The sequence below is a fragment of the Heterodontus francisci genome, chromosome 16, assembly GCF_036365525.1.
Source record: "Heterodontus francisci isolate sHetFra1 chromosome 16, sHetFra1.hap1, whole genome shotgun sequence".
Classification (NCBI taxonomy): Eukaryota; Metazoa; Chordata; class Chondrichthyes; order Heterodontiformes; family Heterodontidae; genus Heterodontus; species Heterodontus francisci.
The window spans coordinates 42610217-42671164 of NC_090386.1; the positions used below are offsets into that span (position 1 = coordinate 42610217).

At 43.8% G+C, this 60948-nt stretch overlaps 1 protein-coding gene across 1 annotated transcript; it reads right to left on the bottom strand.

Moving 5' to 3' along the window:
- Positions 1-770: 770 nt before the first annotated feature.
- Positions 771-44464, bottom strand: ccndbp1 (cyclin D-type binding-protein 1). The gene is made up of 11 exons (XM_068048136.1): positions 44306-44464; positions 35584-35643; positions 34550-34629; positions 34381-34462; positions 32610-32706; positions 24282-24355; positions 23222-23298; positions 9447-9697; positions 8356-8416; positions 7390-7436; positions 771-1589 (listed from the first exon to the last, which is right to left on the bottom strand). The coding sequence occupies exons 1-11, from the start codon at positions 44421-44423 to the stop codon at positions 1481-1483; spliced, it is 1056 nt and encodes a 351-aa protein (XP_067904237.1). The 5' UTR covers positions 44424-44464; the 3' UTR covers positions 771-1480.
- Positions 44465-60948: the final 16484 nt, after the last annotated feature.

Consider the following 60948-nt stretch of genomic DNA (forward strand, 5'->3'; position numbering starts at 1 on the left):
CAAATTAAATTTACATATTCAAGACCTTCAAATATTTAAAGTACAATATAAATACTTGAATATCAATACCTTGCTTTAGACATTAATTATAATTGTGAATAAAAAGATTGAACTATTATGGCTCCCATTCACTCTTAGATAGCTGAAAATTTTATCAGTAAATAAGAGCACATTTTGTCTTATAACATCCTACTTGTGGCCCAACTGTAATTAAAATTTTAAAATTATGTTCTTCTAATTAGGTCCAAACATCAACCGCTTCGTAGAAAAGGTTTACAGAAAATACATATGTATTGACAGAACTCTTATGCATACTAAAAATAACTTTAGAAGGACCATTTTCATGCACATAAATGCAGTAGCTAGGCAGGCTGCATTAAATAAATACACCAACAAGTCTCTCATTGTTGTATCTGAACTGAAGTGGCTGGAGTCTATTAGGCTTTTAGCAGCCATTTGTTTGGCTCCCTTGACCCCCTTATTCTCCCTCCTGTTGGTAAAAGGACCCATCCAGGATAAATAGGGCAGTTTTAGCTAAAGGCAAGCAGAAGTTCCAAACTGCCAGGTCCTGAAAGAGACTATAGCATAAAGGAGGCAACAATGTTCTTTGTACCTGAATCTTTATACACTTTACTTCTTTCTCAGGACTTAAGTTGCATTCTTAAGCCGTATTTTCATTCAACCACAGGCTCACACATTAACAAACTGTATTAAAGCCAATTCATACATTTCGCAAGAATATGTGATGTTAAAAAAAACAAGAACACAAATTGCTAACAAAGACCAGAATAACTTTATTAAAGCCCACAAAAAAGGCAACAACAAAAAAAGTTTACATCATCTTTATTTATCTGGGACACTCCATCTCACTTGAGGAAACTTTTAGAAATGTTAAATGTTATCCTTCTGCCAGACGAAATCTCTTGCAGTTAAGATCCATAATTTACTACAAGGTACACAAAGATTGATAGAAATCAATGCCACCTTTAATTAAATTGTGGATTGTTCCATGCTTGGATGTACATTTACCAGAAATGGGCTAAGACTGCTCAAATTTATTTCACACAGGAGCTCTTCACCCCATTGTTCTAATGGAAGGAACAAACAACTGCATCCCTAAAAAGAAAAAAGTCCTGAAACAAACAAAAAAAGCATATTATACCTTTCAATTTGATGCTGAAATACTGTTGCAGTTTTCAGAGATCTAAAGAGCACTCTAGATTTTTAAGAATGCTGAGATCCATGCAAGCACAGCACTAAATTAGATCAGTGTGCCTTGAAGGTAGGGGAATCACGGACAATTTTGATAAAACACATGTTTGCCTACAGAGATTGTAGACTTATGTACGTAACAGGTGGTATGAATACTTAAAATCTTTACCAACTTCTTTTATTCACTACTTTATGTTTCTTAAATAGAATATACTCTTCCACAGTCTATCATTTTCTGCAAACAACACTTAACTGTCGACTCCATTTGTTAAGTACTGCCCTGAGTTAAATCCTTCACTTTGTCCATATTGTGGTCAATTGCGCCACTTAGAAATTGTAACCAGCTGTTCTCTGATTCAGGACACATGTGACTGGATCTATACAAAGGAGGAAATAATTAATTCTTAAAAGTGCAGTATCATACAGTTCAGAAAAGCATATACAATGTACTGTTTATATATCCCCAGTTTCAAAAATGTCACTGGTCAATTAGATAGTTTATCAACGTGGTCTCTCAGTATAGATGGCAATGACTAGATAAATACTTCCAGGACTAAGTAGCCACATTCCTGTCATGTTGTGCAACTTAAACTGCAGCTACTAGTTTCATAATGGTGTTTACTTAGAACTCCAATTCTTCAGCCCTGAATAGAGTTCTGTACATAAGTAGTTAGAGATGTACAGAGCTTCTTCAGTGAAATTTGGACAGTACATGAGACAGCATACAGATGGTATAAATGTTTAAAATCGATTACAGTTTGATTTAAGTGTCCAGAATGTCTAAAAGGACACACCTGGGTATCTTTTATACTTGGTTTCAAATTACTTTAATGTTACATTCTGCACAGAATGTGAAGTGTGAGAGAAGCCAAAGTTGGGTTATACTATCACCTCAAGGCGATCTTTCATTCCCTACATCCAAAGTTCAGTCAGGAACTGGCTCAACATTTAGCACTACAATTGTTTGAAAACCACTGCATAGCAATGCTAAAGTCTCAAATTATGACTTGAGGATTCAAGATTAGGGTTTGGCATCCTTGGAAACTGTCCCTTTCGCTTAAAGCCCAGTTCTTCTGCTGGGCAATTGCAGCACCAGTATTTTTCACAGGTTTTCCAAATCCCCTGCCATGACTCTGGTTGAACAGCAGAACCCTGGAGTTACAACAGGAGATCAGGGAACCCTCTCAGAACTTCTATCCACAAAATCATGAGTTTTTTTTATTCTTTCATGTGACGTGGGCGTCACTGGCAAGGCCAGTATTTGTTTCCCATCCCCAATTGCCCTTGACACCCAAATGGCTTGCTCGATCATTTCAGAGGGCAGTTAAGAGTCAACCACATTGCTGTGGGTCTGGAATCACATGTAGGCCAGAGCAGGTAAGGATAGCAGATTTCCTTCCTTAGAAGGGCATTAGTGAACCAGATGGGTTTTTACGACAACTGATGATAGTTTCATGGTACCATTACTGACACTAGCTTTAAATTCCTGATTTTTATTAATTATTTGAATTTAAATTCCACCAGCTGCCGTGATGGGATTTGAACCCATGTCCCCAGGGTATTAACCCAGGCCAGTTGAGATTCCTAACCTCCGCTAACATTTCAGGTCGATGACCTTTCCTCTTCACAGATGCTGCAGACCTGCTGAGTTTTTCCAGCATTTTCTGGTTTTATTTCAGATTTCCAGTATCTTCAGTTTTGTATTCATGTTTTACCTTATCAGCTTCTTCTATTGTACCTTAAAGACTATTTTGAACACAAGTATGCAATGACTGTGAGCACAACAGATTAACATGTTTAAGTGGATGTTCTTGTGAGCTGTTGTTGCATGCTTTTTTCCCCTCCCAATTAAATAAAGCACTTTTCAAGTTATCAAGAATTTCAGCCATGAGGAACCAAATAACGCAAGACCAAACTTGTAACTCAGAGATCAAATTCAGTGATGTAAGATATGGGATGAGATCTTCTTTTGTCTGCTCTAAAGTACATTTTCCCTGCACATTAGTTTTTTTTGGTTAATGCTCTCTTCAAGCACATCTTACAGCAGGGTACAGGCTGATACAGAGCAGATGATAAGATGAATCTTCCTGTACAACTGATCACCAAAGCCACCATCAGTGGCTGCTCCTTCAACCACTTTATTCCCATTTTCTGGAACTCCAAGAACTTCATCATTTCCCCTCTTTCAAAATTTTTTGAAGGCTCCCATCAATCGGCCATGCTTTTGCCTTTTTTCCTCTCCATCCACTTGGTACCAAACAGTATGGAAATCATTCCAAGGTACCTCTTTGAACATAATGAGCATTATAGCAATGTAAGAGCAAACTAAGTACGATGGATGCTGGAAATCTGAAATAAAAACAGAAAATGCTGGAAATACACAGCAGGTCCGAGAGCATCTGTGGAGAGACATAGGGTCACCAACCTGAAACTTCAACCCTGGTTGGAATTTTACACACCATGCCCCCACCCCGGGAGCAGCTGAAGGTGGTGGGGGCGGGGTTGTAAAATTCAGTGGGAGGCGGAGGGTGCCGTGACCATTGCCTTCCAGCCCCCACTGCAATTTTACAAGCGGCGAGGGAGGTGACAAATGGCCCACCCACCACAGGTCAATTAAGGCCCTTAAGTAGCCGACTAAGGGGAGGCAGTGGCGTAGTGGTAATGTCACTGGACTGGTAGTCCAGAGGCCCAGGCTAATGCTCTGGGGACATGGGTTCGAATCCCACCACAGTAGATGATGAAATTTGAATTCAATTAATAAATCTGGAATTAAAAAGCTAGTCTAGTTTGACCATGAAGCCATTGTCGATTGTTGTAAAAACTCATCTGGTTCACTAACGTCCTTTAGGGAAGGAAATCTGCCATCCTTACCTGGTCTGGCCTATATGTGACTCCACATCCACAGCAATATGGTTGACTCTTAAAATGCCCTCTGAAATGGCCACTCAGTTCAAGGGCAATTAGGGATGTGCAATAAATGCTGGCCTAGCCAGTGACACCCACATCCCATGAACAAATAAAAAGAAACCTGCTAGTTAAGGGCCTCTTCCTGCCATCGCTAGAATAATACCAGCGGCGGATGGGCACTTCGCCAGCTGTGGAGGCTTTTCTGATCGGGCGCCCTGTGCCCCACAAAAGGAGGCACCCATAGGACAACCCACCTCTGCTGGAGCAACTCCCCTCCATTGCTCGAGCAACACCCCACTATCTCATCGGGGACAAGCCGATTGTCCCCCGCGAGGTCCCGTACACTAACCTTAATTCCAGGGTTTCATCCATTGCTGCTCCTCTCACCAGTGCAGTTCCAGGAGTGGTCACCGCTCCCAGTGGTGCTGGTGAAACAGAAGAGCTGCCGACACACTTATGGGCCAGCGGCTCTTGGAAGCGGGACTTCCTGCCTCAAAGGGCAATTGAGGGCCTGGGCTATGTAAAACCACGGTGTGGTTTCCAGGTCCAGTGGTGGCGGGCATGCCCCTGACTTTTTGGCCAGTGGGCGGAGCCTCTCACTGCAAAATGCCAGCCACTCTTTCTCTCTCCACAGATTCTGCTAGACCTACTGACTATCTTCATCAGTTTCTGTTTTTATTGTAGAAATACAAGTTGCTGGCCTGAAGGTTATGTAATTAAAATTGATGATTGCACAATGTTCAGCACCATCTGTCACTCCTCAGATACTAGAGCAGTCCGTGTAGAAATGCAGAAAGACCTGGACAATATCCAGGCTTGGGCTGATAAGTGGCAAGTAACAGTCGCGCCACACAAGTGCCAGGCAATGACCATCTCCAACAAGAGAGAATCTAACCATCTCCCCTTGACATTCAATGGCATTACCATCACTGAATCCCCCACTATCAACATCCGAGGGGTTACCATTGACCAGAAACTGAACTGGAGTAGCCATATAAATACCGTGGCTACAAGAGCAGGTCAGAAGCTAGGAATCCTGCGACGAGTAACTCACCTCCTGACTCCACAAAACCTGTCCACCATCTACAAGGCACAAGTCAGGAGTGTGATGGAATACTCTCCACTTGCCTGGATGGGTGCAGCTCCAACAACACTCAAGAAGATTGACACCATCCAGGACAAAGCAGCCCGCTTGATTGGCACCCCATCAACAAACAAACATTCACTCCCTCCACCACCGACGCACAGTGTGTACCATCTACAAGATGCACTGCAGCAATGCACCAAGGCTCCTTAGACAGCACCTTCCAAACCTGTGACCTCTACCAACTAGAAGGACAAGGGCTGCAGACTCATGGGAACACCACCACCTGCAAGTTCCCCTCCAAGCCACACACCATCATGACTTGGAACTATATCGCCGTTTCTTCACTGTTGCTGGGTCAAAATCCTGGAACTCCCTCCCTAACAGCACTGTGGGTGTACCTACCCCAAATGGACTGCAGCAGTTCAAGAAGGTAGCTCACCACCACCTCCTCAAGGGCAATTAGGGATGGGCAATAAAATGCTGGCGTGGCCAGCGACGCCCAAATCCCATGAATGAATTTTTTAAAATTAAATCAGAAAAAAAGAGAACCTAACAACACATAGCAAACATGATATACAAAAGATGCTTACTGCAAGCCCTTTAACTTTGTGACTTGTGAAATAAGAATTGTAACAATTTAGCTCACAAATTTCTTATTTATAATGCTTAAGTGCAGAAGCTATGCATGAATTGGAATTTGCCAATTTGAATACATCTATCTTTTGATTTAATGGAATACCCCATGTACAATAGCTTAAAATTCACATGCAGATGTTTAAATAAATAATAAATCCAATGCCCGTGGGATGAAATGGTGGCAGGGATTAAAGTTGTTAATCCATGAACCATTTCATCCTGGGAAATGTTATATGTGAGTCACACCTTAGAGGAAAGCAAAGGTGAAGAAAGGAGAATGTGTAAGTATCAGTCAGGAGGGTAGGGGGACCCAGATGTAGAAAATGAGGTTCCACAGATACTGGTCCTATACAATAGATTTGAGGTACTTACTACCTGTGAGGCTAAGGATGAAGGTTGCAGGAAGGATGAACAGAATATTAACCATGGCACTATGGAGCAGGAGGCTCACAAAGTGGAAGAGGAGCAAAAGCATAATGTCACAGTTGTAAGCAATTTGATAATTAGGGATAGTTTGCATCCTTTGCAGTCAGGATCAATAGTCCCAAATGGTATGATGGTGCCAGGGCAAGGGACATCCCGAAGCGAATGGAAAGGTTTCCAGGAAGAGAGGGAGGAGGATCCAGTTGTCAAGGTCCCTGTTGGGCCCAATAACACAGGGAAGAGTAGGCTGCAGTAGAACCTCAAGGATGGTAATTTCAGGATTACTTGAGCCACAGGTAAAGTGAGATAGGGACAAACAGATTAGGAAAGTGAACACATGGCTGAAGGAGTGTTGTGGGAAGGAGGAGTTCCATTTCATGCAACACTGTCACCAGTATTGAGAAAGGAGGGAGCTATACCATTGTACCTGTACCCAAAAGGGCCAAGCTCCCAGCGGAAAGAAAATTAGGGTGATAAAAAAGTTAATAAAAAGGTTACGAGCAGAATTCAGATCATAAACCGTCATATTGATACACCAGGTGAAGGGAATACTCAAATAATTACAGCAGGACTGACCAATAAGAAACATGTTAAGTTAAACAATGCAAGAAAGACAGCATCGGGGCAGGATAGGTTAGGGTCTCTTGCCCAAACAGAGTTAGGATACCGATTTGCCATGGTCACACTGAATGAACAGGCTCAAGGGGCCGAACGGCCGATTCCTGTTTCTATCTCAATGAGGTGGGTGTCAGATCAGAATTATTTCTGAACCAGTTCAAATGTAATTGGATTTGGAGAACAAGTGGTACTTCCACCACCTAGTAGTAGCTGGTACTCAACTGCAGAGGCAGGAATATTGTATATTCTAGAAAACTCCTAATGTTACCTTTTCAGTTTGTATCAGGCCCCTGTGTTCAGTCAGAGATGTAGCAGATAGTTCATATCTGGAGGCAGTTGTACTGACAGGCAAGTGCAATAGATAAGAGTGTCCTCTAATGTTAGAGGAAGTATCAAATGTATACTGCAATCTTATTGTTTAAGAAAAATGGAAATGATAACAATTAAGGGCATGTGGAAATGGGAGTTCTTTTAGGTACAATTTCCTGGCAGCTCATTTAACTCACTTGGTTATTTCCAGAACTTTGTTCAGGACAGAAGCAACCTTTGCAGCCTGAAACAAATAGACACTTTAATTATTTGAAAATAATTCAGATTAAAAATATGCTGACAACATTAGACGGTCAATCTATGGCTTTCTACTGATTACCTGAGATGATCAACTATATCAATCAATGCAACCGCCCCCATGGCACATGACAGTTCATAAGTTGTCTTGGAGGGCAACAGGACAGAACTGAACAGCAGAGATGCAAGGCTGGTTAAGTATTCTGGGTTTTACCTGATTACTTTTGGGGATCAAGGAGTTTTTAAAAAATCAGACCTTTCATCTCAAGAGAATAACTGTGAGGGGTATATCTGGGTACACGGTCTGAAAGGAGCAGGCTTAACTGAGTTAATGGCCTTTGCTCAGTCCAATTTGTTTTTAAAATAGGTCTGGATGTAGCATACAGGACAACATACTTTATAATCAGGTCTAGCAAAACAGTGAAAGAGCATTCCACCCTCTATACACATCACCACGCCTCAAAATTTCCACACAGCTGATTTCTGGGCAGCCCAGAAGCAGCTGAGCAGACAGAAGGTGCACTTTTAAAAAGAGAAGCACTGAAAAAAAGACTCTGTCCAACCTGTGCATTTGCTAGCAGGTATCCAGCCTTTTGCCTTGTTCCGTAAAAGATACCTAGCACAGGAAAGAAACAACTCCCACAACAAATACTTAAGCACACCTCGTGGGGTATATGGGATTACACTGATGACTACAACACCTAGCCCAATCTATTCTTCCATGTCTGTAAAAATGCACACTTCGTACTTCTGGAATCAATTTACACCACACCAATCGGAATCAAAATATTAAGGGAGCAAACACCACCATCTTGCCATTCCCACAGTTTCTTCCTGAACCAAGACAAGAATAGTACAGTCTAATACTGCTAGCTGTATATTTCAAGGTGAAGGGTAGTACTCACGTTCATTTGCACAGTAATATAGTTCATTGGAGGATAAAGACTTAACACCAATTCATCAACACTAGAGGAGGAAAGCAACAACTTTACCAACAGTGGCTCCAAACATACAGTATCTTGAAAAGTCAGTACAGTACTCGAGTACAGATAAAAATGATATGATTGCATGCCCCTTTCAGAACTATACATTTATAGGAGCACAAACATGTAAAATTGATCGAGAATCCATTGGAAAGAACTTCCATTTTATAACGTCCAAAGTGAATCTCTGCCTCACAGGGCTGTGGAAGCTCAATTATTGAGCATGTTCAAGACAGAAATCAATAAATATCTGGATACTAATGACACAAGGGATAGCATGGGAAAGTGACATCAAGGTAGATGATCAGCCATGATTTAATTGAATGGCGGAGCTCCTACTCCCATGTTCCTATGAAGTATTTTTGAATTGTAGTCAATGTTACGTCGGGAAATGCGACAGCCAACTTGAAAACAGCAATAAAGTAAATGACCGGATAATCAGTTTTAGCCATGTTACTTTAGGGATATTGTTGGGCAGGGATAAAGGAGGATTTCCCTAATCTTCTTCGAATAGTGCCATGGAAGCTTTTATGTCCGTCACGAGCAGGCAGAGAGAGGCTCAATTTTAGCACCTCCAACAGTGCAGTTCCACCTCAGTAGTGTACTCAACTATCAGCCTAGATCATGCGTTCAAGTCACCAGACCTTCTGACTCAGGTGAGTGTACTACCACTGAGCTGTCCAAAACACTTTGAAGAAGTTTTGTATAAAATGCCCCCATCCTGAACTAAAACACCAAGAGCTCAATTTGTAAGTAAATGATAACCATGAATTGTAGTGACACAAGATGAAGGCTAGTGTAATTATAATAATTGTGGTAAGAAGCCATATTACAACATAGTGTCATCAGTAAGGTTCTCCAGAAAATGATTTGCCGATCTGGAATTGCTCATAAAAGCTAAAATTTTGATTGAAATGAAAATGAAACCCACCACTATATCCACCTCCCCCCACAGATGCAAAATATGAAAGTTGCAGGCAGTTTTTCTATTCAGTAATAAAAATGCAACTCACCTGGGGCTAATTTCACCAGTAACATCTCCCAAATCATCCAACTGTGTTATGTGCTGTAAGGTGTCGACCTTCCCGTGAGTTTTCATGGCTCCAGAGACCTTTTTCAGACATGCTTTGGCAGCTTTCAGTAATCCTAAGCAAGGAGCTATGACCTGCTTGTCCGTTTCTGACCAGTAAGTGTCCCGATTTTCTCGCAGGTCTGCATCATCAAAAATGTCACTGAATGGATCTGGATTATCTGCATGCCGAGCCTGCCAATTACACACAACCAATTATCTGAACAGCACTAATACAATTAATTTGCCGCTACTTCTGTAGGGTTCAGTATAGTCAGCTGCCACAAATTTCAGGTCCATCATAGATATTGTCTCTGGTCCAGCATTGCTGGTCCCTGCATCTAACGTTGAGGAGCAAGTGCTACCCAATTTGCAACCATACAATAGCATAATCAGGAGACCTATTGTTTCAATAGGTGGATAGCACTTGAGTGAGACACGGTCAAATACATTTCATTAAGCTGCTTTAGCCTGTGGCCAGCATGGGGACATAGAGCAACAGTTGGTACAGAAGTCAACTTAAACCCTTCTATCAGCCAATAGTTGTACATCTAGCTAATATACTACTGAAATCAATAGATGCCTTTTCAGTGAGTGAATGCTTACAAGCATTAATAACGACAGGGAGTAGTTGAGACAAACAGTATAGATGCATTTAAGGGGAAGCTAGGTAACACATGAGAGAAAAGTGATGAGAGGGTTCTGCTGATAGTTAGATGAGGAAGGATAGGGGACTTGAGTGAAGCATAAACATTCGCATGGACGGTTTGAAACCGAGTAGCCTGTTTCTGTGCTGTCCATTCTATGTCTTCTTCTTTGGCCTCCTTATCTCGAGAGACAACGGATAAGTGCCTGGAGGTGGTCAGTGGTTTGTGAAGCAGCACCTGGAGCGGCTAGAAAGACCAATTCTAGAGTGACAGGCTCTTCCACAGGTGCTGCAGAGAAATTTGTTTGTCGGGGCTGTTACACAGTTGGCTCTCCCCTTGCGCCTCTGTCTTTTTTCCTGCCAACTACTAAGTCTCTTCGACTCGCCACACTTTAGCCCCGCCTTTATGGCTGCCCGCCAGCTCTGGCGGACGCTGGCAACTGACTCCCACGACTTGTGATCAGTCACAGGATTTCATGTCGCGTTTGCAGACGTCTTTAAAGCGGAGACATGGACGGCCGGTGGGTCTGATACCAGTGGCGAGCTCACCGTACAATGTGTCTTTGGGGATCCTGCCATCTTCCATGCGGCTCACATGGCCAAGCCATCTCAAGCGCCGCTGACTCAGTAGTGTGTACAAGCTGGGGATGTTGGCCGCTTCGAGGACTTCCGTGTTGGAGATACGGTCCTGCCACCTGATGCCAAGTATTCTCCGGAGGCAGAGAAGATGGAATGAATTGAGACGTCGCTCTTGGCTGACATACGTTGTCCAGGCCTCGCTGCCATAGAGCAAGGTACTGAGGACACAGGCCTGATACACTCGGACTTTTGTGTTCCGTGTCAGTGCGCCATTTTCCCACAATCTCGGCCAGTCTGGACATAGCAGTGGAAGCCTTTCCCATGCGCTTGTTGATTTCTGCATCTAGAGACAGGTTACTGGTGATAGTTGAGCCTAGGTAGGTGAACTCTTGAACCACTTCCAAATTGTGGTCGCCAATATTGATGGATGGAGCATTTCTGACGTCCTGCCCAATGATGTTCGTTTTCTTGAGGCTGATGGTTAGGCCAAATTCATTGCAGGCAGCCGCAAACCTGTCAATGAGACTCTGCAGGCACTCTTCAGTGTGAGATGTTAAAGCAGCATAGTCAGCAAAGAGGAGTTCCCTGATGAGAACTTTCCGTACTTTGGACTTCGCTCTTAGATGGGCAAGGTTGAACAACCTACCCCCTAATCTTGTGTGGAGGAAAATTCCTTCTTCAGAGGACTTGAACGCATGTGAAAGCAGCAGGGAGAAGAAAATCCCAAAAAGTGTGGGTGCGAGAACACAGTCCTGTTTCACGCCACTCAGGATAGGAAAGGGCTCTGATGAGGAGCCACCATATTGAATTGTGCCTTTCATATTGTCATGGAATGAGGTGATGATACTTAGTAGCTTTGGTGGGCATCCAATCTTTTCTAGTAGTCTGAAGAGACCACGTCTGCTGACGAGGTCAAAGGCTTTGGTGTGATCAATGAAAGCAATGTAGAGGGGCATCTGTTGTTCACGGCATTTCTCCTGTATCTGACGAAGGGAGAACAGCATGTCAACGGTCGATATCTCTGCACGAAAGCCACACTGTGCCTCAGGGTAGACGCGCTCAGCCAGCTTCTGGGGCCTGTTTAGAGCAACTCGAGCAAAGACTTTCCCCACTATGCTGAGCAGGAAGATTCCACGGTAGTTGTTGCGGTCACCTTTGTTTTTATAGAGGGTGATGATATTGGCATCGCGCATGTCCTGGGGTACTGCTCCCTCGTCCCAGCACAGGCATAGCAGTTCATGTAGTGCTGAGAGTATAGCAGGCTTGGCGCTCTTGATTATTTCAGGGGTAATGCTGTCCTTCCCATTCTATGTAACTCTTATACAATGTGAGACAGAATTCAGGAAGAATTATTAGGTTTGCCAAACATGATCTAAGAGTTCTTCGAGAAGTTAAAAGATATGGTGAATGGGGAATTGCAATGGATGTGGTGTATGTGAAATTTCAGAAAGTTGTTAAAAAGTTACCACACAGGAGACTACTGGAGAAGATTGAAGGAGGATAGCAAACTGGACTAAAAACTAGTTAGAAGGGAGATGTTGAAGTTTTTTAAAATCCATTTATGGGATGCGAGTGTCTCTGGCAATGCCAGAATTTATTGCCCATCCCTAATTACCCTCGAGAAGGTGGTGGTGAGCCACCTTCTTGAACCACTGAAGTCCATGTGGGGTAGGTACACCCACAGTGCTGTTAGGAAGGGCGCTGCAGGATTTTGACCCAGTGACAGTGAAGGAACAACAATATAGTTCCAAGTCAGGATGGCGCATGACTTGGAGAGGAACTTGCAGGTGGTGGTGTCCCCATGCGTCTGCTGCCCTTGTCCTTCTAGGTGGTAGAAGTCATGGGTTTGGAAGATGCTTTTGAAGGAGGCTTGGCAAGTTGCTGCAGTGCATCTTTTAGATGGTATACACTGCTGCCACTATGCACCAGTAATAGAGGGAGTGAATGTTGAAGGTGGTTGATGGGATACCAATACTGTAGGCCGCTTTGTCCTGGATGGTGTCGAGCTTCTTGATTGTTGAAGCTGCTCTCATCCAGGCAAGGGAAAAGTATTCCATCGCACTCCTGATTTGTACCTTGACGATGGTGAAGGCTTTGGCAAGTCAGTGAGTTAAGAACAGTTATTCAGAGTGGATGGACGTGTCCCCCATAGGCTTCTGTTCCGGGACCACTTCTGTTCATTGTTTACATAAATAATTTGGATATAGGGCTACATGAAATGGTATCCAAATTTACAGACAATATGAAAACAGGAGGTATAGTAAATAATTCTGAGGACCAAAAAAAGCTGCAAAAGGATACTGCTAAGCTGGTGATATGGACAGAAAAGCGGCTTATGCAATTCAATGTCAGTAAATATGAGGTGGCAATTTTAGAATAGGGTAGATAAATAGTTGAAGGAACAGGAAATAAAGGAATATGGGAACTCTGCGGGCACATGAAATTAGGACCAACGCTTGTGTAGAGGGTATACGCCAACATGGACTGGTTGAGCTGAACTGTTTTGTTGTAATTTCTATGATTATTTTTAACAGAATGTCTCCTGACAATGCAGCCAAGCACCGGCATCATCACTCTGGTCCGAACTGCGCACATGCGTGGAACACATTCCTCCTTGCACAAACACAAAATGCACCCGAGCTTTGCCAGCACTAATACGCACAAATACGTCATCACGCAAATGCCTCCAGCATGAGTTCTGGAAAGTGGCCTCAATCGCCACTTCTCTTCCCAGCTCCCTCCCGCAAACGGCGCCTCAATCGCCGTTCCCCTTCGCCGTTCTCTCCTGTGTCCGCCTGCTTGTGGCTCTATCCCGTCTCTCGCTTCCCGCCTCACAGCTAGCATCTCACTCGCTCCCCCTACCCCCCAACCCGCTGCTGCTCCGGGCAGTGAGGTGGGGAGCAAGCGGCAGGAAGGAACTGCAACCAGACAGGCACAGGAGAGAACGACGGGATAGTGCGGCGAGCAGTGTGAAGTGGTGGGAGGGAGCGGCAAGAAGGTGGGCATGGGAGGGAGCGGGAAACTGAATGCTTGATCGCGTGAAGGTACAGTTGGGGCTGTAGAGGCAGTGATTGCAGCCATTGAGGTGGTTTGGGTTCAATTTTTTTTTGTGTCCAATTTTTTTTTGTGTCAAATTGAGCAGCGCCATCTTTATTAATAGCTTGCCTGAAATGTCGCAGTGACGTTTCTGTCCATGAGGCTACATTTGCGCATGTGCCAGTAGCGCAACCACTAGATGGTGCAGTGTCAGTAAACAGCCATTTTGAAACTATACTAGTCAACATGACTGGTAAAACAATGCTATGAATGGGTTAAAAAAGAAGAAATGTCAAAGAAGATTCCTTCATTTCCCTTGAAAAGAAAAAGTTAGACAAAACATTGGGAGAGAGGGGGGGAGGGGGGGGGGGGTAGAGAGAGAGAGGAGCCACATGAAACAGCTGACTTCCCCCCCCCACCCCACAACGGTCGAGAGGATTTCTCTCTAACCGCCTGTCAGAAGTGCCATATTGAAGCAATACTGGAAGTAATTTAGACAGGCAATATTCTTTTTCACCAACGTACTCTTAATTTTAGCCCAGCTTACATTTAAAACAGGCCGACAACATTGGAGCTGTCAACACCCATTTCTTAAGCATTTGTACGGAAGCAGCATCATTGACTGATCTTAATGCATGCTATCACGCAAGCTTACAAACACCTTGATTTTAGGCACAACTGCATGCAAAATATTTTGTCTGTACTATACAATTTGTTGGCTGTACGTCCAGCTCATCCATGACTGGCAGAGACAGGGTTGCATTGAGGGCGGTCTCAGTGTAATTTTCCCTGGAGTACAGTTCGAGGTAGTGTTCCACCCAGCAGTCCATTTGCTTTCGTTGGTCAGTGATTGTGTCCCCTGATTTAGATTTGAGAGGGGCAATCTTCTAGTTGAGGGGGGCAACCCCCCCTCAAATCTAAATCAGGGGACACAATCACTGACCAACGAAAGCAAATGGACCGCTGGGTGGAACACTACCTCGAACTGTACTCCAGGGAAAATTTTGTCACTGAGACCACCCTCAATGCAACCCTGTCTCTGCCAGTCATGGATGAGCTGGACGAACAGCCAACAAAATCGGAACTCAGTGATGCCATTGATTCTCTAGCCAGCGGAAAAGCCCCTGGGAAGGACGGCATTACCCCTGAAATCATCAAGAGTGCCAAGCCTGCTATACTTTCAGCTCTGCACGAACTGCTTTGCCTGTGCAGGGATGAGGGAGCAGTACCACAGGACATGCGCGATGCCAATATCATCACCATCTATAAGAACAAAGGTGACCGCGGTGACTACAACAACTACCGTGGAATCTCCCTGCTCAGCATAGTGGGGAAAGTCTTCGCTCGTGTCGCTTTAAACAGGCTCCAGAAGCTGGCTGAGCGTGTCTACCCTGAGGCACAGTGTGGCTTTCGAGCAGAGATCCACCATTGACATGCTGTTCTCCCTTCGCCAGCTACAGGAGAAATGCCACGAACAACAGATCCCCCTCTACGTTGCTTTCATTGATCTCACCAAAGCCTTTGACCTCGTCAGCAGATGTGGTCTCTTCAGACTACTAGAAAAGATTGGATGCTCACCAAAGCTACTAAGTATCATCACCTCATTCCATGACAATATGAAAGGCACAATTCAGCGTAGTGGCACCTCATCAGACCCCTTTCCAATCCTGAGTGGCATGAAACAGGGCTGTGCTCTCGCACCCACACTCTTTGGGATCTTTATTTTTATTTTTTTTAATTTATTTTTTATTTAGAGATACAGCACTGAAACAGGCCCTTTGGCCCACCAAGTCTGCGCCGACCATCAACCACCCATTTATACTAATCCTACACTAATTCCATATTCCTACCACATCCCCACCTGTCCCTATATTTCCCTATCACCTACCTATACTAGGGGCAATTTATAATGGCCAATTTACCTATCAACCTGCAAGTCTTTGGCATGTGGGAGGAAACCGGAGCACCCGGAGGAAACCCACGCAGACACAGGGAGAACTTGCAAACTCCACACAGGCAGTAGCCAGAATTGAACCCAGGTCGCTGGAGCTGTGAGGCTGCGGTGCTAACCACTGCGCCGCCCTTCTTCTCCCTGCTGCTCTCACATGCATTCAAGTTCTCAGAAGAAGACATTTTCCTCCACACAAGATCAGGTGGCAGGTTGTTCAACCTAGCCCGTCTAAAAGCGAAGACCAAAGTACGGAAAGTCCTCATCAGGGAACGCCTCTTTGCTGACAATGCTGCATTAACATCTCACACTGAAGAGTGTCTACAGAGACTCATTGACAGGTTTGCGGCTGCCTGCAATGAATTTGGCCTAACCAAAAGCCTCAAGAAAACGAACATCATGGGACAGGACGTCAGAAATGCCCCATCTATCAATATCGGCGACCACACTTTGGAAGTGGTTCAAGAGTTCACCTACCTGGGCTCAACTATCACCAGTAACCTGTCTCTCGATGCAGAATTAAACAAGCGCATGGGAAAGGCTTCCTCTGCTATGTCCAGACTAGCCAAGAGAGTGTGGGAAAATGGCGCACTGACACAGAACACAAAAGTCCAAGTGTATCAAGCCTGTGTCCTCAGTACCTTGCTCTACGGCAGCGAGGCCTGGACAACGTACGTCAGCCAAGAGCGACGTCTCAATTCATTCCATCTTCGCTGCCTCCGGAAAATCCTTGGCATCAGGTGGCAGGACCGTATCTCCAACACAGAAGTCCTCGAGGCAGCCAACATCCCCAGCATATACACCCTACTCAGCCAGCGGCGCCTGAGATGGCTTGGCCATGTGAGCCGCATGGAAGATGGCAGGATCCCCAAGGACACATTGTACAGCGAGCTCGTCACTGGTACCAGACCCACCGGCCGTCCATGGCTCAGCTTTAAAGACGTCTGCAAACGCGACATGAAGTCCTGTGACATTGACCACAAGTCGTGGGAGTCAGTTGCCAGCGATCGCCAGAGCTGGCGGGCAACCATAAAGGCAGGGCTAAAGCGTGGCGAGTCGAAGAGACTTAGCAGTTGGCAGGAAAAAAAGACAGAAGCGCAAGGAGAGAGCCAACTGTGTAACAGCCCCGACAACCAATTATATCTGCAGCACCTGTGGAAGAGTCTGTCACTCTAGTATTGGCCTTTATAGCCACTCCAGGCGCTGCTGCACAAACCACTGACCACCTCCAGGCACTTACCCATTGTCTCTCGAGACAAGGAGGCCAAAGAAGAAGACTATACAATAGGCTGAAGACAGAATCTGCAAATTAAAGTGAATGAATGGCCTATAAGCAGCTGTGAAATTATTAGGGACATGATTACAGGACACTTTTGAAGCCAGAGAGCAAGCTGCACACATACGCATCACAATTGGCTTATTTTATCTAAAATGAACACAATAAAGCACTCATTAACTAATTCTTTAAGCATTCAAGAAAAACAAGTTGCCAAGTTTCTTCATCATCACTTTAACTCAAGTTTCTGTCCTATACCAAGATGAAATCGCTCTCTAAACTTGAACTATATTAGTTAGCATTGATTCACAGCAGAGAGCTCATGATAATCTGATACAAATGGACGACCTCATACAGAAAAACTACAACAGGCAGCTGAAATAGTAAATACAAAATGAAGTAGAAGCAGGAATCATTAACTAACACTTTGGTAGGTCTGTGTTCCATGGAGTGATCCATACTGCCACCAAGTGTTCAAAATGGAAAATACAGTACTCTATTTTCAACACGAGTTGTTACACACAAAAAAATATTTATTGGTAAGAACACATTGATTTGTTTGCCACATGTTTTTGCTGAAACTGAAGGCAGCTAGTTAGTCCCATTTCACAAGTCACAGAAAAGCTATGAAATATGTGGACAGCTCTCCCACAGTTATAGAAGTGACAGAAATAAAAACAAAATGCTGGAAATACTCAGCATGCCAGACAGCATCTATTGAGAAAAACAGAGTTAACATTTCAGTTCGATGACCTTGCATCAAAACTGGGAAAAATTAGAGATGTAATAGGTTTTCAGCAAGCAAAAAAGGGTGGGTGGGAAAGATAGGGTGACAGAATCAGGTTAACAGACATTTTAAAAAATGATTGCTAAACTACACTTACTGTATTCCTTAATCTAGTAACAAAAAAACTAAATTAGATTTAAATCTCAACTTGCACACGTTATTTTTGTAACAAGTTTCATTGATAATTTGACAAAGTTTTTCAGAAAAATATTAAGACTCCAGCCTACTCCAGGTGAAATTTTCTACCCAAATGTAAACAATGAGGAGGATAGTAACAGACTGGTAAGTGGGCAGACACACAGCAGATGAAATTTAATGCAGAAATGTGAAGTGATGCATTTTACTAGAATGAGGAGAGACAATGTAAACTAAATCATACAATTTTAAAGGAGATCTTTGACGGTGGTAGGACAAGTTGAGAAGGTTGTTAAACAATATACTGAATTCTTGGCTTTATGAATAGAGGCAGAGTGCACAAAAGCAAGGACAATATGCTAAACCTTTATAGATCAATGATTAGGCCCAGCTGGAGTATTGTGCCCCATTCAGTACCCACTTCCGCCTCACCTGGGGATCCAACTCACATTTTGTGGGTCGCCGGGCTTTAATTGGTGAGACAGGACTTCCACCCGCTTGAGGTAGGAAGTCCCACCTGATAGAGCTGCCGGCCAATCAGCGGGCCGGCAGCTAACTGTCCCAGCAGCGCCACAGGGAGCGGTGGCCACTGCTGAGACTACAGCCCAGCTTGAGGATGATGATGTCGGGGAGCCTAGAACAAAGGTACGTTTTCATTGCCTCACTGGGGGTGATCGGGCAGGTCCCAGCGAAGCAAGGGTGGTCGACTGGGGGCCTGACTCGTCACGGGTAAAATCCCCTTGGAAGCGGGCGTAGGCCCTTAAGTGGCCACTTAAGGGCCTTGATTGGCCTCAGGTGGGCAGGCAATTTTTCGGCACCACCGCCCTGTATGAAGTGACGGTGGAGGGGGGAGCAGGTTGGGAAGAGCCTCCCGAGCCTCCCCCTCCACCCCCCCCAGCCCCGGCTACCATCCCGCTCTTTGGTGTGGGGTGGGGGGGGTATAAAATTCAGCCCATTAACTCGGTTTATCTCTTCACTGACGCTGCCTGACATGCTGAGTATTTCCAGCATTTTTTTTTAAATTTCTGTCACTTGTATAACTTTGGGAGAGTTATTTTTCTGGACCTCTGGAATGGGACTAACTAGCTGCCTTCAGTTTCAGCAAAACATGTAGCAAACAAATCAATGTGTTATGACCAAATACATTTTTTTTTTTGAGTATTACTGAAAATAGAGACATGCTGTTGAAGTGTTTCATCTTAGACCCGTCAGGACAATCCGCTGGACTACCAACATAAGGGAAAACAACAACTTTATATTGTATGAGATGACAGTGAGAATTGGTTGGCAAGTGAACTCTGATTGGTAGAGTCATTGCCATGGAGAATGCATCAAGCAACGGTGACTGACAGTTAACTGCCAAGCTTTGCTTGAAATTTAAACCAGGCAGCTTGACTCTGATTGGTCAAGGCATTGCTCTGAGGAATGAACCAGCGAATGGCGGTCACTTATTTTGTTTAGCTGAAACAGGCGCAATGCTTGTACATGTTCTTACTGTGTGCAAAGAACAGGGCCCTGTGCATTAATATATGTAGCTTCCAGTACACGCAAATGCGCCACAATGCGAGCCCTACTGACAATCTTATATTGGTTGTCAGCGAAATTCTTAGCACAATGAGGATTATTTATGCAAATGTTGTCCAATCGCGAAATCACATCTAATGTTGGACACTTTGTTTTGGGTTTTGCAAGCATGGCTGGTTGGTATGGCCTGTACCTTGCCTGCTGCGAACAGCGGAAGTGACACGTTGTTTAACACAATCCGCCACTCTCTGGGATGTGCAGCCTATATACCAAGCATCACACTGGCACTGAAATTCATCTATCACATTACTCATTTGCGTGACAGGCAGGACGTCTTTTTGGCTTGACGGCAGCATCCTGTTAGTGGCGAACACCACACGTGTTACTACTGCATAGTAGCAGTGTGAAACAGCAAGCTTCATCTCTTGCTCAAATTTTTAGGATACATTACCCTTCCAGGGTAATTTGAGGTAGACTGGGAACTTTTCAGGGCCCATTCATAAGTTTAAGCTTGCATGGTGAGCAAATGACTCAGACCCTATTCATGAGGTTGCCAATAAGGCCAATCTTACAGCGCGTGGAACTGTAAGAATCCCAACGCGTGTATTGACCAGTGAAGGAAGGTTTGCAGTAGACCGTGGTAGAGAACCCATTAACAGATTTTTCAACTACGCCAAGGAAAGGGAGCTCATTTGAGTGCTCCATTTCAAAGGTGAATTTGAGTGCAGGATGGAGCCCATTAAGACATGTAAGGAAATTATTGCATGCAGCTGTGGATTCAAATATAGCAAACATATCACCTACATATTAGAAATATGCAAGAGGTAGGAGGTTAGGTGTCATTCCCTCGAAGACACGTTTCTCACGGAACCCAACAAAGATGTTTACGAGAGCTGGGCCTAGAGGGGATCCCATGGCAACACCATCTATTTGGGCATACATGGTGTCGTTAAAACTGAACTCAACTGCGCGAGTTGCCAAGTTCATAAGTTCAATGAATACTGATTCACGCAATGGTGGTGGGTCTAGATCGGCATGATATAGTGCTGCAGCGCAAATATCCATGGCTTCCTTAAGTGGTACATTGGTGAATAGGTTAACAATGTCAAATGAGCACATGGACATGGCATTGCTATCAATATGCAAGTCCTGTATGATTTTCGCAAATGTGAAAGAATCCTTCACCGTGTATGTGGAGAACTTGCTCAAAACTGATTGTAACAATTCGCCCAACCATTTGGCCAATTCATTTGTGCAGAACTGGTCATAGATAACATAGAGCGTAGAGGGACATCACTTGTGTGTGTCTTGGGCAGCCCATACATATGCAAACACAGTGGCGCAGTGGTTAACACTGCAGCCTCACAGCTCCAGGGACCCGGGTTCGATTCCGGGTACTGCCTGTGTGGAGTTTGCAAGTTCTCCCTGTGTCTGCGTGGGTTTTCTCCGGGTGCTCCGGTTTCCTCCCACAAGCCAAAAGACTTGCAGGTTGATAGGTAAATTGGCCATTATAAATTGTCACTAGTATAGGTAGGTGGTAGGGAAATATAGGGACAGGTGGGGATGTTTGGTAGGAATATGGGATTAGTGTAGGATTAGTATAAATGGGTGGTTGATGGTCGGCACAGACTCGGTGGGCCGAAGGGCCTGTTTCAGTGCTGTATCTCTAATCTAAAATCTAATCACAGCAAGCCGTGAGGACAAACCCTGTCATATATATCACCCAGCAGCTCATTGCTCTTTCACGAAGTCCAGCAAGCGGTTTTTTTAAGCTTACTTTCGAGCAAGGCTGTCCGGTCATGTGAGCGGCAGGTCTACTGGATACGAATTTGGACCCTTCATTAAGAATGGCGGCATTTTGTTGATATAGTTACGCTTGTTAAGGATGACTATTCCCGTCTCTTTGTCAGGTATGTCCAGGTTGGTCTCAAGACCTCAAAACGCTGTCAGACATTCACGTTGCATGTGGAAATCAGACATGTCATTCGGAATCCCGCAATATGCGTGCACTAGATCAGCTAGGCACACTTTCAAGGATTCAGCGTCTTCAGTGGACACTAGTTTGTGGAAGGAAATTTGGGAGTAGAGGAGTTCGAACTCAGCAAATACATCTTCCCATTTAATTTGGGATGAAGGCACACCAAAATTGAAACCATGCGCAAGAACTCCTCACTTCCTGAGAGTACATGGTGAGAGAGATTTGTTACATGTTTAGTGGCATCGTTAATTGTGTTGCCAAACTGCTTCCACTTAAATGAGTTTATGGTGAGGGCTTGTTTTAAATGGCTACTGTTTATGGTGTGGTCATCTATTGAAGCAATGTAGCAGCATAAACAGATCAAATTGAAAAATAAAAGAAATTTGCGCACATCAGACCAGGTGCCGTGTAGGGCACAGCATAAATTAGTAACCCTATTACCAATACATTCAATCTCATCTCGCATAAATGCTCGCTCAATCGTGGGACTGTGTCTCACTTTAGCATTATCGATACATTTGGAAACGAAAAGTGGCACAACCTTTAGTTTTAATACACTCGGAGAAATTTTTGTTTTGTGTGAAGCGACTCGTGTTGGAAATAAAGCACTGTATTTCTCATTTTGAACACTTGGTGGCAGTATGGATCACTCCATGAAACACAGACTTACAAAAGTGTCACTCAATGACTCCTGTTTTTATTTTGTTGTCTAGTTACTATTTCAGTTGCCTGTTGTAGTTTTTCTGTGTGAGGTTCCAAGGCTCCAGGACTACAGTTATGTGCAGAAATTAGAGATACTGGGATTGTTCTCTTAACAGCAGAGAAAGTTAAGATGAGATTTAATTGAGATGTTCAAAATCACGAACGGTTTTGGTAAAGTGAGGAGAAACTGTTTCCAGTGGCAGAACGGTCAGTAACCAGAGGACACAGGTCTAAGGTAATTGACGAAAGAACCAGGGACAATGCAAGGATAAATGTCTTTACACAGTGAGGTACGTTAATCCAGAATACACTGACTGAAAGGATAGTTGAAGCAGATTCAATAGTAACTTTCAAAAAGGGAATACGATAAATACTTAAATGGAAAGGAATGCAGGACTATAGGGAAAGGTGAGGGGAGTGGGACTAATCGGATAGCTTTATTGAGGAACCAGCACAGGTATGATGGGCTGATTGTGTTCTGTATTATTCTATGAAATTCAAAGAAAACAGTTATAAAATCTTACATATTTGGAAATACATTGAAGTTATAGTATGGAAACAGGCCATTCAGCTCAACTAGTCCCAGTCAGCATTTGCCCTCCACAGAAGCAAATAGTTCTGAACATATTTACCCATCTTGTTCCTACATCCCTTCAACCGCTTTTTGTTCATCTACCTGCCCAATCCAATCTTGAACATTAGCATAGTTTCTGGTTCAACCACTAATTCTGAAAGAGCAATCCACAGCCTCACAATTCCACGTAAAGAAGTTTCTCTTGCCTTCTGTTTTAAATCTTATTTCTATGAAAGCTCTTCCTGTCCCCTCAACTACTGGAAACAGTTCACTTCTACCACATCTCATCCTTTCATAATTTTAAATCCTTTTAGATTGCCCTATAATCTGCAATGTTCTAATGAAAAATGGCCCAATCTTTTCAGGTATTGCTACTTCCTCATACCAGACAGTATTCCAGTGAATCTGCATTATAGTCACTCCATAGCCCTTTGTTTAGTGTGGAGCCCAATACTGCACTAATTAATGTCCTATTATGGTTTGGTATCGGTTCATCTTTACATCTTGGCTCTTGTATTCAATTAGACTTTGTACCTGTTCCATTTCCTCTAATGCATCTTCTACAATAGCAGCATAGGAAGACATCAATGATAAAACAGCTGCCTGGTTATCTGTGGAGGAGAGGTTCAAAGCAGATAGTGTGTCACAACTGGATTATATCAATTATAAAATCTGTATGTATGGTTGACAAATATTGCACCCAAAAGAGCAAATATCATCTCAACACTTTATTAATAGCAAAGTTAACTGTACACAAATATTAAATATACAAAGATACATACAACTCCTGGCAAAGTTCAAAGTTACATTGTGGTAGAATCACAATCACCAACTCTTGAAAACCAAAGCAAGCAGCTCCATAATTTTGAAACCATCATAATTAAGCGTCAGTACATACAACACCAAAATACTGATAGTTTATAATTTAATTCTGTAAAACATTGTTTAATGATATAGTAAATGTCAAAACTTAAATTAAGTATATTATACTATAGCAAGCACCAATAAAAAGACTTGCACTACAGCAAAAGCTTATGAACTGCTAAAAATTATGGCCATTCTGACATAGAACGGTGTCCAATAGTTCAGAATGTCCACGATACTGAGGTTGTATTAAAATATACAGCAGCTCTTATTTTTAACCTTTTCCTGGAAACACATTTCTACTGAAAATGATATCTTCAGAAAATAGTAGTACAGCACAGACTATTTTTTATGAACTGCCTATAATTATGGTAAAAGTTTTTTGTGGAGACAAGGATTTCCAGTGAGAAAGTCAGACAGCTGAACATGATTAACATGAAAGATGATAAATTTTCAGCTCTACCTGACATTTACATGGAACTTTCATTTCAATTATAAGCAAAGCCAATTATCGGAACAGAAAACATTTTAATAAAATGATCCACAGTTCAACAAACCACAAGGATATTTAGACTGTTTCCTAACCACATGTTTTCCCTGCTCCCCGCCCTCCTTTTCCACATGCAGAATATATTCAATATTGAAATATTTGCAGCCAAGATGATTGGTGAGATAGGGGGAGAAAGAGAAAGTAAATGCACTTCAGACTATATATTGAAATCTACATTACCTTTTGGTATCTTAGAAAACCGGTCACAAGCTTCCCAAACTCCACCTGTGGATGTCAGCTGGTCCTGTGACAAACTGAAACCAAAAGAACAAAGCTTTACATACAAATCAAGCAAAACAGGACAGAAACATTATATCCAAATGGGTATCAATTCCATTTCACCAAAGAAAAACTCTTCAGCACATAACCAAGTAGGGATAAAATGGTGCATTTTTTTCTTATTCGTTCATGGGATGTGGGCATCGTTGGCGAGACCAGCATTTATTGCCCATCCCTATTCGCCCTTGAACTGAGTGGCTGGCTAGGCCTTTTCAGAGGGCAGTTAAGAGTCAACCAAATTGCTGTGGGTCTGGAGTCACATGCAGGCCAGACCAGGTAAAGTCAGCAGATTTCCTTCCCGAAAGGATATTAGTGAACCAGATGGGCTTTTACAACAATCGAGAATGATTTCATGGTCACTATTAGACTAGCTTTTTTTTTTTAATTCCATATTTATTAATTGAATTCAAATTTCACCATCTGCCTTGGTAAGATTCGAACCCATGTCCCCAGAGTACTAGCCTGGGCCTCACATTAGTAGTCCAGTGACATTACCACTAGACCACCGCTGACACTTGAAAATCAAAAGTAGATGTTGAAAAAAAATGTTGAGATTAAATTTCATTAAGTGGGCTCCACTGTGCCAGCTTGAGAAGACCACCACAACGGCTAACTCTGAATAGCCAATTACATCATTTCTTAAAGTTGAAGTCACCTTTTCACTAGGGCTGTTTTGTCTTATATTAAAGCTAAAGAAAATGAGATCATAATTTCCATGCTTTAATGTGCATAGATAGGTCTTGCAATCTTATGTTTTTCATTTGTTTAAAATTATCTATATTGCAAAAATTTATTTTCTGATGGCATTTATTCTATTACGCTAAAGATAGCTCATTGGCAGAGTATTGCAAGAAGCTAAAACTGACAGAAGTATTTGCCAGGTCAGGCAGCATTTGTGGAGAAAGAAACAGAATTAGCCTTTCAGGTCAATTGACTTTTTGTCAGAACTAATGAAAGGTCATTGACCTGAAACATTAACTCTGTTTGTCTCTCCACAGATGCTGCCTAACCTACTAGTATTCCCAGCATTTCCTGTTTTTATTTCAGATTTCCAGCGTCCGCAGCACTTTGCTTTTGCATTGGCGTATTCACCATACTTCCAGCAATATTGAGGGATTTGAAAACAAAGCACAACTTGACCGTCAATGAGCACAGAGGTGATGGGTGAATAGGACTTAGTGCAAGTAAGGACCCGGGATGCAGAGTTTTGGGTAACCTCAAGTTTACGAAGGATACAAGGTGGGAGGACAGCCAGGAGTGATTTGGAATAGTCAAGTCTAGAGGTAACAAAGGCATGGATGAGGGTTCCTGCAGGAGATGAGCTGAGGCAGGGGTAGAGTCATGTGATGTTATGGAGTTGGCAAGAGGTGGTCTTAGTGATGGGACGGATGAGGTTGAATGCTCATCTTGAGGTCAAATATCATAGAATCATTACAGCACAGGAAGCGGCCATTCAGCCCATCGTGTCTATGCCAGCTCTCTCTCTGCAAGGGCAACTCACCTAGTCCCACTCCCCCTCCTTTTCCCCATAGCCCCGCAAATTTTCTAGCTAAAGATAATATCCAATTCTCTTTAGAAAGCCACAATTGAATCTAACTCTAGCACATTCTCAGGCAGCGCAATCCAGATACTAACTACACACTGCATAAAAAAGGTCTTCCTCATGGCGTCGTTGCTTTTTTTTGCCAATCACCTTGAATCGGTGTCCTCTGGTTCTCGACCCTTCCACCAATGGGAATGGTTTCTCCCTATCTACTCTGTCCGGACCCCTATGATTTTGAACACCTCTAACAAACCTCCCCTTAACAACCCCATCTTCTCCAGTCTATCTACATAACTGAAGTCCCTCATCCCTGGAACCATTCTTGTAAAGCTTTTCTGCACCCTCTCTAATGCCTTCACATCCTTCCTAAAGTGTGGTGTCCAGAACTGGACACAATACCTCAGTTGAGGCTGAACCAGTGCTTTATACAGTTTCATCATAACTTCCTTGTTTTTGCACTCTTTGCTCTATTTATAAAGCCCAGGATCCTGTATGCTTTATTAACTGCTTTCTCAAACCACCCTGCCACCTTCAATGATTTGTGCACATTTAGCCCCAGGATCCTCTGCTCCTGCACGCCCACCACTCATCCCCTCCCACCCTTAGAATTGTACCCTTTATTTTGCATTGCTTCTCCTTGCTGTTTCTACAAAAATGAATCACTTCACACTTCTCTGCCTTAAATTTAATGTCACTTGTCCATCCATTCCACCAGCCAGTCTAAGTCCTCTTGAAGTTTATTACTATCCTCCTCAGTTCATAATACTTCCAAGCTTTGCATCATCTGCAATTTTCGAAATTGTGCCCAGCACACCCAAGTCTAGGTCATTAATATAGATCAAGAAAAGCAGTGGTCCGAATACCGATCCCTGGGGAACCGTACTCTATTTCTTCGTCCAACCGAAAAATCAACCATTCACCACTACTCTGTTTCCTGTCACTCAGCCAACTGCATATTCATGTTGCCACTGTCCCTTTCATTCCATGGGCTTGAACTTTGCTGACAGGCCTGTTTTGTGGCACTTTATAAAAATGCCTTTTAGAAATCCACGAACACTACATCAACTGCATTACTCTCATCCTTCACTATTACCTCAACAAAACTAAACACGATTTGCCCTTAACAAATCAGTGCTGGCTTTCCTCAATTAATCCACATTTGTCCAAGTGACTGTTAATTTTGTCCTAAATTATCGTTTCTAAAAGCTTTCCCACCATCAAGGTTAAATTGACTGGCCTGTAGTTGCTGGGCTTATCCTTAGACCCTTTTTTGAACAAGGGCGTAACATTTACAATTCTCTAGTCCACAGGCACTACCCCTGTATCTGAGGAGAATTGGATTATGGCCAGTGCCTCTGTAATTTCCACCCTTACTTGTCTCAGTATGCTTGGCTGCATCTCATCCGGCCCTGGTGACTAATCAACTTTAAGCATAGCCAGCCGATCCAATACCTCCTCTATCAATTTTTAGCTCACCCAGTGTCTCAACTACCGAGACTCCTTGAACCTTTTTATTCTTGTTCTTACATAAGTGCAGAAAAACATGTTTTCCAAATATCAATTCAGAACTAAACAGCTATTCAGTGACTTACTTCAGTGAAGCCTGTCCATCATGCCTTGTAGTCAAGCCTTGACATGAGTTTCTTGCTGAAAGCTATTCATAAAAATAAGTGATGGAAAATGCTCTAAACCTTACAAGACTTATTTCTTCCTTGGTAAAGATAGATGCAAAGTACTCATTTAGTATCTCAGCCATCCCCCCGCCTCAATGCGTAAATCCACTTTTTGGTCCCGAATCAGTCCCATTCCTCTTTTTATCACCCTTTTACTAGTTATATGTATATAGTAGGCTTTTGGATTCCCTTTAATGTTGGCTGCCACTTTCTTCTCATACTCTCTCTTTGCTTCTCATTTCTTTTTTTCACTTTCCTTCTGAACTTTCAGCCTGGTTCTCACTTGTATTAACCACCTGACATCCATCATGTGCACCTTTTTCTGCTTTATCTAACTGTATCACGGCCGTCATCCAGGGAGCTCTGGATTTGTTTGTCCAACCTTTCCTCCGCATAGGAATTTACCTCAACTGTACCTGAGCTATCTCCTCTTTAAAGACAGCCCGTTGTTCTGTTAGAATTTTGCTGGCCAATCTGTGATTCCAGTTTACTTGGGCCAGATCTGTTCTTACCCCACTGAAGTTGGCCCTCCCCCAATTAATTATTTTTACTCTGGAATGCTCCTTGTCCTTTTTCCATAGCTAACCTATACTCATGATACTATGATCACTGTCCCCTAAATGTTCCCCTACATACACTTGATCCACCTTGTTCCCCACAACCAGATCCAGCTGTCTCTTCTTGCTCATTGGGCCAAAAACATACCGATCTAGAAAATTCTGTTGCACATACTGCATAAGCGCTTCCCCTTCTCTGCCCTTGACACTATTATGATCCCTGCGTATATTAGGATAATTAAAGTCCTCTATTATAACTCACCGACACTTCTTGCACCTCTCAAATTTCCTTGCAAGTTTGTTCCTCTACATCTTCGCCATAAGATGGCGGCCTATAGCGTATACCCAGTAATTTTATGGTACCTCTAAACAAATAGAATGTGTCCTCTAGGACACCCTCTCTTTCCCGCAGTGTAATGTTCTCACTAATCAGTACTGCTACCCCACCTCCCTTCTTTCCTTAATAAAAACAGAAAGTGCTGGAAATACTCAGCAGGTCAGGCAGCATCTGTGGAGAGAGAAGCAGTTAACGTTTCAGGTCTGTGACCTTTCATCAGAACTAGCAAAGGTTATAAAAGAATTAGGTTTTAAGTGAAGGGGGGCAGTGGTTGGGGGGAACCAGTGGATATGTATTTGGACTTTCAGAAGGCTTTTGATAAAGTCCCACATAGGAGGTTAGTAAGCCAAATTTAAAGCACATTAATATATTAGCATGGATTGAGGATTGGGTAACAGGCAGAAAGCAGAGAGTAGAAATAAATGGGTCATTCTCAGGTTGGCAGGCTGTGACAGGTGGGGTACCGTGAGGATCAGTGCTTGGGCCCCACCTGTTCACAATCTATGTCAATGATTTGGATGTGGGGACCAATTGCAATATTTCCAAGTTTGTGGATGACACAAAACTTGGTGAGAACGTGAGTTAAATGTCATGAGTGTTCCTGCCTCTACCACCCCTTCAGGTAGTGTGTTCCAGATTCCAACCACCCTCTGGGTGAAAAGATTTTTCCTCAACTCCCCTCTAAACCTCCTGCCCCTCATCTTAAATCTATGCCCCCTAGTTATTGATCTATCCTATCAATGTCCCTCATAATTTTGTATATTTCAATCAGGTCCCCCCCTCAGCCTTCTCCGCTCCAACGAACACAACCCCAACCTATCCAGTCTCTCTTCATAACTGAAATGCTCCAGCCCAGGCAACATCCTGGTGAATCTACTCTGCACCCTCTCCAGTGCAATCACATCCTTCTTATAAGTGTGGTGACCAGAATGGTACACAGCACTCCAGCTGCAGCCTAACCAGCATTTTATACAGCTCCATCATAACCTCCCTACTCTTATATTCTATGCTTCGGCTAATAAAGACAAGTATCCCGTATGCCTTCCTAACCACCTGATCTACCTGTGCTGTTGCCTTCAGTGATCTATGGACAGGCACCCAAGGTCCTTCTGACCCTCTGTACTCCCTAGGGTCCTACCATCCATTGCATGGTCTCTTGCCTTGTTAGTCCTCCCAAAGTGCATCACCTCACACTTCTCAGGATTAAACTCCATTTGCCACAGCTCTACCCATCTACATCATCCTGTAATCCAAGGCCTTCCTCCTCACTATTTATGACACCACCAATTTTCATGTCGTTTGCAAACTTACTGATCATACCTCCTATATTCACATCTAAATCATTAATGTACACTACAAACAGTAAGGATCCCAGCACCGATCCCTGCGGTACCCCACTGGTCACAGGCCTTCGTTTGCAAAAACAACCCTCTACCATCACCCTATGCCTCGTTCCACTAAGCCAATTTTGAATCCAATTTACCAAATTACCCTGGATCCCATGGGCTCTTACTTAACCAATCTCCCATGCGGGACCTTATCAAAAGCCTTACTGAAGTTCATGCAGACTACATCAACTGCTTTACCCTCATCTACACCTCTAGTCACCTCCTCGAAAAATTCAATCAAATTTGTTAGACACGATCTCCCCCTGACAAAGCCATGCTGACTATCCCTGATCAATCCCTGCCTCTCCAAGTGGAGATTAATCCTGTCTCTCAGAATTCCTTCCAACAATTTCCCTACCACTGACGTTAGACTCACAGGCCTACAATTACCTTGTTTATCCCTGCTACCCTTCTTGAATAATGGTACCACATTTGCTGCCCTCCAGTCCTCTGACACCTCTCCTGTGGCCAGAGAGGATCTGGAAATTTATGTCAGAGCCCTCGCTATCTCTTCCCTCTATGTCCTTTTCCATAACAACCTTAAATCTTGGAGTTATGGTCACTATCCCCGAAATGCTCCCCCACTGACACTTCTACCACTTGTCCGGCTTCATTCCCTAGGATTACGTCCAGTACCGCGCCTCCTCTTGCAGGACTCTCTACATACTGGCTCAAAAAGCTCACCTGAATGCACTTTTAAGAATTCCACCCCCTTCAAGCTTTTTGCACTAATGTTATCCCCTCTAATATAGGGGAAATTGAAATCCCCGACTATTATTACCCTATTATTCTTGCACCGCTCTGAGATTTGCCTACATATCTGCTCCTCTATCACTGCCTGACTGTTTGGAGGCCTGTAGTGCACTCCCAGCCAAGTGATAGCCCCCTTTTTGTTCTTAAGTTCTACCCATATGGCCTCATTAGAGGAACCTTTTAAGATATCATCCCTCCTTACTGCAGTAATTGACTCCTTGATCAACAGTGCAATACCACCTCCTCTTGTACCCTCTCCCTATCACGTCTGAAGATTCTATACCCTAGGATATTAAACTGCCAATCCTGCCCTTCCCTCAACCACGTCTCAGTAATAGCAATAGTATCATATTCCCATGTGTTAATCAATGCATATTTTACAATCCATATTTACAATTCTTGCTAGTTTACATTCATATTCTATTCTCTCTGTCTTTATTAATTTCTTTGTCCTCCTTTGCTGAATTCTAAAATTCTCCCAATCTTCCAGCTTATGACATTTTTTGGCAATTTTATAAGCCTCCCCCTTTGATCTAATACTATCTTTAACTTCCTTTGTTAGCCACGGCTGACACACTTTCCCTATTGGTTTCTTTTGCCTTAAAGGAATGATGAATCAGTACTCCATGTTGAAAACCATTTAGAAGTACTGAGAGCAGCAAGGTCACAGAAGGTACACTGGATGGGGAACTTCAATGTCCAACACCAAGGTTTGGTAGAAGCAGTATTGACAAAGCTGGCTGAGTCCCGAAGGACATAGCTGCCAGACTGGGCCTGCAGCAGGTGGCAAGAGACCCACCACCTTAAACATTCACTTCCTCCACCACTGGCACACCATGGCTGCAGTGTGTAGTCTACAAGATGCACTGCAGCAACTCATTAAGTCTTCTTCAACAGCACCTCCCAAATCTGCATCCTCTACCATCTAGAAGGACAAGGGAATCTGGTGCATGGGAATACCATCTCCAAGTCACAGTTGATCCTGATTTGCAAACATATCACCATTCCTTCATTGTCACTTGGTCAAAATCCCACAACTCCCTAAATAACAACACTGTAGATATACCTACAACACACAGACTGCAAGCTGTACAAGAAAGTGGCTCATCACCACTTCCTCAAGGAATTCAGGGATGGACAATAAATGCTGGCCTTGCCAAAGACACCCACATCCTATGAAGGAATATAAAAAAGTAACTCCAAACAATTTTTTATAAACATTATAGACTTCGAGAAGGCTGGTTAGTGTCTACGTCAGTAAAGCTGGTGCTGCAGCGAACCACAGAGCTTAAACTAGACCTTCACTAAATTACTCTTCAGGAAGCCTTTTTTTTGGAATGACTGAGAAAAGAAACAATGCTTGTCAACTGATAAAATGCAAGATCCCAATTCAGCTTGTCTTCATTAAAATATGGTCTAAATTTTTCCTCCACTTCCCCATCATCTAATGTACAAATTGTCTCATGTCACACATGCAATATCTACCAGACAGCAAATCATAAATTACTCCTGATTGAGCAGCATATCATAAAAATTGTTTGTACACTCTTTGAAACTCTAAGCACTGAGAGAGGGAGCTACTGGAGGGGTTCCCACCAGGAGTTCAATACATATGGTAGGTAGGTCTTCTGACTGATATTGCCACTTTTGCATTGATGGACACCCAAAACCACTTTGCATCAAATGGAAAAGTATGACTATAATTGCACTCTAAGTGGCAGTCCATTCTGTAACCAGGCACCCACAGGCATACTCAGATTCTGAAGAACTATGTATGTGAAATCAGCACACAGTTAAAAATTGAAACATGGAGAGAAAAACACAAGTTTACCAAAATTTAAAAGAATAATATTGCAGCAAGATATTTCTTGTTCTCCTGCATGTACTGCCAGATATCACATTTTAAATAACAATGCAAGTTTGTTATTTACATCTTCAGATTTTCAACACTGAATCATGTAGATATGAAGGTTTGCACCTTTGAAGTGGTGTGCTTAGTATCACATTCAATAGCTGAATAACACCCTCCACTATGTCCATTGTGGCATCTCGAACTAGTCGTCGTAGAGTCACACCTAGAGCAAAAGTAACCTCCATTAGCCTCTCTTATCAACCACGATCAATTATTTCTACCTACAACCATTTAGCTAACACAAAGCATGTTATAGTGAAGGTTTAACAAAGCAACAAGTCAGATACTTTTTGACTAGCTCATTCAAATCAGTTTTCAAAAGGACAGTTTTATTTAGAAAGTGGTACTTTTCAATATTCTATTATGTATTCTAATACAGGAGTGTTGAGAAAAACCTGCACCCTCAGGAAAATGATCCTCAAAAGGAGAGGCGGACCACAATTCTGTCATCTTATTTCTGACAGGAGGTCCCCAATAAGAGCATGGGATCACCTTTTCAGTCTCTAGCACTGAGAATTTTCACCATGAGAAATACATTCCTCCAAGCATTATATACTGGATAGGTGGTTATAAAGATGCATTTGTGGTCGTGCTGTGTGGACAAACTTCACACATAACACCAAATTCTGTGAAAGGTTATCAGTTATTGGTGATGTCATTATTCTTCAAGGAAAAATTACTTCAGTCAGTCAGTCTGCTGTTTCGATGTTTCACATGTCTAATCCACATATTTTGGGACCCATTTAATTACTAGGCACTTTGTAATTTGTTTGTTCCTTAGGAAGTGAGCATGAGCAGGGACAAGGCACTAAAGGAAGTCATTGAGGTTGGGTGGGACAAGGCTGGAAAGCACTTGAAGATAAAAACAAAGATTTTGAAATTGATACCAAAGGGCACAAGGAACCAGCAGGCAGTGTTTCAAAGGTGGTTATGGTAATAGAACAGATTCAAAGAAAAAAAAATGTTCAAATCAAAAAGCATATCCAAGGTTCCAAACTACTGATCAAGAGATGGCATTTGGGGAGATTAATTGAGTTAAAAGAGGAGAGACATACAAGATCTGAGGCAAGAGTATGGAGACGTAAAAAGGCTGACTTCGGTTTTGCCTCCAAAGTTGATGGAAAATTTGACTCATTCAAGACTTGAATTTGAATAAGCAATTGCAGAGTTAAGCTTACCAGTAAGAAAGCTTACTATTGCCTTGTGCTGGTAAGCTGCATGGCTTTAGCCAGTTAAAATACAGCAGCGACTTTACACATATTTGAAAGTCCCTCAAATTTCACCAACATTGGCCTAAGAGTTCTGCACTTATATGAAGGGAGTATGATTTGACAGGGAGGCATGTATACCCAGTCATACAAATGCAAATTTTACTTGCATGGATTTCTCAGTAGGCTGGTTTGGAGACCCAAGTAAAATGGTTTGTGACCTTCAGCCATCAAATTTGTAATGTTGAAACATTCAAAAAATGGATCTATGACACTAGGAATTGGATTGGGAGTATTCAAACTCATTTCACATAGAACAGCTGGTAGAGAGGTTACAGAAGTGAAAGGTCAGCATTCCAATGAGATACCCACTCTCTCTCTGTAGCAAGGGAATAGCCCAGCCTGCCTGTTCGCCATTTTTATGAACCATGGCACCACCATCTTTCTAATTCCAATTCTTTGCCTTTTCAGTTTACAAAATGCAATAGAACATTTGTCACATTCACTGAATAAAAATAACAGCTATTATAGCTGTGAAACAAAATGTACATTCCTGCCACATGGATATACAAATTACAGCATTAACAACATCTCAATGGATAAATATGTAGCTCTTCAGCAGCACTTGCCTTGACTCTTCGGTAACCAGTAGTACACAGTGGCTAAATTAAGGATGCTTTTCTGAAACTCAGCAGCGACTTTCTGACAGTCCTAGTACAGAAAACATCAGTAAATGGAATACAGCACTGCTTCATTTATTGCAAGAATTATAATCTGTGGTTCAGCTTGTGCACTTACTTGTATAGCTGGTAAGGGTGGTTTTGAAAAGGTCAGACTTAGTTTCGTTGCTTCATGTGATACTGCTTTAAAACACTCACCTATAGGAAATAGTTAGGAAAAGTTAGGCAATTTTCCAGGAAAATAAAAACTGATGGTTTCAGTAGCGGTTGCTGTTACTACCAAATCTGAAATTAGCCAGGTGATTACTCAATGCAAATTTAAATCTAAAATGTATTATTGAGGCAGAGCTTGGATTGTTACTGCAGACTTTTCTCCCCCAAAAGTATTTCATTGCATTGTACTTGCTTGCAGAGTTGTAGGTCAAACCTATGGAAGCCATTTCTATAATAACATTAACAAAAGGTTCTATGAATTAAATAATAAGCACATGTGGTATATTGGTTAAATTGGAAGTTATCTTTTCTTTCAATTACAATGTTTACTGTAAAACTCAAACAACTAAAACTAAACAACCTGCCTCTACTTACTGAAAGGTTTACTTTTAGGATTGATAAATAAATGCAGGAATGGCTTTACTAATGTGCAATTCAGTCATAGGCTACATGACCTTGCTACAAATGTTGACATTGAAAAGGAACAATAATGTTCCAATACAACAAAACCAAAGAGAACAGTTAATGCTAGTTAGAGCAAACTAATTTCCTCCACATCCTTTCAATCACCATTTGCCTGTTGGTTGGTTTTCTATGCTGTGTATCACATGCACAGGAAACATACCTCAATGCAATATGAATTTCCCCCCCAACAATGCAAGCCTTTCCTCCAATTCATAAACATTTAGAGAATGCAGCTAATAGTTCAACTCATGCAAGATACAAAATAGTGAAGCTGAAACTCCAGTCAACATTTCAGTATAAAATTTAAGTTGTGAATATTCCAGTTTCCTTTTTGAGCTCTAGTAAATCTAGCAAAAGGTGATTTTGAAAATCATCCCACTCTATTATTTTCAGTATATATGGAGAACACCACAGGTTACTGAGGCACTCAGCACTGTAATCTCTTCTCACATCTTCATACGTCAAGTATCAAACCTAGAGTTTTCCAGAAGAACTGCACGTCAAAATCCTCAGACTTCCATAACGATTCTCCCTCTGCAAAAGAGAATAGTTTGCATTAACAGGCTGTTTTGGTTTTACAGATTAAGAAAATCATAAGTGTATCACATTAAATGCCACTTATGCTGAGTTATCCAATTTCAGCCAAGATGGTTAAAGTGCAAAAGATAGACTCACTGTCCTAGAAGTGGGTGGTGGAGGGCTGGGAAAAACAGCCTGAGCTCTTGCTCCAGCGATCACTGCTGGAAGTGCACACACAACTGTTAAAACAACAGTAAAATCATAGAATAGTACAGCACAGAAGGAGGCCATTCAACTCAATGAATCTAGGCCAACTCTTCTGAAAAGCAATCCAGTTAGCCCCACTCCACTGCTCTTTCCCTAAATCCACACAATGTTTTTCTCTTTCAAATATTTATCCAATTCCCTTTTGAAAACTATTACTGAATCGGTTTCCACCACCTTATCGGGCTGTGCATTTCAAATCCTAACCACTTGTCCATAAGAACATTTTTCTCATGTCGCCTCTGATTCTTTTGCCCCTCACCTTAAATCTGCGCCCTCTGGTTATAGACCTTTCAGCTATTGGAAACAGTTTCTATTCACTGTAAGTCTTTCATGATTTTAAACTCCTCTATTAAATCTCCTCTTAGCCTTTGCTGTCCTAAGGAAAACAATCCCTGCATCTCCAGTCTATAAACATAACGGTTATCCTTCATTCCAAGAATCTCTTCTGTACCCTCACGAAAGCTTTCATGTCCTTCCTAAAGTGTGGCAACCAAAATTGGACACAATATTTCAGCTGGGACCAAACTAGTATTTTATAGGCTGCGTTTGCTGACAATGCAGCCACTAGGTGGCGCTGCACTGGCAAATGCACAAATGCAGCCTGTTCGACTAAAACGTCAGTCAGCGACGTTCAGGCAGCTGCCAGGACTAAAGATGGCGCTGCTCAAATAATCACACAAAGGCAACGAAAACACATAACAGCACACAATGGCCAGAGAGATTGGCTTGCTGGGGAATGACCAGAGAGAGCAAGGGTGGGGGGGGGGAAAGAGAATGGCCGGAGTGAGCGGGCGGGCAGGGAATGGCAGAGAGCACAGGCAGGGGGGCAATTGCCAGAGAGTGCGGGCGGGGAGGGGGTGGAGGCAGGAAGAGAGTGGACAGGGGTGCAGGAGGAGAGCGCATCCGCCACCAAAGTTTACACCCACCCCCCCCAAACCCCACTTCTCCCCCTAAGCCCGCTCTCTCCCCGCTTCTTTGCTTGCTCGCTCCAGCGTTATGCGATATCATCTGGGCACGCGTGTACCAGTCCTGGCAATTTACGTGACATCAGCTGCACATGCGCCAACGCGTCCTGGCAGTGCAGAACGCAGCGCACGCGCAGAGAGCAAGAGCCCGCTTACACATGTGTGCAGGTTGGCGCAGTTGGACGATGTCCCCGCCGGCTGCGTTGTCAAGAATCACTTTGTATTTTATATAGATTTAGCATAGCTTCCTGCATTTTGCACTCTTTGCTTCTATTTATAAAGCCCAGGATCTATGTGCTTTATTAACTACTTCATTAATATCTTCTGCCACCTTCAAAGATTTGAGCAAAAACAACCTCCAGGCCATTCTCTCTGTGCACATTGAGAGAAAAATGTCTTTATAAAAACCTGGACCTCCATAAGATTTTTTTTTGAGACATTAGTGTTCTCAGTTTTATTTTAAAATGAGTTTAGACAATGTTATGGCAACTTCCAATTCCCAAACAAGTGAGACACGAGGGTTTTCCACTTCTGCAACAATCCTGTCGCGAATAGATGAGAACCCACTGTAAATTGTGTTTTGAGTATTTGAGTATTAATGCCAACCATTTTTTTTTTTTAAATTCATTCATGGGATGTGGGCGTCACTGGCTATGCCAGCATTTATTGCCCATCCCTAACTGCTCTTGAGAAGGTGGTGGTGAGCTGCCTTCTTGAACTACTGCAGTCCATGTGAGGTAGGTACACCCACAGTGCTGTTAGGAAGGGAGTTCCAGGATTTTGACCCAGCGACAGTGAAGGAACGGCGATACAGTTCCAAGTCAGGATGGTGTGTTACTTGGACAGGAACCTGCAAGTGGTGATGTTCCCATGAATCTGCTGCTCTTGTCCTTCGAGGTGGTAGAGGTCACAGGTTTGGAAGGTGCTGTCTAAGGAGCCTTGGTGCATTGCTGCAGTGCATCTTGGAGATGGTAATCACTGCTGCTGCCACTGTGCATCGGTGATGGAGGGTGTGAATGTTTATGGATGGGGTGCCAATCAAGCGGGCTGCTTTGTTCTGGATGATGTCGAGCTTCTTGAGTGTTGTTGGAGCTGCACCCATCCTGGCAAGTGGAGAGTATTCCATCACACTCCTGACTTATGCCTTGTAGACGGTAGACAGGCTTTGTGGAGTCAGGAGAGGAGTGACTCGCCACAGGATTCCTAGCCTCTGACCTGCTCTTGTAGCCAAGGTATTTATATGGCTACTCCAGTTCAGTTTCTGGTCAATGATAGCCCCTAGGATGTTGATAGTGGAGGATTCAGCGATGGTAATGCCATTGAATGTCAAGGGGAGATGGTTAGATTCTCTCTTGTTGGAGATGGTCATTGCCTGGCACTTGTGTGGCGCGAATGTTACTTGCCACATATCAGCCCAAGCCTGGATATTGTCCAGGTCTTGCTGAATTTCTACACGGACTGCTTCAGTATTTGAGTCGCCGCAAATGGTGATGAACATTGCGCAATCAGCGAACATCCCCACTTTGACCTTATGATTGAAGGAAGGTCATTGATGAAGCAGCTGAAGATGGTTGTGCCTAGGACACTACCCTGAGGAACTCCTGTAGTAATGCCCTGGAGCTCAGATGATTGACCTCCAACAACCACAGCCATCTTCCTTTGCGCTCGGTATGACTCCAACCAGCGGAGAGTTTTCCCTCTGATTCCCATTGACTCCAGTTTTGCTGGGGTTCCTTGATGCCACATTCGATCAAATGCTGCTTGAGTTCAGCTCTTTTGTCCCTGTTTGTACCAAGGCTGTAATGAGGTCAGGAGCCGAGTGGCCCTGGCGGAACCCAAACTGAGCATCACTGAGCAGGTTACTGCTCAGCAAGTGCTGCTTGATGACACCTTCCATCACTTTACTGACGATTGAGAGTAGACTGATGGGGCGGTAATTGGCCATGTTGGACTTGTCCTACTTTTTGTGTACAGGACATACCTGGGCAATTTTCCACATTGCCGGATAGATGCCAGTGTTGTAGCTATACTGGAACAGCTTGGCTCGAGGTGCGGCAAGTTCTGCAGCACAGGTCTTCAGTACTATTGCCGGAATATTGTCAGGACCCATAGCCTTTGCAGTATCCAGTGCCTTCAGTTGTTTCTTGATATCACGTGGAGTAAATTGAATTGGCTGAAGTCTGGCATCTGTAATGCTGGAGACTTCAGGAGTGGGCCGAGATGAATCATCAACTCAGCACTTCTGGCTGAAGACTGTTGCAAATGCTTCAGCCTTATCTTTCGCACTGATGTGCTGGGCTCCCCCATCATTGAGGATGGGGATATTTGTGGAGCCACCTCCTCCAGTTAGTTATTTAATTGTCCACCACCATTCACGGCTGGATGTGGCAGGACTGAAGAGCTTAGATCTGATCCGTTGGTTATGGGATCGCTTAGCTGTCTATTGCATGCAAACAATGACAAAAATTCAAGACACAGTCTGCAAATAAAGCAAGAAAACCTGCTTTCTGCTAGCTTCATCGCCATCTAAGAAAAAGGTAACTTCAGCAAAATTAAGCTACCTCCATTTACCTTTGGGAGTGCAAAGAAGAAGAAATTTGTAAGAGAAGAGATATTTCCAACAGTTCCTCCCCAGTTCAGCATTTCCAGTCGGTGACCTCCAATTATTGGACTTTTTGATCATTTAAAAGGACACTAGTTTTAACTAAAATTCATGTTAGTTTATAGTTCTATTTAATAAATGTCCTTGCCTTTATATACCTTTAACCTAACCCTGTATGTTTGTAAGCATGCGTGGTGAAGTTAAGCCCCTTCCTGAGTTTAAGAGTGTGTAAAAAAAAACGCTAATTCTTTGGTTTCACTTGAACAGCTGTGCTGTTGCTGCGGTCGTTATCAGGGTTCGAGGGAGGGAAAAAACTCAATCACTAATCTATTTACAGACAGGCAGTTGGAAAAGCAGAGAAATTTGTTCTGTTATGACCCGGTGAGAAAGGGGTCGAGGGGACCCCCTTAGCCTTCACTTGGTCTTACTGTAACAGGGTTTAATATTAAACACATCGTGTTTTTAGCTCCCCCTTGGTGAATCCTTGTTCACCGCTTTCCAATTATAAGGCAAAGAAACCAGCACACAAACAGGTTTTCTTAGGTTTAAAGTAAAAAGGTTGAAATTTATTAAACTCTAATTTGGTTAACACCTATGGATATATGATGCACCCATGCTAGCATACATACGCGATACACACATGCAGATAGAGACAGAAAAGAGCAGAAAAAAATAAAGTGGAAAAGTTTGAGGCAATATCTGAAGAGTTTTTGTTACGGTTCAGCGAGCTCACTGTAGATTCCTTGATTGTAGGTAGAAAATGCTTTTAGTTGTGGCCCAGTATTCTTCTTAAACCTTGTTCGCTGTAGGAGACTTTTCTCTCTTGGGGTTTCATGCGTCTTCAGTGGATTCAGAGGCTTGTGAGAAAGAGATGGAAGCAGACAGGAGCGATCTTCTCAGTCCAGGAGCAAACAATCTTTCTCCAAACTCTCTGTGGCTAGTTCAAAAACCCTGGAACAGCCAGCTAGTCATGTGACCAGACAGTCCAACCAGTCCTGGCCCCTGTGAAATGCATCATTCCAGCAGGCCCTGGAATGCGCTCTCCCCTCCCCTCACTGTCCAGTGATCAACAACCATTGTGGGTTGAATGCGTCAGGGAACGGTCCTTTGTCTACACAAGCACTGTCTGTTAGTATGCAAATGTTTTTTCCAGCCATGGCTGATCTGTTCAACAAGTCATTTCCTCGCTCCAGCAACAGTTCAAAATCAATATTCAAATGACAAAACCAATGTGCCTCATTCTTGGCAGGTGGGGGCCTGAATGACAAAACAAAAAAAACTTTTCATAACAAACCCAACATAAAGTTTTCGAAAGCTGAATAAAAAAGTCATGCAGGTACTAACTATACCATTAAATAGCAATGGCATGCCAAAAGAAGCTGAAAAAAACAGTTGGAAGAAACTCTGCATGGAATACTGCAACAATACAATTAAACCTGATGATGGCCAGGACTTTTCCCTCGGCGGATGGGAGCCGTCCAACGACTGAAAGGTTGGTAACGACCCAGCCTCCATCTGGCCTGGGGATCCAATCCTCATTTTGCGGTTCCCCGGCCTTTAATTGGTCTGAGGCGGAACGTTCACCCGCTTGAGGCAGCCAGTCCCACCTAATGGAGCTGCCAGCCAATCAGCGGGCCAGCAGTGCTTAGTCCCAGCAGCGCCACAGGGAATGGTGGCCACTCCTGCGTCTGCAACCCAGCCACTGCAAAGATGATGTCAGGGAGCCTGGAACAAAGGTAAGTTTTTGGTGCCTTGCCAGGAGTGATCGGTCGAGCCCCGGCGAGGCAAGGGTGGTCGATTGGGGGGACGTGTTGTGGATGGTCGGGGCAGCAGGGGCGGCCCTCCGTTGGGCACAGGGTGCCTGATGATCAGGCCCCCCCCCCCCCACCAGGACGTCAGAGAGCTGCCTGTTTTTATCAGGCGGCTTCTTTCAGGCCTGGGGTGCCCAACCAGCCACGGGTAAAATCCCTGTGGCAGCGGGCGGAGGCCCTTAAGTGGCCAGTTAAGGGCCTTGATTGGCCTGGGGCAGGTGGGCCATTTTTCACCGCCTAAAGTGGCAGCTGAGGCGGAGCAGGTTAAGAAGGGCCCCGCCAAGCCTCCTGCGCTATTTTACACCCCCCAAACCCCACTACCTTCCCGCTCTTTGGGGGCGCCCAAAATTCCAGCCGACATGTTTTCAAATCACTGGATGGCCTCGCCCCACCCTATCTCTAATTTCCTCCAGCCCCACAACCCTCCAATATATCCACATTCCTTCAATTCTGCCCTCCGAGCATTCTTAATTTTAACTGCTCCATCACTGGTGGTTGTGCCTTTAGTTGCCTGGGCCCCAAGCTCTGGAATTTTCCCCCTAAACCTCTCCACTCTACCTCACTTTCATCCTTTCAGACCCTCCTTAACACCCGTCTCTCACCATGTTTTTGATCATCTGCCCTAAGTATTGCTTTATATTGCTCCTGTGAAATACCTTGGGACATTTTATTATGTTAAAAGTGTGATATAAATACAAGTTGTTGTTATTATTCTCATGAAGACCCCCACCTGCCAAGAATGAGACATATTAATTTTGCCATATGAACATTAATTTTAAACTGTTGCTGGAGTAAAGAAATGACTTGTTAAAGAGATCACCAGACCTTTGACTGGAGGACATTTGCATACTAAGAGACGGTGCTTGTGGAGACAAAGAACTACTCCGTGGTCCAATGAACCCAAATGGATGTTGAACCGCAGACACTGAAGGTGTAAGGAAGCTCGCATTCCAGGGTCTGCTAAAATGATACAATCCACAAAGACAGGACTGGTTAAACCAGCTGGTCACATGACTGACTGGCTGACGCAGGCTTTTGAACTAGACACAAGACAGTTTGAATTCAGAGTGCAGAGTTTGCAACTGAAGTTAGAACAAGAGATCTCTCTCTCCTTCCCCCAAGCCTCCGGACCCACTGAAGACACGTAAACCTCAAGAAAGAAAAGACTCCTACATTGAAACAAGTTTAAGATTGCACTGGACCCCAATGAACAGCAAGACTGACCGGCACCCAAAAACTCAACATCAAACTCAAAGGACTGTAACTACCAAATATTGCCTCAAACTTTTCCCTTTTATTCCTTCTACCTTTTCTATCTCTATCTGCGTACGTGTTTATCGTGTATGCATGCTAGCGTGGTCGCATCACATATTCATAGTCGTTATCCAAATTAGAGTTTAAGATTAATAAACTTCCACTTTCTTGTTTAATTCTAAGAAAACCTGTCTTGATTGATTTCTTTGCCTTACAATTGGAAAGCGGTTAACAAAGATTCACTGAGGGGGGAGCTAAAAACACGGTGTTTTAAAAATAAACCCTGTTACAGTTAAACCAGACAAAGGCTAAGAAGGAACCCCTAGACCCCTTCTCACCTGGTCGTAACATTATTGATGCACTAATTGTAATGTGACTGCAAAACAAGATTTTAGTCAGCACACCAATAGTTAACCTTACAGGTTATATTATTTTACAAGATAATAAACAATAAAGTCTGTTTCGAAACACTTCAAAAAAGTTATAATCGGTAGGTGGGTTGGCTCATAAAATTATTCCAAATCTTTTTCAATTGTAAACCCATACACAGTTAAAGCTACAGCTTATATATCCTTCTGAAAAATGTGGTATCATAATACAGGCCTCTAAGGCTTTCCACTGTTAGTTCCTGCCGAATTCCAGTACAACTCTGTACAGCCCGCCTTCCATACGTAAATGACCCCAGGGTCAGAAATTCAGCCAGGGTCATGGGGCTGTGTGATGGGCAGAGGTTTCCTCTTGTCCTGCTGGAGATGTACACATCCCACCAACTCCCCCCCCCACACACACAATAATCCTGGCTGGTAAATCAACAAAGCAAAGTCCTTTGATTAATTTTCAAACTTACACTCTCCCAGATCTCTATATAAAACACCTAAACACAATTAGATGGTCCCCTGTGCTTCACTCCCCAGTATCCTCCACCTCCTCAAAATTCTCTCTCCTGTGGTCTTGTCTCATTGATGTCCACAATTGCCAGTCCTCCAGTATCCACCCAAATACCACCACACCAATCCCCTCCTCCCCACCCACCCCCCCCCCCCCCCCCCCCCCCCACACTCCCAACCTATGGGGTCTCATCTGACACACAAGCTTAGAGAGAAATAGGTGGACTATTTAAAAGGGGAAGGAAATCATAGCTGAGCCCAATCCTGTTCTCACCTGAGGACACTAACATGCATAAACTTTGCGAAGATTGATCTCAACATCGATCACAAGCTCAGACAATGAGGCCAATTCTGATGAAAGGTCACCGACTCTGCTTTTCTGTCTAGAGGCTGTTGACCTGTTGAGAAGTTCCAGTACTTTTGTTTTTATTTCAGGTTTCCAGCATTCGCAGTATTTTGCTTTCAGTTTACAAACATGGACAACTGACAGCCCTCCATTAGATCCCAGCCGATAACTCCCTCTCTACTGCCTATACCTGAAATGTCAAGTTTCTTTTACAATAATCTTCAGTTAATTCGGTTTTCAGGAGCCTGTGGTCTGGCTCCGAACTTTCTGTGCAGTCTAAAGCCAGCTGTGGGCTCCCAGAGCCGTGTCTAGCCCACTTCATAGTTCCCTCGCTGTTACTAAAGTTTTGCAACCGGTGCTGAGTGTCCCGGCGACTGGAAATCCACAAACAGCCTTCATTTATCCAGAAACACAGCGAGGGTCCTCCATCCTCCCACACCGAGGCCTGGAGACTCCTCTTACAACAGCCGCCCGGGCACTACAACCACTCAAGACCAGGGATCCGGAGGCCTGCGGCCCTGGAGCTGCCCGCTCTCCTCACTCACCTCGCAGCTGCGACACTACCTCCCTTAGGCCCTGCACCAGGTTCCGCAGAGGCAGCCGCAAATCCTCTCCTGTCTCCAAACCAAGATTCTCCACCTCGGCTGATTCGTGCTCCTCCATCTTCCACGCACAGTCGGAAATGGGCAGAGACAGTGGGGAGGGGGGCGGGGCAATGTGAAGGGACGGGGCCAGTAGGAGGGGCAGTTTAAAGGGGCGGGACCAGTGGACGGTCAATGTGAAGGGAGGAGCTAGTGGACGAGACAGTGGGAGATGGGTAGGCCAAAATCTGAAGGGGTGGGGCTGGTGAGCGGGACAATGGGAAGGGGCGGAACTAGTGGGCGGGACAATGTGAAGGGGCGGGACCAGTGGACGGGACAATGGGAACCCGTGGAGCTGGTGGGCGGGATGATATGAAGGGGCGGGACCAGTGATCGGGATAATATAAGGGGCGGGACAATGTAAAGGGGCGCGGCTGGTGAGCGGGACAATGGAAGGGGCGGGGCAGGTCCGGATAAAAGGCGCGGCAATCGGAAATGACTGAGCCTGATAAGGGGCAGGGCAGGGCAACCAGAAGGGGCGGGCCAGGCCAGGCCAGGCCAGGCCAAACATCCAGGGAGGGGCCAGGGCTCTTAATTGCCATCAAAAGCAAGCAAAAAATAACATGCTGGAAATCTGAGCAGAAATGCGGGAAATACTCAGCAGGTTTGGCAGCAACTGCAAAGAGAGTAACAGAGTTAACATTTCAGGTTCTTAGTAATGATTCTGTATGTTTCCATTTACACTTCCTGGAGACCCAGCTTTCGTGTTTTCAGTCCAATTATTTCCTTTTGCCTTGCACCACCATCACTTTTATTATTTATTCCCTCCTGCCTTCCACACTAATACAGACATCCCTTTTATTCATATAAATAAAAGCAAAATACTGCGGATGCTGGAAATCTGAAACAAAAACAAGAAATGCTGGAATCACTCAGCAGGTCTGGCAGCATCTGTGGAAAGAGAAGCAGAGTTAACGTTTCGGGTCAGTGACCCTTCTTCTTTCCCTGTATCTTTCTGATGAAAGTTCATTGACTCTGTTTCTCTCTCCACACAGGCTGTCTGACACGATAGGTGTACCCAGCATTTTCTGTTTTATTCCCCTCCCTTCACTAATTTTCCAGTGCTGGCTCCAATCACTTTGCTCCCAAACCTGATCACATTTCCTCATCTATGAGAGGCAGGTCAAGGCTGGAATGAGGGAAGGTTTCTGGGGTCATACCTGGGACTGCTGTAGGACAACTGGGTACTGCAGGGCCATTCCGGATGGATGGATTAAGATGGGCGGAATGCCTTCCTTCATCCAGTTAACCTTGTGATGTACAATTCTCCGCGCAATGTCATTTCTCCACAAAATTAACCTCTCACTGAGTTTTGTTGGCAAATTTTGTTTCAAATTGAATTAAGGCTGGGTTTCTGACAATGTTTAAGGTAAGCCTTAAAGGAGAAAGTAACCAGTCGTTGTAATGGAGAGATTGCAGACTTAGAAGCACAACTTGATAGGTCTGTTGATTGAGCACAGTCTGGCTCCATCTTAGACTGTGACCAGGTAAGGTGGTGCATGAAGTTTGTGATGTGTGTCAAAGAAAATGACTTCAGTCTTTCTAATGTTAAACAATGTTAATTGCAGCTTATTCAAATAGACATCAGACAAGCATGTCTGACAACATAGAGGTAGTGGAGGGGTAGAAAGATCAGAGCTGGGTCGTGTCAGTATACAGTTGGAATTTGACTCTATGTTTGCAGATGATGCCACCAACGGACAACAACTGAGGATTTGCCCTGCCATGGTTGACAGGGTCCTCGACCACATCTATTTAATTTCCAGCACTTCTGCTCTCACCCCTTCCCCCCAACCCCCAACCTCAGAACTGTTAGGCTTCCCCTTGTCTTCACCTTCCACCTCATTAGTCTCCGCATTCAACAGATCATCCTCCGCCATTTCCACCACCTCCAACGTAATACCATAACACCATCACAAAACACATCATCTCTACCCCTTTCAGCCTTGATAAAGGAATCATTCCCTCTGCAAAACCCTAGCCCATTCTTCAATCATCCCAACACTCACTTCCTTTTCCATGGCCCCGTTGCATGCAGGTGCAGGAGATTGTAACACCTCCCCTCTTATCTCCTCCCTGCTTACCCAAAGTCCCAAACATTCCTTTCAGGCGAAGCAGTGTTTTACTTGTGCTTCTTTCAATTTAGTGTATTGTATTCGCTATTCACAATATGCAACACCACCAACACCACCCCCCCCCCACCCCCCCACCCCCGTCCACCCAACTTCATTGGGGAGGCCAAATGCAGTTTGGGTGACCATTTTGCAGAATGCCTCCATTCAGTTTGCAAGCATCACTCCGAGCTTGAAGTTGCCTGTCATTTTAATTCTCTGTTCCACTCCCACTCTGACCTTGCTGTCATTGGCCTCCTGCAGTGTTCCAATGAAGCTCAACATAATCTCGAGGAACAGCACCTCATCTTTTGATTAGGCATTTTACAACCTTCCGGACTCAACACTGAGTTGAACAATTTTAGATCATAACTTCAGCCCCATTTTGTTTCGTGTTTCTTTGCTGGTTTGTTTTTTTACTCTCTAATTTCTTTCTTATTTCCTTGACTTTGCATTCGAACAGCAACAATCCTGCCATTCACACCACCTCAACACACATATTTTGATTTTTTACTTGACCATTATCACTCTCTTTGTCCTTGCACCATGAAACCTTTTGTCATTTAATCTCTCCTGCTCTCCACCCTATCACAGACCTTCCCTTTTGTTCTTCTTCCCACCCTCCCACCTTTCACTTGCTCAAAACTGATTATATTTCTAATTTTTCCTAGTTCTGATGAAAGGTCACAGACCTGAAACATTAACTCTGTTTCTCTCTACACAGATGCTGCCTGACCTGTTGAATATTTCCATCATTTTCTGTTTTTATTTCAGATTTCCAGCATTCACAGTATCTTACTTTTGTAGACTTTAGGCCTCTGTGCTTAATAACGTGGACTGTCACAATCACGTTATCAAACGAATAATTTTACCATAGAAACAGGAGCGGTAATTTTGACTTTGGGCAATCGTGTAAGTGGGATGCTATGGGATCAGCCGCCCATTATACATCTCTCTCATTTAGAGTCATAGAGTTTTACAGATTTTTTCATTTCTATTGACTTAGCAATGTATGTTTTGAATCAGCCCTAGTAGGTGTATTAAACGAAAACTGAATGCTAAATTTAAATTCAGCTCCTCTGGGTGTTTATATTGTGTTCATTTGGTTTTGACTTCTTTTTATGGCCTCCTAAATAACCATCTATAAATCATGTGGTTGGTCAATGATTGTTCATCATCATCATCATTTAGGCTGTGTTCATCCACTGTAAGATGAAACCCTCCTCAGGCCTTTCCCATTTATCTCTATCCCGTGCTGTTCTCACCCATGGTGTGATATTATGTTATATTATCCTAGGTGTGATATTATGTCACCCTTTCATCTTTTTCTCGGTCTCTCCCTTCTTTTTCCTGATCTTGGCTGCCACTCCATTAGCTTTTTGTCAACCTGTTATCATTTCTTCAAGCAACATGCCCAGCCCATCTCTGTTTGGCTTCTTTTATCTTAACTATGGTTTTCTGGTGTATTTCATTACAGTTGATTTAATCACAAATGGAGATGTGCAACATTTGCCTTTCCAATGCTCTCTGAACTGTACACAGTTTTTGATCTATATATTTTGTAGATGTCCATGATTACGGGCCACATGTCATGGTCGGAAGTGCACACTGGCCATTCGCCCTCCTCCTTAATGCCAGTGGTCTTTTCTTATCACACAGAATATCTCTGTATCTCCAAAACAACTCCATCCTGCCCTAATCCTACCCAGTCCCTCTTCATTTGTACAATCCAGATATTTGTATTCAGCAACTTTTTCAATTTCCTGGTTCTTCAATTTGTATGGCATCTTCTGTTTTAAAGTTTGTCATCTTTGCTTTTCCTTTGTGCATTTCAGTCCAACATTTTTACTCTCTTTATTTAAATTTAGTTTTACTTCCAAGTCTTTAACAGATGAAGTAATTAGTGCAACATCATCTGCAAAGTGTAAGTCTGTTACTTTTTCTCCATCAATATTTAATCCTCTGTCCTCTAAGGGTATCTTCTTGAATATGTCTTTCATTACTGTGGTGGGTATTTTTGGTGAGATAGTATCCCCTTCTCTCACTCCTCTTTCAATATTATCATCTGCATTATGTCACTGTCAATGTGTATTCTTGCCCTCTATGATCTTCACATATCCCTCATTTATTCCTGATTTTCTTAAAGGTATAAATAAATCTCTGTGTTCCACTGAATCACATGCCTTCTCATAGTCAATAAATCCAACACACAGGTTCAACTGATATTTGTTTGCCTTCTCAATGAGTTGGTTCATTGTATATAAATTGTCTGTTGTAGAGTATCCTTCCCTAAACCTGACCTGTTCTCTTGGTTGGTGTTTGTCTAATGTTGTTTCATCCCCTATTTTGACTAATCCTAGTTAGAATTTTGTGCAATTGAGATAATGGACTAATGTATCGGTAATTCTTAATGTTGCCAGTGGACAAAAGCATTTTTTGTGGCAGGGTATGTAATCTGGCTTGCAGTGTCTATTGCATTTGATCTCTTTTTGACTTATCCGTATTAAAGTCATAATAAGACTGCTGTTTCAGTTGATATTTGTTTCAAAGGTTCATCTGCTGGGGCTGATCAGTGCTGTTGCCCAATTTCCAGAAATAAAATGTTGGTAAAAATATTTTTCAGTTTGGGAACAGAATATATTTCCAAACTGTGAAAGTCTACAGTGACGATGTATTCTAACAGTGGAGAGGCTGAAGGCTCTACCCAAATCTGAGGGTCAAAAGTGTGGAGAATACAATCTTGTGGTCTGGGGGAAACAAAATGACAGGATGTTGCAATTCCTGTAGCTCTATGTGACATAGCAGTCGGAAACCATTTGCAGCATTGCCTATCTACAACATCTTGAGAACATAACCATGCTTGGGATAAGCACATGGTTTCTCATAATCAATCAAACTAGACTTTACTCCTATGACTTCTGGAGTATGCTTAAGTAAAGGAAAATGAGTGGTTGTCATTGCTGATTAAGTGAGAGCTCACATGTTTGCACACTGCAGGACCCTGTCGAGTGCAGCTTATTGAAATTCGAGTCGAATTTGCATTAATTAGAGCATTAGGATCAACCCATTTTCCTTCCTTCACCTAGTGATGTTAAGGCCAACAGTAATATCTGCATTGCACCCTGATTGAGAGTAGTCCAAGGACAGAACCCTGGAATCGTTTTGATCTGCATGGCTCAAGACGACAACAGTCAATATTTTAAGAATGGAGAATGATCGATGATGTCTCTTCACAGAGATTCTTCAGTGAGACTAGTGGCCTTTTACCTCTGGCACATGGATTCAAAAACAGTGACTGATTGGATGAAAGACTCCTCTAGTTGCCAACTAGAAATTTTTTTGGACAGTCTCAGACCAATTCCTAGCTGGTAATGTTGTATGCTCGCTTTAAGAGTGATGTTCCTTTAAGAACTCTGTGTGCTAATGAGCTAAGTACCAGTGTGTAGTCATGTGACTAGAAGCTGTAGTCACTCTGCACAGCAACACCCTGGACAAAGGTTCTGTATATCATTTGCTCTGTATTGTATGGACTAGTTTAGATGTTAATAAACCTTCTAGAAATCTTCAAGGAACTGGAATCCATGTACCTCATTGTTTTGCTTAAGACAACAGAAAGAAACTCATGATATGGTGGCAGTGGTGCTAAAAATACAAGATATAAGCTTGAAGACCAAGGGTAAAACAACAAACAAGTGAAGAAACTTTAAAGCAGGTACCTGAAAAGAGTGAAAGAAAGCTACATAACTTAGAAGACTAAGGGCGGCACAGTGGCGCAGTGGTTAGCACCGCAGCCTCACAGCTCCAGGGACTCGGGTTCAATTCTGGGTACTGCCTGTGCGGAGTTTGTAAGTTCTCCCTGTGACTGTATGGGTTTTCGCCGGGTGCTCCGGTTTCCTCCCACCGCCAAAGACTTGCAGGTGATAGGTAAATTGGCTATTGTAAATTGCCCCTAGTGTAGGTAGGTGATAGGGAATATGGGATTACTGTACGGTTAGTATAAATGGGTGGTTCTTGGTCTGCACAGACTCGGTGGGCCGAAAGGGCCTGTTTCAGTGCTGTATCTCTAAATAAATAAATAAATAATAAAAAATAAATAAATAAAAGCTGCGTAGAATGGAAGTGTGGCTGAGCGATCAGGTGAGTCATTGTGCCAAGATCGAGAAATCCCGGTTAAAAAAAGCCTTTGAAGGGTTTTTTAAAAATTCATTTTCTAAAGGCTGTGTGTGTGAGAGAAAAAAAAAGGGGAAACCCTGAAAAGCACACAAACTGAAGAAATCATTAAACCAGTCAAGCGTGAAGAAGATGAATAAACTCGAGCAAAAAAAAGCAAAGGGGAAAACCCTTGAACTGCCTATACAATGGCTGTGTAAATATGCAAGAGAAGTGCTGAAAGAAAAAACAAAGAGAACTGTCAAGTACCTGTTACACTCCGTCAAAGCAGCTAGTCTAAAAAAAAGAACTTTCTTAAAGGGGGAAACAGCAGAGAGTAAATAAAACAAGTTTTAAGCCACAAATAAGTCATAATAAGTACAGTACTTGAAATATAAAGTTGAATATAGAGCATAAAGCAAAAGAACAGTAGAAGGATGGATATCAAATTTCCCAGCATAAACTGGAAGGCCATTGATATTGTATCTGAGTTTGAACTTTTTAAACAAAGAATGCAGTTTTGTTTCATAGATCAACTGGTTGCAGAACAAGAGAAGCAAGCTGTGAAAATACTGATAGCTGTTCGAAATGAGGGGTTATACAGATTCAATACCTCTGGCTTATCTGAAGAGGACCAGAAAGATCTCACAAAGATATGGAAAGTGCTCGAATTTCAGCTTCAGGTAAGGGTGAATTTTAGAATTCATCGCCTGGAATTGATGTCCTACAGGCAGCAACCAGAAGAATCAATTTTTCAGTATATGCCATAGTAAGGGCAACAAATGCGATTTTCAAAAACTGAGCTGTCAGAACGAATGATGGAGCTGGTGATTGTCTCAAGACCTGTAGAAGTGTTTCAAGAAGACCTCTTGGGGGAAAATAGAAAAGTCACAGCATTGATGCGCTGCCAGAAGATGGCAGGAAATATGAAGCCATCGTAGGCGGACAACAGCACCTGCAAGCAATATGTGCAATGGACAATATCGACAAGGTAACCAGGTCACAAAAAGCAAGCAAGCTGTGTGGTACATGTGGTTTGTCCCACTTACTGCAAAGTTGTCCTGCATTTCAAAATCTGTGCAAGGCGTGCAGTGCAAAAGGACACTGGGCCCACATATGCAAGAAATCTGGCTCCAACGACACAACCACAAGTCATAATAGAACACCCAAACGGAAGACAGGTGCAGCAACATGGCAACAGCAACAAGGAGAACGCCAGAGACCTGTCTAAACACAAGCCGATACACGAGTTCCACAGCGAAATAGACCTGAGACAGGACTCAGAGTGGAGCAATTCTCAGCCACAAGATGAAGAGGCATTTCGCATTGTGAACCTGACACATTGTGTTGATGAAGTCAAACAACTGGAAGCTTTTGCTACTATTAGTATCATGTGCCCAAAGAAAGTTGGCAAGCACATACTCAGGACTAAGATTGACACGGGAACTAGTGCAAACATCCTACCAGTCCAAATCCTGAAGGATATGTACTGGGGTAATTGAAAATTAATGATACAACCAGCAACTGCAAAGTTAACAGCATATTATGGGTCACTCATCCCTTGCAGTGGCACACGAACAATACAATGCAGTTATGGAAAGTCAGCATAGAAACCACAAATATTTTACCTGAGAGACATGAGCAGACCAGCAATGGCAGGACTACCAGCATGTAAGGACCTCCACATCGTGACTATCCACGAGATCACCAAGGTACCCATTACAGCAGAAGAGACCAAGGGTACCCGCATTGAGTCAGTCCAGGACTTCCGACAAATGTACCTGGACAGGTGCGAAGCCATAGGAGATTTCAAAATTGATGCAATACTGCACCTCAGAAAGGATGCAATTCTGTCAATCAACCCTCCCAGAAAGTACAGTGTGCATATACAAGAAAAGCTTAAATGCAAGTTGGATAACATGGAATGCAATGACATCATCTGTCATGTGCGTCATCACATAGACTGCTGCAGCTCAATTACGTGCGTACTAAAGAAGGATGGAGCAGTCAGGGTATGTCTTGATGCGAGGCATCTAAAACTCACCCTAAAGAGATGACCCCACAAGATTCCAACACTAGAGGAATTGAATCCCAAGTTCACAGGAGCCAAATTCTTTTCCAAGTTGGATGCTAAACATGGATATTGGTCAGTACGCCTAGCTAAGGAATCTCAGGAAGTTACCACCTTCAGAACAACAATTGGAAGATATTGCTTCCAGGGACTACCCTTCAGCTTATCTATCAGTCAAGATCTGTTTCAGCAGCATATGGACAGAATTATAGAAAGCATGCCTGAATGTATATGCATTGCTGATGATATTGCAGTAATGGGCAAAACCAAAGAAGAGCATGATCGAAATCTTCATTCATTCATGGCAGTAGCTTGTCATGAAGGGCTCGTTTTTAACAGCAAGAAGTGCCAGGTGAATGTAAGTCAGATCAATTTATTTGGCTCCATCTATTCAGGTTGCGGAATCATCCTGACCCAGGCAAAGTCAAAAATGTAAGGCATATACCTACTCCACAAGAATCTTCAGAGATGTCTTAGAGTTTTCAGCTTCTTGGCACCATACATTCAAAATTTTTCTGACAAAGCATCATCACTGAGAGAGCTCTTACAGTAAGACGTACCATATGTATGGCAGGGGACCATCAGCATATGTTGAGTCTCGCTGTCATGCAGGCCCCCACCTGCCAAGCATGAGGTATATTAATTTCGCCACATGGACATTAAATTTCGAACTGTTGTTGAAGTGAAGAAAGGACTTGCTTTAAAAAATTGCCAGATCTTGGCTGGAATGACATTTGCATATTAACAGATAGTGTTTGGAAGGACAAAGCGGCCATTCCCTGACACATTCAACCCACAATGGACTTTTGATCACCAGATGTTGAAGGTGGGGGGGGGGAGCTCGCATTCCAAGTTAATTGCTAAGATGGCCAAATACGCAAACGGACATGGTCAAACCAGCTAGTCACATGACTAACCTGATGGGCAGCCTGAGTTTTTTGAATCTGTTTGCTCCTGGACTGAGAAGATCTCGCCTGCCTGCTCCCATCTCTTTCTCACAAGCCTCTGAATCCACTGAAGACACATGAACCCCAAGAGAGAAAAGTCTCCTACAGCGAACAAGGTTTAAGAAGAATACTGAGCCCCAATGAAAAGCAAGATTTACCTACAATCAAGGACTCTACAGTGATCTCAAAGAACTGTAACAAAAACTCTTCAGATATTGCCTCAAACCTTTCTACTTTATTTTTCTTCTGCTCTTTTCTGTCTCTATTTGCATGTGTGTATCGCGTTTACATGCTAGTGCGGGCACGTCATGTATCTGTAGGCATTAACCAAATTAGAGTTTAAGTTTAATAAATTTCAACCGTTCTTCTTTAAACCTAAGAAAGCCTGTTTGTGCTGGTTTCTTTGCCATATAATTGGAAAGCGGTAAACAAGGATTCACTAACGGGGTGCTAAAATAACGGCGTGTTTAAAATTAAAACTTTTTACAGTAAGACCAGGTGAAGGCTGAAAGGGAACCCTAGACCTCTTTCTCACTGGGTCGTAACACTCACAAACAAGCAGAAACCTGTATCCTGCAGTACTACAATCCAAGGAAGAAGACAACCCTAGAAGTTGCGCCTCACAGATGCAAAGGTTTATCCTCAGCACAATCCAATTACTCAAACATAGAGGGTGAAACATTTGCTATGGTGCTTGGGATCACAAGTTTCCACACCCACTTGTTTGGTAAGCAGTTCACTGTGGAAACTGACCACAAACCACTGGAGATGATCTGGCACAAACTATTGACAATCACACCACCTCGACTACAGTGACCTGTAATGAAAGTACAGGGGTACGACTTTGACGTCTGCTACAAACCGGGTACCAAAATGGACACCTCAGATACGTTGAGCAGATTGCCAAATCCAAACTAGAATTAAGAAGTCCCACTGAATCTACAAATAGACAGCATGGACATCGAGGTGGAAGATGTGCTCAAAATCGATTTATTGCATTTTGGTCAACTGCAATCAGACACAGACAATGACCCACAACTGAAGGCACTGTGGAGAGTCATCATAGAAGGATGGCCTGATACGATAAAAGAGGTGCCAGGAATCCTCAGATGCTTTTGTTCTCTTCGGTATCTTGAGAGGCGTCACCTTCAAAGGAAAACAAATGTTTGTGCCCAAAGCTTTCCGACACGACATCTTCACCAAGGCCATATGAGTATAGAGCGAACGAGACGATTGGCACGAGACACTGTTTATTGGCCAGGGATAAACAGTGACATCAAAAGGTTAGTGAGGATATCCAAGGCATGCCACAGCCACCAGCTACAACAACGTAAAGAACCTTTACACCCTCACAAGATTCCATCAGTCCCTTGGTCCAAAATCACCACTGATCTATTTACTGTGAATGGAGACGACTTTATCTTAATTACCGATTATTTTGCCAAATTTTCAATTGTCAGACAAGTAAAGACACTTCAAGTACGGTTGACACAGATATTTTGAGTGCCATATTCAGTCTGTTCGGTGCACCTGAAGATATTATTTCCGACAGTGGGCCACAGTATACAGGCAGACCTTTCAAGGATATTTGTACCAAATGGGGCATTAACAATGTGACATCGTCACCACACTACCCTAGATCTAACGGTCTTTCCGAGCGGATGGCTCACACAGTTAAATCGCTTATCTTGAAGTGTTGGACAAAGAAACAAGATTTTCATGTTGCCATGTTACACCTCAGAACCTATTGATATGGGCGTACCATCACCAGCGAGATCATGTTTGGCGGACAAGTGAGAACGATTCTCCCAAGCCATCATCTTTCCAAATTCTCTGAGATGCAGGAGACACTACTCGAAAAACAAGGGAGAATGAAGATGGTGCATAACCGACATGCAGCGGCAGAACTACCTCAACGAATGTAGGACAAAAGGTCAGGGTAATACACCCCACAATGACAACATGATTACCTGCAGAGATATCCAAAGTATGCAGTGAGTCTAGGCCTTAGGAGGTTAAAACATCTAATGGAGCAGTGTTGAGGAGGAACCGAAGCCTATTAAGAGCAGTGTGTAATACTCCAATTGCGTACAGCAGACTCAAAAGAACACACTCCGACGATGAGGGTGTGACAGAACAACAGGACAACAACTAACACATTGACAATGTGTCTGCAGGCCAAGAGCATCCAAGGGTGATATCCACATCTTCAGAAGGTTATACCGTAACAAGATCTGGAAGAGTTGTCAAACCACCGAAACGCTGTATGGACTCTTAAGCTTCTGCATTCGTAAAATTCACAATCCTTATCTTTATGCTTGTCAATTTGATAATCTTTATCCCTGTATAACTAATTTTGATATTATCCAATTTTATATGTTTTTACTTGTAGCATACGAGACTTATCTTTGGGAAGAAAAAATGTATGATCGCTTTAAGAGTGATGTCACTTTAAGAACTCAGTATGCAAATGAGCTAAGTGTAGGATGTAGTCATGTGATTAGAAGTCATAGTCACTCTGCACTGTAACACCCTGAACAAAGGTTCTGTATATAGTTTGCACTGTATTGTATATACTAGTTTAGCTGTTAACAAACCTTCTAGAGATCTTCAAGGAAATGGAATCCACATACCTCATTGTGTTGCTTAAGAGAATACAAAGACACTCAAGACAGGTATGGATCCAAAGCACAGGCTTTTTCTAATGAGCAATATCACTCTTTGTGGCTGGTGAAAGAAATTCACACTGTTGTCAGGCAAACCCGCACCTGCCAAGACTGAGGCACACATTATTTCGCCACATGAACATTAAAACTTAAAATTGCAAGCCCTGACATTTCCATGGTAACAGACAATGTTAAAACAATGGAGACTCTGCAGTTGCTCTCCAATACACAGATTTGGTCCAGAGGGAGGGAGGCCCCGGGGGGCGAATTGGTTTCCGGTGGGTGTCCTCCATGGGCCACAAATTAGCCACAAATGAGGGAACTACCCACTCCAAACCTACAGGGAGGACGCCTCGTTTTTGAAGGTGTCCGCCCCATGCAGCGGAGGCCCTTATTTGGGCTCTGGGCAGAAAGGCCATCAAGGGCCTATCCCTCCCCCAGGACAATTGGAACCTATAATCCCGGCGTCGGATTCTGTGATGGCCACTGCCGCTCTGAATCTCCAGCACTCCACCCCCAGCCACGAAACCTGCCATCGGGAGGAGAACAAGATCCAGCCCGTTGTTTGGGGTAGACCGGGTGAAAAGGGATGGGTACAAAGTGGGGAGGCATTCACCCCAAAGCCATAAGAGTCTCAACAACACAGAGGGTGACTTGGCCAATGGGAGACAGATGCCCTTGGTGCCTTGCAGGTGGCTAGGAGAGTGGTCAGTGAGTGCTCAGATGACACAGGGGGTCTTCACCCTCCTGGCACCATGGTAGCAGAAGAGTAGGGGGCAAGGCAGCCAAGGGCAACTAGTCAAGCAGCTGAGAGCAGGAAAAGCAGCAGCTGGCAATGGGGGCACGGCTCTCGGATTTTGGGCCCAGTGGCAATGAGGAGCAACACTTTCCTCAGGAAGGCGGAGCCCTGGGCATCAGGAGGGCAGAGAAGAGGGGCGAGGGGCAGGAGGACATGAAGGCCCTACCCTCTGCACCAGATCTACTGTTGAAGAAGGAGCAACCTGGAGATGACCAAGATCTAGTGCCACAACAGACTACGACGCTCCAGGCAGATGGTCACAGACATCTGTGCCCTCATTGTCAAAGACCTCAAACCTCATAGCACTGGTTGCTATGCCCTACCAATAGCTGTCAAAGTCACTGTGACTTTGAACTTCTTTGCCTCTGGCTCCTTCCAAGGATAGGCAGCAAATCTTTGTGGCATTTCGCAAATGGCAATGCACCACTGCCACATTGCAGGTCACTGATGCCCTATTTGCCAGAGCTGAACAGCACATTCATTTCCAGACCTCACAGGCACAGAGGGCAGTGGGTTTCACTGCCATCGCTGGATTCCCCCAGTTGCAGGGCATCATCAGTTGCACCCATGTGGAAATCTAGGCACCCAGTGACTGGCCAGTGAGAATCATCAACAGGAAGGGCTTCCACTCCCTTAACGTTCAGCTGGTCTACAACCACAACAGGAACTTCCTCAACGTGTGTGCTCACTTTCTTGGCAGCTGCCATGACTCCTTCATCCTCCACCAGTCCAGGCTGCCACAAATCTTTGCTCCAACGCCCCAAAGTCTGTGGATGGATCCTAGGCGACAAGGGAAGAATTGGATATTCACCCCTCGATGAGAACCCCTGACAAAGGCACAGAGGAGATACAACCTGCTCATCAGGGCAACCATTAAGCAAGTCATCGGACTTCTGAAGATGTGGTTCTGTGGCCTGAACCAGTTGGGTGGCACCCTGAAATACACTCCTGCTGGGGTCTTTCTCATTGTGGTGGTCTATGTGCTCTCCATAACATGGCCCTCGAGAAAGGAGTGGGCTTTGAGAATGGTGAGACCCTGGAACAGGATAGTGCATCGGAGGGAAACGAGGAGCAGGTGGTGAGAGAGGAGGAGGATGTGGAGGCAAAGGAGGAGGATACAGAACACCAAGGTGCCCAGCTGCACAAGGAGATGGCCGGGCATGGCATGGGGTAGGGGACGGGGGAGTGTTGGGTTAGAGATGGTTTCTTCAAGATGCCATGAATGTCAGGGATCATTTGATTCAACAGTTTTTTAGCTGAGTCCCTCTGACCCAGGATGAAGGGCATTGGATGCAATTCACTCTGAGGTAACTGTGCTAACTCATCCAATCAAGACAAAGGCTGGAACATCTGGACTCTTACTGCCAATGAAGGATTCACATGTGCCCAGAGCCTTTGCCCTCTCCTTGATTACATCTCCTTCACCACCTCCTACCACTTTTTTGCCATGCTGCCAATAAAAGGACTCTCAGACATGTACCTTGAAGTGTCATTATTTATAAAATGTGAAAGTCTGTTGTGGACAATTCCTTTTTCAGCAAGACTTAACCATTTAAGGCAACAGGATACCGGATTAATAAGTCCAGAGAGTTTATTGAAAGTAAAATAATACTTAACAATTGGAAGTAGAATTATACTTAACTATCTTGGGAATATATCTTTACAGCTCTCGCAGGTGCGCTTGCTGGTCGAGTATTGGTTGCAAAGTGACACGGTCCTCTCTTTTCGGTCTTGATCCCTCATAAGGCATAGACTTGGCTGTTTGTCTGTGCTTCTATCTCCGAGGTCTTCTATTGTTTCTGCGCAACGTAACCTTACAAGACACTAATAACTACTTATTAGTACAGCATACAAAAGTTAATACAGAATACAAAAAGGCTTCTTTAGTCATATGTTAGTATTAAAATGGCGTCTTTGACCTTGTTAGTGGATACAGTATAAAATGGTCAAATTAAGCTAAAATGTAACTACCCAAGCAATGATAACAAAGGGAAACAATGCAAACACAATAAGAAGACACCCCTGTGAACCATTCAGTGCTCCACGTGACATGATGACCTCCTCACTGGGCAACTCTTATGCAGTGCTCTCCTTGTGGCCACAGTGGAAGTAGAAGCAGCATGCTCACTGGTCTCTGCCTGTGTTTGAGATTCATGTAGCAGTCGTCCTCATTGTGGAGATGCCCATGGGATCATTTCCAGAGGCTGCTGAAACAGCATCATTGCAGGGGCAGCCTCCATCACTTGGCCCTGCTGCACTGAGGCTCCCACTGTCAGAGGAGGCTGAGGATGATCAAGGCACCAGGTGAGGTGTTCCACCCTCATCCTCCTCAGTGACATCCTCAGCCCTTGTCGGGGACACCAGCTATGGTGCAACTGGCATCCATTCTAGATATCTCCGTACCCACTCAGAGCGATGCTGCATATGACTCTCCTCGAGGTTGGCTACTTTCTCAATTGAGGAGCTCATGTGCTCATAGCCCTGAGCCATTGTGGTGCAGAAGCTGGATGGACTCCTCCATCCTCAGTCTATGACCCTATATTGCCTCTGGGAACTCCGACATGTGGGAGCACAACTCTTGCTGCTGTTTCAGGTAGATCCTCCTTTCTTGTAACTCCTGCGGCCCTGCATCTGTGCCAAGCTAAGCTGGGCTGTGTCTGTTCTTCCTCCTCCAAGGGGAACTTCCCCCAACTGCTTCTGCCTCCTCCTCCTGCACACTTGTGCTGTACTTCTCACCAGTGGTGTCCTAGCTAAACATATGCCAGGACCCACCGAGGTGAGTGGATCTGTGCTGGTGAACTGTGCTAGTCAGGTGCAACGGTGATTCCTCGGGTTTGTGAGGTTCCTCTGGGGCTGCAGAGGGAGAGGGCGTCCTCGGCTGGACACCTGCACCTGTGGGAGACACAAGAAGAGATGATGAGAACCAGCCTAGGAGAGCAGAGGCCACTGCAGTGCTGAGGCTCCACAATGCAACCAAGTGCTCGGCATGCTACCAGATGGGGTGACTTTCGCTGCACCACCCCCCCCCCCCCCCCACCACCACATTGAGCACTTTGCCCTCTATAATCACCATATGCAGCATGGGCTCCCATCTCATCATCCCAACTTTCTCCTTGTCTGGAATCCTGGCTATCTCCATTGCTGTTTCCTCCATTGACACTATCCTTTGGTATTATGGAACCCCACTGACCTTCTGTACCCTTTCCTGGGAATCATGTGCCCTTTTCTCCTCCAAGGACAAAGGATCCATTAGAAGCTGCATGCATCAGTGGTGACAGGTCCTCAGCAGCGCTATGGCTCTGAGCCATTCTGAACGTCATTAAGTGCCGTAGGCACACAGCCCTCCCATGTTCATAAGCATCATGAGCCTTGAGGGTCCTCAGGTGCTGTGTCTGCTCGAGGGTGCAAGCCCAGAGACCTGTCATAAGAGTTGGGGGTTTTACTCACCCTGCCAGAGCACCTAAGATTTTTGCACCTTTATGGCACTGAATCCACATTCATCTAATCCTGCTTCTGCCCCTGACGGTGGAAGCTATCTCAACTGAGACCTGTTTAGTTTGGGTTGATGGCCTCCTCCTGTCACCCTTTGGGAAGATGACCTCCCTCCTCTCCCTCACAGCCTCAAACATCACATCCAGGTCACTATCTGAGAAGCGGTGCCAGGCCTCCGGCTTTCCAATGCCATCTTTGTACACTTCAGTCCACTCCAATCCTCACAGGATGTCTTCTGCTTGTTAGTGTACATTTATCCACAAAGCTGCTGGAAGTGTGAGGTGATATAGGTGTAGCGAGGACAACAGGACA

Excerpts from the sequence above, each read along its gene's own strand:
- ccndbp1 (XM_068048136.1), bottom strand. The coding sequence starts at position 44,423 with ATGGAGGAGCACGAATCAGCCGAGGTGGAGAATCTTGGTTTGGAGACA. Across the intron at positions 34,630-35,583 it reads GTTCTTCTGGAAAACTCTAG|GTGAGTGTTTTAAAGCAGTA; the intron begins GTTTGATACTTG and ends TATTTCCTATAG. Across the intron at positions 32,707-34,380 it reads CTGGTTACCGAAGAGTCAAG|GTGTGACTCTACGACGACTA; the intron begins GCAAGTGCTGCT and ends CTTTTGCTCTAG.